Source organism: Melopsittacus undulatus, chromosome 3, assembly GCF_012275295.1.
Source record: "Melopsittacus undulatus isolate bMelUnd1 chromosome 3, bMelUnd1.mat.Z, whole genome shotgun sequence".
Classification (NCBI taxonomy): domain Eukaryota; kingdom Metazoa; phylum Chordata; class Aves; order Psittaciformes; family Psittaculidae; genus Melopsittacus; species Melopsittacus undulatus.
In genome coordinates this window covers 54,603,101-54,675,189 of record NC_047529.1, presented here as the reverse complement: position 1 = coordinate 54,675,189, position 72,089 = coordinate 54,603,101, and positions in this window count along the sequence as shown.

Here is a 72,089-nt window from a genome sequence, read left to right as displayed (position 1 = left end):
CTATGAAGTTCTTCCAGTTTTTATTGATCCCTTTGTAATTTATAGGGTGATGAATATCTGTATTGTATGCAACTAAGCTAAGGAAGTGTTTCTTTTGTGACTTCATCTGTCACTAAAGGGAATGGATTTGGCTATTTCTATGCCTATCCACTTTACCATCAAAAGACTTTACGTTAAAGGAAGCTCCATTATTTTTAATGTCTGTTAGACTGCCACCAAGCTCTAAACTCTTCAGTAGATGCTAGACTGCTGCAAAAATTCTGATCCGTGTATTTCCAAGCCCCCAAAACATTAATCCAACCCTGAATCTCTGGGAAATTATCCCAAGTGCTAGATCCACTTTGAAGCAGTGTAACTATCTATTCCATCATCTCAAGGCAATGAATAGTCATAGAATTACAGAATCATAGAATGGTTTGGGTTAGAAGGGACCTTATTATCATCTAGTTTCAATCACCTGCCATAGGCAGGCACACCTTCAGCATCCCCAGGTCCAGACACATACTGATGATTTTTTTTGTGGAACTCAGGACCCATTACGTACTTTAGAACAAAAGGGAATTAGGCAAGGCAAAATTACTAGTTCACTACCAGAATTACTTATCCAAAGCAAATTTCTAAACACCTTACTCTGCCACTGAATGCTGAAAAACCACAGGCAACCTTTTTGGTCTAATTTCTTTACAGCTGTGATCCTAAGGATGGGCAGGGCCCATAAGGTCAGGCAACTTGGCTCTGTAACATAAGCGTGGGAGACTTTTATATCACAGACAGGTTGTTCCTTAAAGAAGGAATAAAAATATTAATTTGGTTTCACCAGGCTGTCAGAAGGAGCATTTTCAGGTTTCTAGCCACCCATGTGCTATGGGAAGTTCCTGTGCTCTCTGGTTTTGGCAGGTCGTTATATGGATGAGCTACTGAGTTCATTTGCTCTAACGTGCTGTATGGAGAACTCCAGAAAGGAGGGTAATTTCAATACAGATGACCACAGTGTCTCTTCTACCTAGTTGCGTAGTACCCAGTGACTAACAGAAACAAGATCTATTTGTATAGCAAATATATATAAAATATAGCAGTCAGTGAGGGTTGTAATCCAGAGTTAGAAATGTAAAGGTTTATGCAACTGAAATTGAGTTCATAACAAGAGGGATATATTCTTTTTCCTCAGTGTCTCACAGTACATAATTTTCTTGAGTATTTTAAAACTAATATATATTTAAAGAGAATAACTCTATAGAAAATGTTAATATTTGTCCAGAATAATTCCTTTTTATCATGCTTCAAAAAGTAATAAAATTGCAGCCTTGGATCTGTTTTATGTGTTCCTCGGACATGCTTGTAAATAAAATTAAAAAAGGCTAGAAACAAAAATATTAAGAAATCAAGTGGTTCCCACACACCTTCCAAGACAGACCAAATGAATGGACTAAATCTTTTACCCTGTGGCCACCTGGTGCTGTGGTCTACTTAGAAATTAGTAATTCTGCCTCATCTTGCAAGTACGAAAGCTCTCTTTTTTAATTCACAGAGTTTCTTTCCTTATTTTCACAATGCTAGCAGAAGGAGATATCCAGAGCTGTCTTATCACTTCCCATTATCTCAATCCCATTTAAGAGGCAAAAGATTGCTCCCTACTCTTAGCAAGATTTTTGTATCCAGTATATTTGTCTTCCTTGCCTCCTTCCCCTCACCAGCAGAAAACTTTTTATGCAAACTTTGCACCAACAGGTTATGAGCACGGTGACCACTGAACCTAGTGTCCTGCCCTTCCTCAGTCCCCTACCAACACATCAAAGACACAAATGCTTAGTTTTTCTATCCTTGATGCCACCCAGCACTCATTCAGACTGAATGCTACAGTATTTGATTTCATCCATCATGCCTCCTCTCCTCTCCTCTCCTCTCCTCTCCTCTCCTCTCCTCTCCTCTCCCTCTCCCTCTCCCTCTCCCTCTCCCTCTCCCTCTCCCTCTCCCTCTCCCTCTCCCTCTCCCTCTCCCTCTCCCTCTCCCTCTCCCTCTCCCTCTCCCTCTCCCTCTCCCTCTCCCTCTCCCTCTCCCTCTCCCTCTCTCTCTTTTGGGGCTGAAGTATCATCTACTGTTTTCTACTCTTCCCACAGGATCTTCCTTGAGTGTCCAGTCCATTCTGGCATCTTCCCGGAGCTGGTGGACCCTGCCCTGGTCCCTCCAATGTGGACCAAACCAGCCTCACATTTCAAGGTTCCTTTCTTTGTGTTTTATTTTTTTGCTAGATGCAGTGGCTGCTGCTAACCTAGCTGAGAAGGTAGACTTGTGCTCTCTTTGGCTTTGGTTGGTGTGGCCTAACCCAGACTGCCTTTGTGCCATACCTTCAAGGAGTTTTTCTTATGAACACAGCACGGCGGACTGAACTGGCGTGCCAGGCTGCGTGTTGCTAACAGACCAGCAGCATAACTGGAATCTGCTGGAGGTGCAATTAAGCCTTTCTTCCAGTTTCCTTTCATGTGTGCCAGATTGGCCTAGCCTGCCATTTTATTGAGCCTGACAGCAGCTTTCATCCAAGCGACATTGATGAGAGTGCGTAGTTGCTCACACCATCAGCCTGCCAGCTCCAATGGACAATCTGAATAGCTGTGATCGTACATTAAAATGTCAGCATTAAGGGAGGAGAGTGCACCATTTTGTTGCACAGCTGTAAAACCACTTCAGCAAGGCTTTCAAGCTCATTATTGCACAAGCAAGGGGTTTCAAGCATGAGTGCTTATGCCCTGTTCTCCACAGCCCCCCCTTGTCAGCCTTGCTTCTATAAATATGCCTTTTTATTTATTTATTTATTTATTTATTTATTTATTTATTTATTTTTAATGGTATTCCTTGCCTCATCAAGGAGCAGCTTTCAGGCTATGGCAGCAGCAAGGTTGCAAACTTAGCAACAACATAAACTTTACAACTGTGAGGCAGGACAATCTAAGCAAATGAGGATCTGTCAGAGACAGTTAGAACTCATTTTCAGTAAGTTGCATGCAGGCTGTCTTGACAGTATAGAAACAACACGTTACCAAAAAGAGTTTTTGGTAGGTGGCTAAGGGTAATTAATTATTAAAACAAATAAACAACACAAAGATGTGTAATGTCTAACTGCAACACTTCCTTTCCCTCTGCTAGGAGGACATACCTGCTCACAGATTCTTCTTTTGGTGAGGGACTCTTCTTTAGGGACTGTAGTGATAGGACAAGGGGTAACAGGTTCAAACTTAAACAGGGGAAGTTTAGATTGGATATAAGGAAGAAATTCTTTACTGTAAGGGTGGTGAGGTACTGGAATGGGTTGCCCAGGGAGGTTGTGAATGCTCCATCCCTGGCAGTGTTCAAGACCAGGTTGGACGAAGCTTTGCATGGCATGCTTTAGTGTGAGGTGTCCCTGCCCATGGCAGGGAGATTGGAACTAGAAGATCTTAAGGTCCTTTCCAACCCTAACTATTCTATGATTCTATGATAAGGTCCCTTAATTCTTTCTTGATTGTGCTTTGCACTTTGCAGTGTCTTTATGCAGAAAGGTACTCAGGAAGGCAAAGAGAAACCAAGAAATGTACAAGAATGTGATGATGAAATGAAAAATATATATTTTATAGAAAATAAATATCTGTGTGGAAATCTACATCTACTGAGCCACAGCTTTCCTTCAAAACATCTCCAGCTTTCCAAATATACTTGAAATTCCCATCAGGTGCTAAGAACTGGGTCTTCTCACATACCCTGCTGGCCCCCTCCATTTCCTTTTCCCTCTCTTCTCCTCTCCTCAACTTTTCTCTCACAATAAAGAGCACTGCTGTAGCTGCATTTTGACACAAGTAGACGCTTTCCTGCGTATAAATAAATTCACCTGCACACACAGTGTATCTTTATTCTTCTTGATGGGAAAAAGAAGTTTTTATTATTCTGGCAGTGCAGAGACCTTTTACCTGGACAGACATTTCATCTCAAAACTGCAGCATCCTATAATGAAAGAGCTTCATGCCAATTTGCTGGCTTTGCTAGAAGCACATTGGGTGTTTTATGCTATTTCTAGCTTTGATGAAAGCCCTTTGGCTTCATATCAATGTCTGGGAGACAGCAAGATCACTTGCTGATGGCTCATCATAGAAGTGATCTGTGTACATGCTGACCAGACCTGAAAATTCTGCTAATGGTACATTAAAAGGGGGCATGGGCATGGTTAGGGATGCAATAGAGCTAGCTGCCTCTTAAGCAGGGACTCTATTGAATCTTAGTTCTGGTGTTCAAGTGTTATTGATACAGATTTTACAACAAAATTAGTCCATTAAAGTCTTTTTCTATGTGACCGATGATCTTTGCCAGTTCTTTGGAGCCATGTCTCGAGGCTTTTCTAGATGAGTCAACACGTGATAGTGTTTTTCCTTAATTTATTAAACTTTGTGTGTTTACTTTCTTAATCTGATTGTTTTGTGGTTTTTTTTCTTAATTAGATCTTGAATCTGTGATATATATACTATTAAATTTGTTAAAATTGTTAAAAAGGAAGTCTGTTTAAGAAGGGGAGACAAGAATAATAAAATTCTCACAGATTTTACATAAAGTAGTAGCTGGATGAGAGACCCATATCTGACATTTTCTGAAGGAAAAGCAGTCTTTGTTAGTACAATGGTGTGGTTGGCTAGTTAGATTTTCAGCTAGGTCCAAGCTTGTCCCAGTGTAGGCTTGCCCATTCCCTATGGTATTGTCAGAATGGATGTGTACAGAAACAGGACTCTGCAGGGAAAGATTTTAGAGGGATGGTGACATAGAGAAAGGCTCTATTGGAAACCAGGCTGCTTTAGACTGCACAGAACAACTTTTTTGTAAATACATTGATAAAACTTTCTATCATTCAGATCCGTTTATATCACTTACAATGAATTATTACTTGATTTACTGCACTTTAGGAGAGCAGCCTCCACTCCAGTAGTAGTGTGCACCTTCTCTGACTGATTTTCCATTTTATTAGCATGCTTAAGTTGTCATCTGAATCAAACACTTAGCTTTCCTGTGCTCTGACTCTTTCCAGAAGATCAGTCATTTATACACATTAGCACTTGAGATGTGGATAGAACTTAAAAATTCTGTTTATGCAAAAATTAATCGTTGAAGAGCATCAGATATAATATTAGGATTATGTGGGCAACTTTAAGAAGGGGTGGCAAGCAGCCACATCTGCTGTTTCCTGATGTATAAATTCAGAAGTTTGCTAGCCCATCAGGTTGTTTATTTAAGACAAGCATTCTTCTGGGCAGCTGACAAGGAAAAGGCTGTACCAGGTCAGTGCTTCTCTTCTTGTGTGCATGCCTGTTCTTTTATGCTTTCCCATATTTACTGTTCAGACCAGCCATGACCTGTAGGCACAAAATTCTGCAGTATTTAGAGGACTTGTTTATTCGTTTTTAAGAAAATGCTTTCTTCCTATGCCGTGGGAAGGCAGTAAAGAAAAAAAAAACAACAAACAACACAAAAGCCCAACAAAATAAAGCACACAGCCACCCTCAAATAATGCTTTTCTTTCCTCTGGGTTCAATTTTCCTGATAACTTAAATGTCTCTTATACTTGTGGAGATTTGTTTTACTGTTTGATATGTCCCACCTGCAATGCATCACTGAGCATGAGATACCCACAAGGGAGCAAGCTAAAATGTATTTACCTGCTTGGAATTTTCCCTTTTCTACAGTGGCTGTGGAGAGACCCCACCCAGAACACTGTCTCATTTGCATCATTTCTCTAATCGTCCTTTTGTCCCTCAGAAAGCACTCCTGCTGAGCGCTCAGGGGAGAAATCCTGCGATTCCTTCATTTTGGTATCTTTCTTTACCATCTTCATTTCCATTTTTTGTTTGATAAATTAAATAGATAAAAGGGAACATCTACTGCTCAGAGATGGCTAATCTTGCAGAATGTTTATTCATCAGGATTTGTAGTTTGTCTTCCCATTTTGGGCAGTTAGCGCTAGTTTGAGAAGCTAGCAAAAAAAGAAAGAAAAATCAGATAGCTTCTTTGTTTAGAGTAGAGGAATAATCCAGCTCTAATGGGTCACAGAGGACACAGTATCCACTCCAGAGAAAGAGAATTATGAGTAAGTGAGTACATTTTGCATCTCTCTCTAGTTTGTGGGAAGTGCTCTGTCAATGACCTTTATTTCCCACCTGGGCTCACCAGAGCTAAGGCCAAAGGTAAGGCTGCATCATGAACTATGTTTAATAGCTTTCCCTGCACTCCTGATTCTCTTTGTGAGATTGGCAAGAAAGTGCAAAGTGGCAACATGCTCCTTTCACAGAGTGGAGCCAGGTGCCCTGGAAACCCTGACTAGTCTTTGATGCTAAGACTGTAAAATGGGTGTCTTTACCAAGCACAGCCTGCTTTCCAAACACCACCACTTTTCCCCAGTATGAGTTCCCTGCTCTGTAAGTTATTTTGCCACCTCAAAGGGGACACCTGTAGTCCAGGATGGTCCTTCAGAAGTTGCCACATGCTGGAGAAGACATTTCCAGAATCATTAGCTTTGCACTAACACTGGTTACTTGAAGTCTTCAAGTTCATTGTCTCCTTTGTTTTGAGAAACATGCTGTGTTTAAAGTCTATGGCCCTGAAGAGAATTATCTCATAAACTCAAGACCTTTGTAGCACATAATTAACATTAAATGGTTTTAAAAGTGTATGATGCACTATATCTCAAGCATAAGTCTCCCCATGTAAGAAATTAAAATCTATTTAAAAAGCAAATATCTACAATGCACAGTTCTAGGTTCACTTAAAGTGGCACCTGTTTTTTCTAAAAACATGGTATTTTGAAAAAAAAACCCAAACAAGAACCAATCAAAAAAGTGCTGGACTTCCCTAGCATCAAAAGAATAGTCATATCAAGAATTTAGTTTGGGCAAGCCACTGCTTTATTAGTTAACACATCTGGGAACTATCTTTCAAGAACTCATGCAGGACTGGCCTTCTTTTGTGTAAAATCTGTTCTACTTGAGAGAAAGGCAGACTTTAGCTTCCTTTCTCTCTCTCTGACACATTAGGCAGAGGTTTGCCGTCAGCAGTCATCCTGTCATGCTGACCTCTGCTTCTGGGTCTGATACCCTTCCCTCAAAGGGACACATAAAGGGAAAAGAGTGGTGGTTTCTTTCTCAGCAGCATCGAGAAAAACAGCACAGAACACAAGTTCTTTAGGAGATACCTTTCTTCTAATCTTATTTTAATCCCAGGTCACTTCTCACAAAGCACCATATGGCCTTTCATTATCCAGTACAAACTTAACAAGGATTCAGTCTCCATTCTGAACAATTACTTCATAACTGAAGAACTGAACACATCACAAGTTATGGAAACAGTATCTTTACTACCAAAACTATTAACACCCTCCCCCCCTGCCCCCCAAACTTTTCTAAGAAAAATTAAGATGGAGAACCCATCAAAGTCTTATTACTCAGATGGCCAATTTCTGGAAATTCCTGTTGACTAGTCGTTGGCAGCAACACCCACCTGATCTGACCCTACTGACTCCTGAGAGAGATTTTGTACACAATGTTGAAAGAACATTCTCCATTGGTAGAATAAAATAGCAGATTTTATTAAAATTAACCAGTCTTCCATTTTCAATGACAATGCTGCAATGCAATGCTGTGATTCAACAAGAACACTAGGAGTTGTCATTTTGCTGTAATAAATTTTAACTGAGAGGGTATCAGAAACATACACCCTGAGTTTTTTATCAGGTTTATACTAGGCTTTTTCCAATTAAGTCTGCGGAAGGGTTGTATAATGTTAAGGCCTACCAGCATTTGCAAGTTGAGCTTCATCTTTTGCCTGACCAAAACATGTGGGATAAAGGCATGCCTAAATTTTAGGTAGGAAGTCCTAAGACGACTTCTGGAGATACCTATACACATAAAGGATGAGGAGGGACAGGCATTTCTGAAGATCCTGAGAAATCAGTCTTGGCAATTCCACTGAATGTGGAAGAATCCAACATGGTGCCTCTCTCAGTTTGAGATGTAAGCTGTCCAGCCTCTAATGCAGGTAGGATCTCATGGAGCAAGGTGCTCTTATGAGAAATGGAGGCACTGGCAACAATACACAGATGTGACTCACTCAGGAGGTAATGAGGGCAGAATGCCCATTTGCCATGTGTGGGGGTTTCCAGCAGGAGGCATGCAAAATACCAGCAGTTGAGCTTCAGTTTTAGCACTGAAGACTTGAATAGTGCTGGGGTATAGGCAGTCCAGCTACTTGTGATTTAAGTGGAACTTTGGTTCTTGAATCACAGTTTAGATTAGGTACAGAGGGACAATACCAGGCCTTTCCTTTTGAGCAAAGAAGTAGTAATCTCATAAAATCACCAGTCTTAAGGAATGGATTTTAAAAGTAAAACAGTAAGTCTTTCAGAAATCATGATAAGCATTGCAGTATAATTTGATAGATCTTCTATATCAGAGAAATACAAGTTTTTCCATTCCACGTCCTGAAAATGCTAATATACTTTTTATCTGCTAAAGATCAGGTAAAAATTCAGTTTACAGAAAGCCTGAAATACAATTTAATCTCAGTGACACCATTAGCAAACGTGCAATTTCAACTACTAGCACAGCTAAAGCAAACCGGAATCCTTCATTAGAGGATGAACAGTAGTTTCTGTTCTCTTTCCTAGTAGTACTTCATTAGTGTTCATGGGAAAGTAATTAATATTCTCTGAAATAAAATGATAAAATGTTAGTAATTGACAGATAATACATTTCAGCTCAGAAAAAAAAAACAACCAAAAAATGCAACATAGATTTGAATGAAAGCTTCTAAATAATATGGAAATCCAATTCAAAGGATCTTGGGACCCTAGCATTCTCCCTTAATAACTTGTTGCATCTCTTTCCATACAGTATCTAATGAATCTGTATGACTTCTTGAGAAAGTGTGGTAACAGGTCACTGGTGAGTATGTAAGTGACATGGTGCAGATTTTTGAGCTGCTCAGTTCAGCAGTGTGTCACTTAGGGGGACTAAAACTTTCCCTTTTGCTATCTGAAGCTCAAATTGTATGAACTGGTGGCATTCGTTATACTATGACTAAACTTATATTATATATGACCGTTATATTATGACTAAGTGATGGAATTATCTGTCTACCAGAAAGAATTCAATAGTGGATGCTAAATGCTTTTTTAATTTGTAGCTCTCAGTACTTTTGTAAACAGCTGTTAAAAGTGGCCTGTGCTATGGGCTGGAGAAGACTGTTTCCAAGCTGTATAACAAGTTCCTGAGAATATGGTGGCTATGCTGCAGGTACCATGTCTTATTAGAGCTAAATTATAGAACAAGGATCATTACGGGATTTGGAACATATCACCTGAATTAACCCAATAAGAACCTGCTATTGCCAGGATGGTTTGGTTTGTAGGAATATGAAGATATATTCAGTTACTGAAAGCCTAGTAAAGTTTTTTATTGAACAGAATTATGTATGGTGCAAGGTAAAAGCAAATTTAATCAGCTTTCTTTATTTGCATATTCATTCAACCAAAATCAAGAGGTTTCTATCTAGGCATGCTAAGCTTCCTGATGCCACTGAGTTAATAATTTATCATTATTTATTACCAGACATTCTGAAATATTGTGTCTTGGCATCCTCTACATAACTTGAATTAAGAGTAGTCCAGCTTTTCACAAACAGGAAGGAAATGTGTGGCAACTGAGAGAAGATTAAACAGAGGAAAATAACTCTGCAGTGTTAGCTTCGGAGATGTGGTTTATATTATTTTCTAGAGGAGTCAAAGGTAGACTATGATTTCTTCTGAAATCAGGAAGTTGGAACATGCATGCCCAAGTGAAATTCGATCCATAGGATTAAGTCTGTCGTCGCAAAAAAATCGGTGCTATCATATACAACCATGTGTACATGTATGTTTAAGGGTGATTATACAGATATGGAAAATAATGCCTACTTTATTGACCTTCTAAACGCCCTCCCAGGAGCTTTTCTCTACACTGTCAAACATTAAAGACTTTTGTTTGAAAGTGTGGAATTTGCTTTGTATTTCCTTGGAAAGGAATACATCTTTCACTACCACAACCTTCTGTAACCCTCCTGCCCTCCTCACTCCCACACCCCCGCACAAAGACACTCCTTAATTGTATTACTGTTAGGCTGACCTCCAACCCCTACTAAAATGAGGACAAGGCTAGTTTTGTGTTTCATGGGATAACAATTTATGAGCAATTAAAAATGAAGAGACACAAAGCATTCATCACAGTCTCAGCTAGACAGGCAGCTGAGGTCAAAGGTTCTAGCAATGAAGTGTGCACAATATATTTTTATTTCTGTTTTCACTAAGAAGGAAACGGGTTAGCTAAAAATTATGGCATGCAGCCTCCAGTTCAAAATAGGTGCACTTAATCTTTCAAGACAGTCAATGCTTGGGCAGATAGGTTATGACAGCAAGCATACATACACACACACACGCTCCCAGTATCTGTAGAAGAATTCAGAGCATATTATTGGCAAACTCAAACACACAGTTGCTTAAAATGAGATGCACTGAGTGCCCTTGAATGCTTATGCAGCCAACAACTTTGCAGTTCTAGCTGCCATATGAAACATACCTTTTCCTCTGATCCCTAAAGATGAAGTACAGTAGAATTTTATCCCCTTTGTCCGTATTTCAGACTGCATGTGGGAATCCATGAAAACATGTGTTTACATTCCTGAAGCCACTGTATATAATTTACATAAATATGGAAACAGTTTCCATGTTAGTGTCAGTATCATGGTACTTTTGTGCCTTTGACAACTTCAAAAACATGTTCTGTAGAGATTTTTTTTTAGTTTGTTATTTTTTTAAAATAGACCATACAGTTCCAAAGTTGACACTGACTGCTGATTTAAGGTCTGTTGTCTCAGTCTGGCACAAGCAAAAGTATTGGTGAATCATCTATTGCATTATGCCATAAATCTGGCTCAGTGTGATTTTGCAATGTGTCATATTTCCAACCTGGATCCAAACTAAAAGCTGAGAGTGAACAGTTTTGAATTGTCATTCTAAAAGGACTCGACCTGCTTATTTTATCAAAGCACCTGAATGGCAGTGCCAGAAAGAACAAAGCGAAGCATCACCTAATGGGTTCAATTTTGCTAGAACTGTGAATGAACACGGGCCTATGTATACATACAGGCACAGTACTTGTGGGATTACAGTAATTGAAAGTCCACTTACATAAATAGGGACATTTCTAGCCTTCTGTAGTAATTTTCTATTAGAAGAGAAAATATAAGTTAAAAATGTATTTCATTTACATCAGAATCACATCACTTTGCAGGTAAATAAATAGTGTAGACTACCCAGGGGTGCCTATTTTTGTTAACTGATCTTTGTGCTCTATTTTTGTTGACTGAAATGACACTACAGTTTATTCAATAAGGGCTTCTTTTGAGTAAAAAAAAAGTGATTTATGTGAAGCATGACATCTTTTCTTCTGAATTAAGCCAAATGATCAGTAAAGAGGGTTGGTATTGATTGGACTATAGAATATGGTGCATTTGTTAAATGGGAGTTTCTTTTCATTGAGGCTGAAAGCCAGTAAATAGTTCTCAAAGAAAGCAGGGGAAAGGTAAAAACTCAATGAGACTTGTAGTCATTGTTGGTGACTATAAGAAAAAGGTCTTAACAAGAAAGCAAGGTGAGAAATGCAGTGGATTGTGCCAGAAGGATTAATTTTATTTCTGCAATTCTGAAAGCATTCTTCAGCAGAAGAGATGATTCTTTCAAAAGATTAGTCACATCATAGACATAACAATGGAAAGATGCTTTAAATATCATATACATCTATCATACAAACATAGTCTAATAAAGTGCTATCCTACATGCTAGGCCTAAACTGCCCAGGCAGATAGACACTAAAAACTGATGGGAGCTGCTCATGTGTTTCTCATGACCAAATCAGTTAACAATCAGCTATGTCTGGGACTCATACTGCAACAGAACAGTGTCTCCCCTTAAATGTCTCAGAGTCACCCACACTGAGTGGGGAAAATCTCTAGGAGGCTCTGGGAAATAGTTATTTTTTTTATCTCCTATGTTAAAGGACAATAGTGCATGGACTTGATTCCTTCTGGCTGAGTAGGAGCAGTGTATGGGGAGAAAGCAGTCTCTCAGGACTCATAAAAAGCTGTGTCATGCAGGGGCATTATGTGAGCTAAAATACAGAAATTATCATAAGAATGCTGATTTATTGTATAACTATATACAATGTATATACAAGGGTATATATAGTGTTCTATCTGTCATTGCTGTTAGAATATGCAGTGGAACATGAAATTTTTAATTTCATCTTAACTGGAGCGAGCCTTCAACAACACAAGCAAAGTCTTTCCATGAGAAATTGCAAACCTGGTATCAATGATAACCTCAAATTTTAAGTAAAAGAATATTTTTTGGGGGGTGGCAAATTCCATAAGAATTTAAGAATGAAATTATGACAATTTTAATTCAATATTTTGGCTCCAATAGTTGCTAATAGCAGATTTCTGTGGAATAACCGAATGGAGAAAGAAATGAGAACACGACCATTCCTCCATGAGTCATTAAAATTATGTAAAGAAACTTTCCTACAGCATGTCTCTATTTGGGCTGAGGAGTTTGTTGTACTTGAGAATTACACGTACTTGACAGCTGTTACCTGTCCAGCCATCAAGGAACCAACATGATGCCTGAATAGCTCAGGAGGCTGAGACACAATCTGTCTTACTTGTTGTACCTCTTTTCACAGAGGATCTTTCAGCTCCTGGCTGGAGGAATTTGTTGGATTTATCATGCAAAATGGGAATTAGGATGTGTAATTGGGGTTAGATTATGCTGGGTACTTGTGGAGCTCTGTTACGGATGTGTTCCATTCTCTGTAGCCTTTATAACTGCCTTCTTTAGCTCAGTTAAGGTTATATTCAGGTTAAAGTCAAGGTGAGTCTGCATGTTTCATCTTCTTTCCTAGGTACAGAGGAAAGATCCCTCACATTCTCTGCTCTTCTAGTTTTAGCAGAATCCATGAACATTTTCAGACATTATTCAAAGACTGACTGTGGGGGAACAGTTTGTTATAGCGGCATGGTGTCCAGACCTTTAGTACTGCCCAATGTGAGTGTTCTAGTCAGGGAGTAGGTTAATGATTTCTTTCTTTTTGCACAGCAAAAAATTGTCTCTGGTGTCTCTGCAAATTGCAGTGGCTATGAAAAAATCTGTTGCATGCATTTCCTTTATTGAGTTTGTTTCCCATTCTTTGGAACACGAACAGCCTACCTACAAGGAAAGCTTGGGTTGTGAGACAACTTGATCAGCCTGGAACAAAGGTCCCATTCCTAATTACTTCCAGTTGCTAGGTGAAGGGCAGGGCACACCGTATGGTGGTGACACATCAGTGATGGGTTGTACTGCTTGACTGGATTCTGTGATAGTCATTCCTGTTTCCAGGTACTTTTTATGGCCATATACCAACTCGCCCAGTCTTCCTGTGTCCACATACTGCTTCCGTCTGGGATAAAAGAGTATTTTTCTGAAGGTCATCACAGCTAGATTTGGTGCCTTGTTCTGCTAAGGAATGACTATGAGGGGTGGAAGGAAAAGGGAGTGAGGAAGGGTAGGAGGAGAGGAAGAATGGAGGTCTGGGAGAAGGCAGGGAGTGCATTCTGCAGTTCCTCTATCTAAGAAAGGGATGAATGCATCCCCTCTGAGCAGATATCTGATATCCCCTACAGAGAGCTCCCTGAGAAACCCCTGATCTGATTATTTATACTGAGCTCACAGGGACAGTGTCGGAGGGTATCAAGAGGTCACAGGATATTAGTTAAAGCATCACTACATTTTTGGGGGATTAATTCCGACATTATGCTTTCTAATGTGGAACACTTCTCATTTAATTGAGTTAATAAATTCAATCAAATGTTAACATTTGGTCTGCAAAATAAGGAATCAAGTCTCAAAAGCATCTTGATAAATGACAAGAATCTTAAATAGGTGGCTTCATAAATTATAGATGCATGTATTTACAAACACTTCTGCATACACAGTGGTATGAACGTGCCCTTTAGTAAAGGAAACACAGCACACCTGAATTATGTCTTTGGTGGATGCTTTTGTATGATGCTGACTGACCACTAAGTGGGCAGCTGATGTACTTTTCATATACCTGCTCTAAGTCTGTTTCACCTTGGTCTTAGCTCAGACCGCTTCACACTTCTACAAAGGCTGGACAGAACCGCCCTGACCCATTTTTCCCTTACTCAGATGATTTTGGTGTAACCTAAGGCTAAATATTTTGTTGGTAGTGTTAGAGTTTACACTGTGAAGAACTGTGAAGTCAGGAATATTAAAATGTTTAGAATTGACAAGCACAGAGAGCTGGGTGTAAAGCAGAAAGCACAGTCCAGACCCTTCAAAACAGCACACTCTTCTACTAAGTCTCCTTCTATACGGTAAGGAGTTTTGCTCTGTACCTCCTCCTTTTAGACTGCTGTCTGCTGGCCTGATGTTGCACTGGCACTATCCCTGTGGTTCAGATCTGAAACAGGACACAAATGATCCTTGAAGGCAACGGGATCTTCGGCAGGAGCTTCTGGGAAGCTGAGGATGTTTGGAAATCAGACGGCTAATTTTAAGAATCCTGCCCTAAATATTTACAAGAACTATGTAACATTTCACGCCTCTCCGCTGTCCCTCTTTGTGGCCTTGATGAAAAACATCACAAGAAGAAGTGCCCTGGTCCTGACTGGTTTCCAAGTTTCATTAAATACAATGGGTTTGCAAGCGCTTCTGTACATACCGGCTGCACTACATCATCCCTTGAATTCCCGGGGCTGAAAGCTGCACAAGACAGCCAATGGGGAGGGGATAAAGAACACACTTTTTGAGTCTCTCTTTTCCCAGCTTCTATTCTTTGCTCCAACCAAAGGAATGAAATCGCAAAGCCATTACCTCATTTCTGAATAGTTTGGAAGGTGGCTTGCTTTGCTGTTTCGAACTCAGGGGATATTTTTCATTTGCATGGAAAAGTGGAAATCTTGTAACTGGTTTTTTTTTGTTTGTTTGTTTGTTTGCTTGTTTGCTTTATAAAACTCACACTTCATCACAAAATGAACATGAAATGGTAGTGAGTTGGAAGTTGAAATGCAAGGGTTTGCAGGGGCTTGTTTCCCAGAATTTGATTACAGGCATATGTTTCCCCTGCGGCTTTTAAGATTTTAGTAAGTAATTTTTTTTTTTCCTAGAATTTTGATGCTGCTCTCTCATTTTTGCTTCCCCCACCTCTTTTTTTTTCTGAATGCCACCTCAGTTTTGTAAGGAAAAAAATCATCTTTGGGATTTTGTGAGGCTTTCTCATAAATCCTCTGCTTTAATTTGTTTTCTTCAAGTTGCTCAGTACAAAATATACTAAAAATTTCAATGCTAAAAGAAGGGTCATATGAAGAAGCTTCAATTGTTCAAGTGAAATATCAAAGACTCACCTAGACAATCATGAATGGAACAGTTTGTTTGCACATGCTATCTAATTAATTTTGTCTTTCTAAGAATTTTTTTTTTTCTTGAATGGAGAACTTCAAAATATCAGAAAAACCTCAGTGCATGCTGTTAAATCATAATTAAATCATCAGATATTCTCATCTCAGAGCTCTTGCTTGGAGATTGTCTAGGCTTTGTATCCATATTATACAACATACTCCTTTCGTGGAGATTGAAGCTGAGCAATTGGGTGCCTTCTGCCTGCTCATGCTGTAACAAAGAAGTCGTTTTGCAATGCAAGACAAAATGAAGGACTTCTTCATCTTTTATATAGCTTTTCTTTTGGCTGAGTGTTTATGCCAGGCCTGACCCGAGTTCCACAGTGTGCTGTATATGCAGAAGTTCCTGTGCCTTTATAAATGTGTAGTGCTGGTCCATGTGTAGACCTGATCCTGTATACAGACCTTCATCCTTACTTTTGATGCTTTGCAAGTGTTGTGGCTGAACTTACCCATCTTTCCAGTCTCTTGTCCAAGAAATACGTGGCTTCTGTAGGTTAATGCCTGTGGTTTTATTTGGAGCATAGCTCCCTTTTCCAGGTCATCCTTTTCTCCCATGTACTGCAAGATGTAATAAGCTGATCCTTGTCCCTCAGCAGACTACTATCTCTTTATGATTAGATATTACAAAAAAAAATATTAACAGAGCATTTTTTTTCTTTTTTTTATTCATCGTATATTTTTAAGCTCACATATATGATAGATGTAACAAGCAGTTACTACTGGTTAGTAACTAAGGTATACTACTAGTATTTTTTTGCAACACGTGAATATTATTTTATGAAACAAGTAACTGTCAGAAAATTATTATTTCATGGAATGTGTTTATTTTCCAGTTTTGCCAGTGTTTGTCTACTCACCAGGTTCGGAGTGATTGTTCAATTTAAAACACAAACCCTCAAGAACACAATAAGCTTACCAATTTTAAACAGAAATCCACAGAATTTGAAACACAAACTCTCAAGAACACAATAAACTTACCAACTTGAAACAGAAATACGCAAAGTCACAGTAAATTTAATTTGTCTGGTTTGGATTTGAATCAGAAAACCATATCCAGAAAGCAATTAGCCATTAAAATTAATCTCACTTAAAAGCCTATGGTTATGTATGTTACCCTGTAGATCCTAGAAATGCATGTAGCAGGAGTGCCTCTGCTTTTCTAAATTTTAGACAGCCAATTTTCTGCAGAAAAAAAAGAGCGAGGCAGAATATCTTTGTTTCAGTAAATGCCAAAATATTTTGCAGAATTATAACGGTTAAAATTTAAAAAAGCCACTCTCCCATATCCAAACTGCTGTTGAAAAGGTCAACTTCAACACAATTCTCATCATATGAAAATTTTAGAAAGATTTTGCTTTCACTCTGACACAGAATAAAAACAAGTCTTAACACTTCATGAGTTGTCATTAAAAGGAAATGTTCCTTTAGCTCTGGTGGCAAATCCAGGACTTTGTTTCCTTCAATGAGTGTCATTAACCACACCTAAAAAGTGAATCCAAAGAGAGTGAAATTGTCACTGTCTGCAATAAAGGCAGCATCATCTCCTTGTGAGTTATTGATGTCAAACCTTGGTATAACTTTCTTTTCACAGAGGCCTTGATCTATCAAGGCATTTCAGAATGTGTTGAATTCAAGTGCAGAAAGTAATCTAATATTAATGAGATTACTGCCATATTTTTTTTTAAGTTCAGACATGTGCTTAAGTTGCAGTGGAACAGAAAAAACCAACCCAACATTCAGGGAGCTATGGCACAAAGTATAAGAACAAACTAAAACTGATTGTAAAAATTGTGTGCCTTTACTCTAAAACTAGTAAAATGACCTCTTAGTAGATGCATTTGAGCTGAGTTTGTGTATAGCATGCACTGTTGACTCTTTGAAGGTGATGTAATAGCAGCTAGATGGATTGCTTCCTGTACCATGGTTTTGAACTGTCCTCTGTTTATGCTTACAGTAAAAGTATCTTATACAAGGGGGTGATAGAATATATGAATGGCAGCATTATATAAATGTTACACCCAGGCCATTAATAACATACAAACCCTGCAATATTTTCTCTTAGCTGTTTTTTTAAGAGGACCTTTGCTCTAACCCTTATAAATATTGCAGCAAAGACACATATTCTTTTTTCAATACACTTCTTATAATTTCTCCCATCTGGTGCTAAATTCTTGCTACTCCAGCTAGAAAAGCATAGGAGCAAGCTGTATATGAAGGGAGACATGTTAACAGTATAAAACTTAAACCAGTGCAGATTAGTGTACTTCTAATAGATAAAAGTAGTGTGCTGTTTTTCACTTAACAGTGAGAAAGGTGTGTCAGGATACTGCAGTGCTGGAACATAAGTGGAAGCCTTTTAGTTGTAACCAAATGTATCATTTTAGCTGTCATTACTGAATATATCTCTTCCCACAGCATATTTTCCTTTGAATCTCACCTGACCTTCAAGACTGTCGCTGCACCCTTTCTGCCACAAAAGCCCTTTTGTCTCCATGTGTTTGTGTGTGTGTCCGTTCTGCCAATTTCCTCCTCACAGTGAAGAGCAACTGCTCAAGCTTTTCTTGGTTTTGTTTGATAGTCACAATTTGATCGAAAGAGATTAAATAAATCAGCAAGTGATAATACAAAGCCATTAATACAACTTTTCTGCCCAAGTGTTTTGGCAGCCTTTATCTGCTGGCTTAAATTTAAACAATTACAGGCTTCCAAACTAATTACAGCACAGAACATTATAGGATTTATGAAATTTGTCAGCTATCACTTAAAAAAGGGGGAAGGAAAGGAAGGAGGAAAAGTTCATAGCTATCTATTATTAAAATGTCCTGAAAGTTCCTCAGAACAGAAATAATGTGCTATTGGTAAAGCAGCTCTGAGCATCTTAACTTCTAATTTGTACTTTGTTCATTTTTCATGCTTCATAAGCAAGTGTATGGAAAATGCTGTGCAGATCTTATGCCAGCAAAATGTCTTCTATACTATTTAATTTACAGCATCAATGCTTTAATTATATTAATTAATACAGAGCCTGTAAATAAGTTGACAGTTGTCTAGTGAAAACCCTGCTGTGGTTTTCCATCCTTTGCCAGACAGAGCTCTAGACCTTGTTGCTTGAGATAGATCACAACAGGGGAAACCATGGGGGTGACTAATGGGTGGCAGAGCGTTTACTGGCTGGGAGAAGCAAAGGTGGTACCAGCACATCTCAGTGCTTCTGCAGAGAGGAGTGCAGCTGGGGATGTGATGACTGTGGCCCCACAGGAGTGCTGTGGGGGTATATTCCCTCCTTCCATCTGGGAATATAGCTCATAGCTTCTCAGCTGAACAGTCAAAAGGCCAAACACCACAAATACAAGGAGACTCTGGTCTCTTTTGGATTAGGGCAGTGGCACCTCAGAATCATTTTGCCAGTTATGTTGATTAAAGTCCAAGACAGTAGTGTCATTAAAGGCAAAATTATTTCTTTTTAGCATACCAATGATCACTGCACATTTCAGACATCACGAGAAAGACCTCCCCAGAACCAAGAGATTTCTTGCAGAATATGATTTAATATAATTATTATACTGATTTCTGATCTTGTTGGGCTGCAATACTTAGGGGGCTGGGAAGGTTTTCTAACTGAAAGTGAAGATCCAGTTGTAAAACATGACTACAGGAGCAAAGGTTTAAGAAAAAAGTGGGCAATGCATCTTGGGGGAACATATGCTACCAAACTGAGGAGACACATGAGACCTATGGAGCTTCTGTTCCCAGGGAGCATATTATTAGTGGTTGGCATTGTCCCCATACCTTCTGCCAGAAAGATCTCCAGTCTTAAGAAGGTGCTTATGAATTTTTCTGTCCTTTTCTCCTCTGTCAATGAAAAATCCCTAGAAAACATGCAAAAAAAGCAGTTTTATCTATAGTACCAACAACATAATTCCTTCTCTGCATTGTTTTCTTTCCTAGTAAAGCAAAAGGATCACATATAGGAAAGGGAGAGCAGATTCATCTTTTGAAATAAGATCAGACTTCTGCTGGGGGAGGTGACAATTACCACCATCTGCAACAGTGAGATTTTTTTGGTGATTTACCTAACTGTATGCCTTAAGAACCTACCTGAAAAGCAATTTGTTTCAGTGTGTGTCATTAAATTATACTGCACTAGACTTGTAGGAATGCAAACTTGGTTGGGTCAATCGTGAAACAACAGCTAGGATGGAGGAGGCCACATTTGTGACAATCATTTCTACGCATCAAAATGACTAGGGGCCCAGCTACTCCCTGTAAAAGGTAAACCAGCTTCAAGGCTCAGCTTTGAGCTGCTTTTATTATTCCACTTTGGTCTGTGTGCTGTTTAGGTACTAGGTAATGCTGAGTAGTTTTGCCACACTGTCTTTTATCACTGGTTTTGTGAGAAGTGATAGGTGGGAGTCAACAGGATGACAGCTAAAATACATGGACTAGCTTGAGTCAGGTTCTGCCCCACAGACTCTACATCACTATCAGTCTGTACTGAGGCAAAAATTGCCCAGCACTGTTTGAAATTATCCAGTCCTCTATTCTGTTCTCTCTTACTCACCAAACAACCAGGCATTAGTCTCACTTTTTTTCCCGTGATTAATTAAGCGATCATCCTCTTTACAAATTCATTTCATTTTCTTTAAAAAAAAAGATGACATTTTTTTTAATGGAACCTTAAGATTTGATCAATGTCCACAAATGCTGTAAGAATACTGTAGGCAAAGCGACTATTTTTAAATCAATCTTTTTTTCTTTTTTTTCTATATCTCATTCCGTCTCATTCTTCTATGGAGGAAGTCCACAGATAAAAGCTAAAACCCAGGCTGAGGTGAATATAAAAACAAACCTGTACTCTGATGATCAGCACAGTAACTGGTTCAACACAGACACTCCAGTACTTTTCACTGGGGCAAAGTGCCTTGAATGCTTGCAGTGGTGTATGCACGTGCACACAGACACACACATGTATACAGACACACACACGTATATGTGTAAATATACACATGCCTATAGGCACATAAATGTTTATTTTGCTAAGTATTGCTAAAGAACCACTAAAGTTATGTGATTCATGTTTGAATAGCATAAATTTAATCTGGCAAGGTTAATCCAGCTAACTAGGATTAATTCAGGTGGAGGTAGGTTTGCCTATGTTTCAGCATGGGACATACTCCAGCTTGTGATATAGGAAACCACAGACATTCAGCGTGATCTTACATTGCTAGTTTGTAATGAAGTGTGCTTCACCATGTCTTGAATACTACTACAACATGTGCAAACTAAATTGAAAGTAATGTGAATGAAAATATTCATGTTGCTTTGTATCTGGAGTGCTGTTCTGTGCATGCTGGTATGATCCATAAGGGTATTAAGAGGCTGAATTGATCAAGATAATTATATTTATTATATTTGTGATGTATTTAAAAAAAGATACTTTGCCAGATATTTGTTGAAAGAACATTAATGCGTTCTTTTAGTGCTGAGGTTTACATTAACTAATGCTAAATCCCACCAAAATCATAAAGATACATTATATAGTCCATGTTCAATGAACACTACTCATGAATCTCCTACTCTGCTTAGTCAACAGTTCTGCTTCTGATCTGCCTTACACTTTACATTTCATACCCACAGCAGAGTGCTGATGACATAGATAGATTTGCCAGATCAGTCTAGACTCAAATCTTTTCCCAGTGTGTCCAAGCCAGAATTGGCTGAAACATCAAATATGAGCATGATGCTGGTGGATCTCCTTTCCTTACCACCCCAGCACATGTCTTTCTATTTGCCTAGCTGTGGTGAAGATTGAAATTGATCAGGCAGGAGATGTGCCAGCTAGCTTTTCTTCTGAGAAAACAGTATCCTGTCCTCCCTCATGAGTGCTGGATCTAAATTCTTCAGTTCTAGATGGTCCAAGTTATAATCTTCACTTGACACATGACAAATGCTCTGAAACACAGATTGCTGGAGCCAAATATAGACATCTGGGAATCTGAAAAAAAAGGATAGAGAAGTAGACATGTGCTAGTGCCTTTAAAACAAATGCTAATAAAGGAAACAGAAACGTGATGATTGCCTCTCCTGGAGAATTGCAGGAATCAAGCCCAAGCCTCAAAAAAGGTGCAAAAGTTTGGGAAAGAGGGTGAAATAGATGATATGTGACATGACAGAATTTTTAGCAAATGTAAAACTTGAAAGAGCTCAAACCCCCACAAGGCGGTATTTAGCTTTCTCTCAGTTTACACTGTAGATTATATCATTTCTTCTTTTGTGTTACAGAAATTGGGTCCTTTCATGTGGTTTACCTCAAAGTCAGGGAGGCCAACGGTAAGACATTTTATAGCATGGAGTCCTGTCATGCAAACCAAAGTGGGTGATGGCCAAATATGTGATGGCTGGAGAAAGCCACTATGACTGGGAATTAAGGGTTTGCTTACAACCTACTGCCAGGGTTGCTTTTTTGATCTAGCTAGAATAAGACTGAGAGATGTGTGTGCTTGAAAATGAAGCATGTGCAGTGTAGACATTCCTTCTGTCCTTTCATGAAGCTCGGGGTGGACTGCTGCATAGTTAGTTCTGTTTCTCAGTTGTGTTTTGATGTATCCTTGTATGATGTAAATTAACATTGGTTAGACAGCATAAGGATTTGACATGAAGGAAAAAAAAGGACACATACACTTCCTATCTATAATATCTTCTCTCAGGAGAGACAATGACCAAAATTTTAAAGCCAAATGAATAATGTTAAGCTCCTGAAAACTTACCCAGGCCCATAAATAGGGATTGGAGGTGAATACACCAAGTTTCTGTTACCTTCACAGAAAGTAAAGCTGAAGATTGACTTTTTTTAAAAAAATATACCAGCTAACATTTCAGGTTGCCTAATCAGGCAGAGCTTGTGCCTGCAGGCTTCACAGCTATTAATAATCTGCTGCAAGAAGAAGGGCAGAAGAACGGGGAGCAAACAAAGGTGCCAAAGAAAAGGGAGAGAGAGGTGAAGGGGCTGGGCAAGAGCAAAAAGAACGTGCAGAAGGGGAAATTGCATGTTGGAGACTGTGAACTGGGAAGAGAAAGGAGAAAAAGAAGAGTGCAAGCACAGATGATGAAAGAAAAAGCTGGAAGAAAATTGATGGGCTGCCGTGAAGGCAGAGAAAGAAATGACTAAAGAAAACCCACCCAGGGACTCTTGCCAGTCATGGACAACACAAAGCACTGACCCAAGGGGAAATGATTCTGAATCTGACTGGAAGACAGTCAAAGCTGTGGGCCTCTGCATAGGATTTGAGGAAGGGACCTTGCTGATTTTCCTCAAAGGTGGGTCGCCATGGGTTTTAAATGTGGAAGAACATATATGAAAAGGCATTTTTGATCCCTGTCAGAAGACAAAAATTGGAAGAAGACTTGAAATGTACTATTCTGTATAAGGTGTCAGATAGCAGACAGACAGAGAACAATTAAGACTGCACAAGGCTCTCCATCAGCAGCATACAATGGGAACAGGATTTTCTTTTTCCCCGGATGTCAGCCCAGCCACTCAGGCGAGACGAAGAGAATTTCTTCCACTTAAGAAACCCTTTGTTCAGGAAAGAGCTGTTCAGGCCTCTGTTCTCTCCCCAGCCAAATAGTATGTAGTTTTCACGGAGAAGACTTCACTTTCTGAGGGGCATTGGTAACCAAACAGCTTCTGGACAAAATGCAAAGTGCGGTGAGTCCAGAGTATCGCTGGAGTCTGACAGGAAGGCTAAAGAATGAATGGAATCATTTTCAAATGTGAAAGGTTGATATTCTTGCAAAATCCGCCATAGTGATTTTTGTTCTGTGAACCTAGCAAGAGCAGAATTCATGCTTGTTTTCTACAGGATGGATGCTTGGTCCTGTCCGTGCTTCTGTTGAATCATGTTGACTGTATTCTCAATACAAGAAAACTGCCTGTAAATCTGTATAAAACTTGCCTAGGTCCTTGTGGAACTATAGATCATTCCCATGAAAACTATTTAGATTATGAATAACCAGAATCTGTGGTAGTTTAGTTAAATCTTTTCTTTTCTACTGGTGTGCAGTACCGAATATTTAACAACAACAAAACGTAGTGGAGATGTTCAACAAAGAAGAGAATGAGATATCTGCACTACCAGAGTTTATTTAGCCTTTGCTCATGGAGATTAAAAACTCTGGATTCAGCAGAAACTTCTTGTCTGATTTTTAGTCTTGTGCCATTAATACACACGTGCACATACATGCAAAAATGCTGGAATGTACATGCACAGATGTGCCCATCTGTGCATGTACCCACACACACAGAGGAACTCGGAAGTTTTATCATTCAATTACTTGTACCAATTTAGTGAACTTTGTGGATTTTATGATCTTGCTGATACTAAAACAAAGATACCATGTTATCATTTTACACATTTATGTGTAAAACACTGAAAAACTCATAAAATTATCAAGAGGAATGTATGATTTCCCAGAATGTATACTTTACTTAAAATTTCTTCTTCATAAAGGCAAAATAAATCCTGGTTCTGGTTTGAACTACAGAGGTACTGCAATCAGCTATCTTTCTTTACTTTTATCTGACTGCGGCTATGTCTAGCGTCAGTATTTACATGTAGTGCCCTCTTTGCTCTTAGATCAGACTAGAATTTTCACAACTGGGTTTGACACTAGATCCTACACGGTGTAAACCTGTCTGTCCCACAGTTTCAAGAAGCCATGAAACTAAAATGCTCATTGAGTTCTTTACGTCCTAGTCTAAATGCAGAAATGCTTATGCGTCCATTCTGTTCGCAGTATCTCCCTTATTGGGTTACTGATGACTGGCAACACACCTCACACAAATCTGCATCTTAAGATCACTTGGAAATTTCACCTGTTGCAAACAGTGGCTATTCTCTTGTTAATGGGTGTTTCTCACCAGGATCTTGTTACATCTGTGCCCCATTGTCCGCCCTCACTTCAGTTCATTTTCAAGTGTAGTGTTATACACTGGTTCAAATTTATGTGCTTTTAAATGGCTTGGTTCGTTTATACCCAAAGAGAACACCTCTCCTTTCACTTATGACCAGGAGGCTGAGATCAGCAGAAGGGGATGAAAGCTTCCCAAGCTGTCAGAGCAGAATGTGGGCTGTTTGGTTGATAGGTCACATAGCAAAGCTTTGCTTTTCTTTGAGGGGAAAAGAAGGAATGGGCTGTACTCACTGATAAGGGGGCTATGAATGACTTGTGGGTGGAAGTGGAAGTAATTTTAGTTTTTTGGGTAGTATCTCTAATTTAGAACTTTGATTTTGAGTGTGTATTCAAGCATCACATGGGTTTATTCACAAATAGATCAAGTGGGTTCCAGAAAAAGTAAGCAATTTTGCAATTAGCTACGCAACTTGTATCCTCAAATGCTTTTTGCTGCACATATTTGATGTTCTTTTGCTGGTACCCTGTGCTTTGTAGTCTGGATGTCTTTACACATCACGAAACTGTCTCTTTGTAATCCTTCCTTATTTTCATCAATTTGATACAAGTCGTATGTTACAACAGGGAAAGCCCCTCTAGTTCTGCATTAGCTTATTTTTTTCAAACTCAGAAATGCCTCTTACTGCAATAACTATGAAGCACACATAGGACAGGACCAAAAGTGCAGGTTTAAGCAGAATTCATGTCATCATCATTGTTCTTGAACGATTCAGAATAAATGCTGAATTAAAAAAAAAAAAGATAATCTGAAAAAGGAGAATAAAAGCCATAAAAGAATATCAAGTGTTTTGTATTCTCTACTACATTATCTGCTACTACATTTGTACTGCATATTTACTAAAGTCAGAGCTGCAGTACTCAGTGCTTCCCATTTTAAAACAATCATTTATGGGTGTTAAAGTATGCCTGCAAAAGCAGAAGTGTACTATGTCAATCAAAGCTAATCACTGGTACAGGCAAAGTGCTTTTGCTGGCCTCCATGCTCTAAGCTGCGCTTCCACATCTGTGTTTGAAGAGATTAGAGAGGTGCTTCATACAAGAACTGTATTAGTTAAAGCTGATCGACAGTATTTGGAATAAATCATGAAAAAGTTGAGTGCCAGAAGGAAAGGCATGGCAAGAGAGTTTAAAATGGACTAGGGCTAAATCTGGCTCCTTCCCATCCTTCCCACCCTTCCCCAGATGCACACACATAAACATCTACATGCTTGCTCTTCTGAGAGAAATACTGGTTATCTGCCTTCAGCCACTTTGCAGCTAACATGCAGCTGCACAGCCAAACATACATGAGCTTGTTTTTGCTAAGATGCATACTGTTTATTGGCTGAATCATCGATGTTGTACTTGATGTGTTTATATCAGTCAGGCCTGGCAAGGGATGGGGAAATGGGTGTTAAAGGAGAAGGGCTCTAGCAAACTGCTGTGGTTGGGAGTTCTGCAGCTCCCCCACCTCCATTTCCAGCAGCAGTCTTGCCTCATGAATGCCATACACTTTCAAATAAATTATGAGTGACAAGTATTTGAACCAATAAAGAGGGCACCATATTTTATATGCAGTAAATTTAATTCCAGATTGTGTTTCACCTCAGCAGTGTGACATGTTTATTGCCGCTGAAAGATGAAAGCACCAGGAGTTAGAGACAAGCGTCAGCAGTTCTAGTGGGCACCAGCAAAATGAAGATTTGACAGACTGGTGGCTGAGCCCGTGAAATGAAATGCCAGATCAAATTTTACCCAAAAGGGGTCAGATGTACTGTCATGCCCCCAGACTCTCAATACCAACTGAATAAATGACTCTGGTTCAACAAGCTGCTGAGGAAGGTGGTGTGCAATCCATAATTCACTGCTAGAGGGCTATGATGCCTTTCAAAATGCACCGATGATTGGTAGTGCCAGAGGTGGCTTTGAGGATGCAATGCGATGAAGTAACTCTATTGGTGCTGAGAGCTTTTGAAAAGTATTATAACCAGCTCTCAAAATTTGTTACCTGTTCTGCCTTTGTCACCTTTGTCCCACAACTGGCCCTGCAACTGTGTGTACTAACAGTGAAAATCAAGCAGTAGGCCATAAACTTGCTCAACAATATATGCATGCATTTGAGAGATTTCTTTCTGTTGTCGTTGCCCAAATCTGAGAAAAAATCTTTTGGCAATCAGCTAAGAAATGATATTTGAGTAACATTACTTTGAAGGCTGAAAATAATAAAAAGAAGCATTGTGATTATTCGTTCCAGCTTTGCCACCTTTCACAGTGTGTAGCAGCACTTACTCATGTGAGTTGTCCCACTGGGAATTCTTAGAAACTATTTGTTTGAGGGTTACTTAACATAAGTAAGTCTGGTAGAATTGGATCTGGTATTTGCATATAACAAATTATATTTAGGGCAACTTGTGTGCAGATGTAATAGCACAGTGCAGAAAAGACTTTGAGGTAATCTTTTGGTTTTAGTGAGGCATGCTCACTATAGATTTTCTGGCCAGCAAAACAACTTCTACTGACTTTTAAAAGTTTCAAATACCATTCCTTGCCAACAGCCGCAAACACTAACATATTCTATTGGTGCTAGTATCAGCAACAGCACCTCCAAGATTCAGGTAACAGCAGAGTGTCAACTCTGCAGGTCAGCAAACTCTCTGCTTCTTAAATCCATCCTGTATCTGCTGGGAAGACAAGACATATTTCAAGCTGCTGCTGCTAAAAGGTGGTTATAGTGTTTTGTCTTCATGTAACAATGGATGGCCATTCCAGATATTTACCTCATTCTGGGTTATAAATTCCCTAGTTTCCAGGCTGAAGCTAGTCATGGGCAGTTCATACCTATTTGTTCTTGTGTCTGTCTTTTCAAAATAGCTTTAAACCTGTGTAAATAACTTTTCACTCTCCCAGGTATTTTCCAGCCTGATGTGTATATAACCAGTCACCTATGATTTGTTTTGCTAAACTTACTGAGATCTTAGGTTTTCTTCTAATATGACAGACCCCAGGGACCCTTGCCGTCACAGTATTTTCCTGACACTACTCCAAATATACCAGCAGTTGTATATATCCTGAAATTTGAGTCAGAGCATGGGGCAGTAGAGCTCTAAGAGCTCTAAACAACATTCCAGGCAAGGAATATATTGTATAATGGGGTCAATAGGTTTGAACCTCTGTCAGAAAAACATTGCTTAGTCATTCTAATTTTGCCTTTGCCCTTTTCATGACAATCCCATGGAGTACCTTGTACACAGAGTACAGGTACCACCAGCACTTGGGCAGGGCAACATCTCTGACATCTGGAACATCTTCCTACTTTCAGACTGTCTGAACTAGATGTTATCTGATATTTGTGACATTTAAATAAAGTGACTGGCTGCCTTCTCCATGGATTTTCCAGTGTCACCCAGGTGCTCATTCTAGGTATTCTCCACTTCCATCTCCCATTGCTCCTGTGCACCCATATGTAAGACTCTGGAGAACATATTGATAGGATTTTAGTTGGCCCGGGCAGTTACATGAGGGGTCCAGGGGGCTCAAGGCTACTCATACATGGCTGAGCCTCAGCAGAAGGCTGCAGACCTAAGGAGGCAAGCACCAAGTGAGGAACTTGCCACTAATGCTGCTAAGCCTGATCACCCTCCAAGTCCATTCTTTAAACCTACAAAAGCAAAGGGTTTAAATGATACATCTGAAAAGAAAGAATCAGGTGTGCTTCCCTGTCCCTTGCTTTATATTCTGCACTTAGGTCTGACTGTCTGCAATTCACTTGGTGGTTACTCAAGGCTGCCTTCACCATCAGGTTACCTTGGTTCCTTGTCCTGTTTGCCACTTTCTAACTAGTATGAATGTGCAAATGCAGAACAAGGTACAGAGGTATGTCACATCATCACCAAAAGATGCTAGAGTCCTTGAGCTGATGGCATATTGCTGAATACAGGATTAAGGCAGGAACATAATGCTTGTATAAACAAAGTAGCATACTACAACCAACATCAGGCAACGCAGCCTCCATTTGAGGAGGGCATTTTCTTGCTCTTCTTACAGATCAGTTTAACCTCAACTTCCTTTCAGCTTGTCAGTCCTTTTAAATGATCCCAGTGGCTGACTCTTAGAGAGTTTTAAATAAACAGTACAGGTTTTATTAGTTTAGAGTTTGTTAATCCATGTTTTATTTTAATCCAGTTGTAATGAAGTTAATGGACTACAATAATTGCTACAATAAAATCCCATACAGTGCATTGCAGAGACAGTACAAACACCACCAGCCCTGGGGCAGTGCTAACAATCTGCAAAGATTCCCTGAAACAGTTCAGCATCTTTCCTCAATAAAATTAAATAACAAAAGTTGAATTTAGTCAGAAATTTAACAGGTGACATTGTGTCAGGCTTCCCTGTTACTCAAGCTACAAACTTTGTCACCACAAGTCAGTAATTCCTGAGCTGGATAAGTGCCAGGCCTAGATTTACACAATTACATCGAGCAGTGTTTTATTGCATGCTTCATATATACATATATATGTGTATTTAGCAGCACCAACTAGTGCAGGTATTATATATTTTTTTAATTAGCTCCTTTAGCTTTGTCTTAAATTTAAATGACATTTTTCATGCTGTGTTCTATAGGAACTGTCACACAGGGAGCAAGAAAGTATTTACACTGAGCTAGCATCTACTCATCTCCAGCTGTTACAGTTTGATTGTTTTCAATATATAGGTATTGCAGAAGCAACACTTCATTGAATGTCACCTGAAATCTCCTAAATTAAAAGCCTGAGAAAAAAAGGCAAATATTTATCCAGTTCCTTACTGTATTAGAATGGGGTTTTTTTTTGTTTGTTTGGGTTTTTTTTTTTCCGTTTGTAAAGTTAGGGCATCACTGAAGCTTTCCTACAGAAAATCTGAAGGTTTTACTCTAAGGACTTTCTGCAGCAGAATTCCCAATGAGAACAGCAAGAATAGGCATTAAAAAAATATTGATACAGACAAGCCCTGTGTTTTGCTTTGGCATCGACAGCAGGATCTTTTTTTTTCCTGTAGAACCAGAACAAGTATTATTACTAGTAATAGAAGCAAAAAATTATTTTTTTTAATAAAAAGAGCAAAGGACAATTCCAGGGTTTTTAAATTATTTTTACTTATTTATTTATTTAATTTTTAGTTTTATTTATAAGTAGTTCTCTAATTATGCTTCTACATCATCAGATCCTTCATGTCTTCCTATAGCTTGTATATATTTTGGTTTTTAAAAATGTAAATCATTACCAGATTTGATCCTGAGATATACTCACAAAACAGAAATACTTTTATCTGAACAGAGCAAGTTGGAACCTTTTTACATTTTTTATTACAATAACTTTCCAACTTACTTTTATTTGTTCTGTATGAAAATCTACTGAAAACAAATGAATTCTGTCATTCTAATGCTTTTTGACCATTCCTTAACCTCACTAAGGCTAACTCCTGAAGACCTGCAGATAACCTGATCTTATTCCCTTATGCAAATAAAGCTTTTATTTGAACTCTTTTTGAGCTTTTTGTAATTAACAAACCTATGAAATTTAGATTTTACTCATTCTGTATTTCAAGCCCCTCTAAAAGGTAGATTTTTTATAGATATAAGTATTTCTACATATATATAAATATATATTTTTATATATAATTTCTAAACAGCTACTTGCTAATCAATGCAACACATGTAAGCATTTAATTGTAAGCCTGTTCATAGATCCAGTAATGGCGATAAGGCTATCTATATGTTTTACATTGCATTATCAATTGCAGAATTGGACTCTAATGCTTGTTATAGTCTAGATCGGTTCACTTTAGGGATTAATAGGGTATCTTACCCTGCCAGACCCTCAGCTAAGACTAAGCTGAAATAAGTTCGGCCCCACATGATCTTGCTGAATACCTCAGACTGTATGAAGTTTATCTTACTTCAGTATGCATCAACCTTTCGTGAGGGAAAAGTATTGAAGTAGAGCATGAAAAAAATGTATTCAATGTCTAGCTCAGGCAGAGTTTCTTTGTCAATTTGGGTAAATCCCTTGATTTTTCAGTGCCTCAGTTCTCCATCCATAAACCGAGGAATTAATATTAGCTCCTTTATCTGCCTTGTCTATTCATACAGAAGACCCCTTGCAGCAAGGATTGTCTCTTGCTGTATGTATTGCATTATTGAAGTGACACTGCATCCCTTCCCTTCATTTCTCTTTATGTTCATCTGAGTTAGCCTTTAAGGTTCTATAAGTATGAGATACTTTATTAATTTTTGTGAAGTGGTTCATACTATAAAATGAGGAATGATAAAAATAAAAGCAAGTAATAAATCATATTTAACAATGAAAATACTTTAGACTGCAATTGATGGCAATTTCAGCATTTTCCCAGTCCCCCTCTGTAAAATTATCTCAGATTAAACTCTTCTGACAAACATTCTTTCTTCATTTTAAACTGTATTTCAGATATTTTTTCTTCAAAAATCTTAGTTAATAAAAGTACTTTGATCAGAACACTGTTTTTAAAACTTTTAAATTGTACTCACCCTTTTTTGCAGGTCATATCCTCAGCTGGAGTAAATCAAAATAGTTGTGAAGTTGTTCTGTCAAAGTGTAAAGCTCTGAAGAGTAATATTGACCTGCAGGTAATGATTTATGATGACTCAGATCTCCTGCCTTTCCTTACTCCATGTAAAGATCTTGGCCCTGTCCCTCTCAGTGAAGATCACAGAAATCTGCTAACATCAGGAAGCACCGTTGTCTTTCCTCCAATCTCATAAGTGTTTATCCTCTAAAAAAAAACCTTTCAGCTGTTTTTTTAATATTATTTATTTAATTTTTTAAACGTTATTAGAAGTTTCAGGTTAATTCAAATATTTCCTTTGTTACCTGAGCAATCAGCATTTTGAGGGAAGGAATTGTCTCATTAAAAAGTTAAGTTTGCCTAGAATCTGGTTCCAATCTAAATTCCAGTTTTTGCCTGAATCTAGCACAATTCACCAACCTTTGTGTGTGTTGACCTAGATGTTAAAGAACATGCAGGTGTCGTATCGTGATAGAGAACATAGTTATTTTAAAATATTTCTCCTAAAATAACACACAACCGAAATCTTACCTGTTTGCATCACTTCTGTGTGTCTTTACAAGACGAGAATATATCTGGGTGCATTTTCTCTGCGTTAAGAGCACAGTCACACCCTTTGAGCTGTAAAAGAGGCATGAAGAAGAGCTCTGATCTGGTGCACTGTGATTTGGCTTGTTTATGAGACCTTCTGCACAGGAAGACCCATCGACCCTTCCAAGATGCCTCCATGATCAGGGTTTTGGGCACTGAGACAAAACATTTATGTTACAGTGTTAAAATTTTTGATTACTGAATCTCATGAGAAATTAAGGAAGAATACTAGTTGAAGAGAAAGGTGAGTGGCAATACAGTGAACAACTGGGAAGAGTATTCCTGCGGTGTTTCACAAAGGAACTTTAAAAGCAGAAGAATCATTATTCCTAACCCATCTTTGAATTTAAATTGCACACTTAAGCAAACTTTGAACTGTACCACACAATAAGCATAACAAGTAAACCTATGCTTTTAATAGTTAATCATTTGATGCATGACAAGTATCATTCTGAATTCTGTGTGAAGTGATTCACAAAAATCATTCAGTAAATTAATGTAGTTTTGCAATATTATCAGTAAAATAGGCAAGCAGCCAAATGTCTAATGACAAATTGAAGGGCTTTGAGATGTGTCTGTCTCTATGCAATATCGAAATTGTTTTCAAAACAGAAGCACCCTGGAAAAAATTGAGCAATACCACGTGAACCATAGCACTATTATGAAAATTCAATAAATAAATAATGTGACTTATATGCAAATAAATTTATCTATCCTTCAACTTTGCCATCAAAATTTTTTTAGTGCCCACTCTGACTCCTAGTGAAATAAATGGCAACATTTCCTTTGGCTTTCAGAGAAATGGCTTTCAGACAAATGGATTTCATCCTATATCCAGCACTTATTCAGATTTGGTGTACTTTTTAGGTAATATAAATACCACATTTGTAAAGCCTAAAGAAGAGCCTCTCTGAAGAGAGGGTAGCAATCTGTCAAAGCAGTGGTTATTGTCTGGAGCATTACCTGTCTTGCAGGTGCTATTCTCCTTCATTTATCTTCCAGCCTCGATCTGATGGATTGAGGATTATTGCTCTTTTGGCAATCAGATCCTGGACATGTCTCCTATTTAACTCTGGGCTGTAAAAAAGGGAAAATTAAAAACCATTATGAGACCTCCATATAATTAATCTTCAGATGGCTTAAGCATGTAATGTCCTCAGTATACTGTCTACTATAACAAGTAACAGGAGGGAAACAGAGGTGACATATCAGTACACTTTATCCAAGGGAAAAAATGCCAGTTGTAGCATTAAATATAAATACAATAGTGTGTTGGCATAACGTAGTAAGGTTCCTGTACTATTAAAGGCTTTGTTCTAAAGCGTATCTGTGTACACAATAAGATGATGAACACAGTGCATCACATAGCTAAATTTAATATATGCAGGGGTATGATGTTTGCAATGCATGCATTTCAGCAGGTCCCATTAGTGCGCCTTTCCCCTCCAGTGAAAACAGAATGAACCACAGCCCCTTCTGGTTTGCATAAAGCAAACAAAATTAGATTTGCTTTGCTGAATTGAAACCCGCTTGGGATTGTGAGCCTCTCTCGGGGACAAATTACTTCAAACAATCCCTTTGTACCATAACAAAATCAAAAAATTCAGGCCAATCAACATGGCTCAAAACCCTCAACACAAGAATTAATAATACAACCTAGTCTATTTTTATTGCTTCTGAGCTACAGATCCTTGTTTTAATATAATTACACTTATTTGTGGTCCACATGTTAAATAAGCTTGCATATGTTAACTAATGTGACATAAAACAACTTTTATAATTTCACTATTGCAACCAGTTTTGTTGCCCCTAGAGTAACATCCCTAACATAGGACAAACTAAACTTTAATTGCATTAAATTAAATCTATATTATGATTTTTTTTGGCCTATATAGATAGAGCAGTAGACATTTCTGAAGCTAAACATGTCAAAAATATTTTATTTAAATTCCACTGTAAGTCATATTTCCTGATGGGTTTCCAAATCTAGCTAGCTCTTCCTTCAAAGAAATAACTTATTGTCTCTTGCAGAGGAAGCTCATTTAAGGTGACACAGTGTTTCCACTGCTTATTAGCAAAATACCTTTACTGTCAATGCTGTAATCCAGCTCATGAGCACAATGTACTTGTATGACATACTTCACTCCAAAATGTTTTTTATGATATTTCCAGTTTTATTTGAGAGTACAATATTTTCAGCATTGCGACTGCTTAAACTGAAAACACGCTGTAAATGAAGGCAGAGAGTTTATTTGCTTTCTTCATCAGACACACCCAAAATGAACCACATGGAAGTATGTTTGTCTTTTCTGTTTTCATCAATATTTTATATATTGCTCCAGACAGTATTATTTCTTAGCATTTTTCAAACTTCAACCTTGGTGTTGCACAATATTATTTTAAATACAACAAAATAATGGCAAACATAACCAGCTCTGATTTTCCATCTTAACGTAATACAAGATTATGGACAAAAAAGCAGGAGGTCACTTTTATTACTTTCTAATAAGACTTTACCTTATATGAGGCTATAAGCAATATATCAAGATGTCACTTTGTGCCTCTTAATATGACATTGTGGTGATGGAAGGAACCAAGGAGTTAGCACAATTTTCTGAAGTATTGTCCCCAGAAGCATGTTTCTGCAATGCACAGTCTCGAGCACTTGGAAAGGAAAATGCTGACATAGGGCAGAATTATACCCTGACTCATAGTCCATGTAACCCAACTGATGGATGCATAACGTATCAATCAAGACAGTTCTGCTCCTGGAATATATATTTTCTTCACAGAAAACAAAACAACCATTGGCCAATTTAACCTGGAAAATTAAGTCTGGAGATACACAGAAGAAATAGAAGGTTGAGAAGTGTAAGCAATTCATTTTTGTTATAGCCACAAGAGTGCTGGAATCAACATTTGCATTTAAAAATGGTGCCAAGAAATTAAGATACAGAAAAACATACAGAGCACCTCATGGTGTCATTGTGCATACGTCTGTCTATGTCACGTGCGTACATGACAATCAGATAATAATACTTCTAAACTCAGTAAATCTGACAATGATTTCTAAAGATGACTTTGCATTTTCAATTTTTCTTCTTTCATGTTACTGGAAAGTGGACTTAGCTGGACTGCATCCCTTAATTAAGTTTTTACTATAACTCCAGATTCTTTAGGACTGTAATCAGCACATTGATACCTATTTTCCTCAGGCTTTTAATAGTTATTTTATTTGTAAAAGATAATAGCTCATGTCCTCCCTCATTTTGCTCCAGGTAGATAAATGAAGTTTTACAATATTATTTAGATATCATTTTTTGTTGAAAAGAACATGGTCTCCAGAGGAAAGTCAAGTGATCTTATGTCAGATATTAGAGAAGTTAATGAGATACCATAACTAGAGAGAAATTATACCCACCAGGACAGAATAAGGAATAATAAAATTCATTGAGATCCATGTTTTAGACAGATTTTGGTACGTAAAATAGACAAAGAAAATAGGCTTGCATTATGCATTTCTTGTTTTAAAGAGGTTAGTCCCAGCACAATCAATTTCATTTTCAGATACTGGGAGGCTTGTTGGGCTAAATCACCAACCCACAGTAGATAGAGAAACTGCTGTAAAATGAAATCCCACACAATTTTCCAAGATGAGTGGTTCAAAAGCAGGGCAATGAAAGGGCAGTTCCAGTTACAGCAGTAGGCATGACTGGCCCAAGTGTGAAACAAATGGCTGATGCTCAGAGAACTTTTAACACAAGGGAGAAATGGGCTAACTTCACCATCTGCGCAACTGTAAAGTGGTCAACTGATCTAAAGGCTAATACTCAAAATACAAAACTATTCTGTGTTTTCTGGAACATTTCTTACCTGCTGTTTTGTATCTGATGCTGTTTTATGACAGGCTAGATTCTACAGTACAGGCAACTCTATGCTGTAGCCAATAAAAGACTCAGAGTTATGATATGTTTTTTTGCTAAAATCCCCTCTGGGTGCAACTGCACAGATGCATGAATGAACAGTAACTTTACAATGTGTTTAAATACCAGTAAAAGCAATGTCTATGGAAACTTGCTGTGTGGCATAACAAGTTCTGATATGTTGTCGTGTTAAATGCTGTTCTTCCTTGTGCAATACTGTTCTCTTAAACCTCTGTTGCACCACACAGCCACTGCATGTCACTATTAAGACAGAGCAGTAGAGAAAGATTTCAGAAAGATTTATAAACTTCTAGTGGAGATGGATGCCAACATCAGTCAGATAAAAGCTGCCCCCATATGTATATATTCATTTATTGTTTAAGCCCCGAACTGTTATAGTGCTCAGAAGAGTTCACAGTCCACTCTGTGCTACACAATTTAGACTCTGTAGGGTTTTCCATGCATTTGTTATGTATTTAAGTGTGTGTTAAACCATTAGGTACCAAGAAAATCATAGTCATTCATGATTCATTGAGTCATTCATATCTGAAAGTTGTGCCCTAGCGCCTGTGTATTCTCTTGGCTTGAGATATGTTCCTCCTACGAAATATATAAAGTATTATCCATGGGCAATTACCTGCTTCTACCAATATTTCAGAGGAAGCACTTTTAGCAATATAAATTATTCATATTATATAAAGCAGCACACAAGCGGTGTACTCTGTCAGAAACTCAGGCTTTTTTTTGTGTTTTTTTTTGCCCTTTTTCATTTAATCTGAGGGCAAAATTCTCTTAAAATCCATGAGAGACATTTGCTTCAGTATTCTGGACTCCTGAGGTGTGCAGATTTTCAACTGGTATAAAAGAAAATACATATGTCAGTACAGTAGATCAATGTAATTAAGAGCTAGAGAGCAGATCTGAGAGGAAGTTTTGGCCTTGTAGGAATATATTATGCTTTCAAAGGTAAGTGACATTAATTAAATTTCTATAGTTAAATCAATTATTCATACTATTTTTCAAATGGTAGGACCTGGAGAGGCTTTTTGTCTCTGTTTTTGGTGCATCCCATGCTGCTCTAGTCTGGCTACATGACTCTAAGGCTCGGGTCTGCACAGTCTCTACTTGCTTCTTTGCCCATTGCCCTGGATAGAAAAGCAGGGCTTGAACTGCAGAAGAGGCTGGTTGCTGACATAGAGAGTTGGGGAATCGGGACCCTGCCTCCATTAGTTCACACCTGCTGCACAAACACAATGACAAAATCAATGCAAGTTGTGGCTCCTCTGTGCTGTGTTGGACAAATACAGATTAAAAACATCTCCACTGTGAAGTGCTTACACTCACACCCAAGACAGCACACAATATGATGATATTTGATTGCACTCAGAAGCTGGATTATATTTTCCCACCTTAGACCCTAATTTACCTTTTCACAAGCATTTTGTCAGGAATTATTTTAACAAGTGTTCACTGAGCAGTGAGGGCAATCCTTAACTAGTTTTGTTAAGGAAGTTAGGCATCGCCACTGCAAAGACTGTTCTAACAATTATATTAATTTACTGGCTTTATACGAAAACCTTGATACTGATCTTATAAATAGTTCCTGCTAATGCATTTTGGGTGAAATGCTGCCAGGTTTTAGTGATGCAAATTAAGATGACTGTAAAATTGTTACTTAGCGATTTTGTTAAATGTAAATTTGCAGTGTTGGATAGTGTCATTCTGTTTCTTGCCGTATGTTCAAGCTAACAGGCAGAACCACACTCATTTGTATAATGTTAATATCTTCTTGCTTAACTTTTATAACATTCTGCACAAATTAATGTAAGATCCTAATAATCAGGCCAGCTATTAAAGAATTCCGTGATGTGTTCCAAAATGAAGTGTGTAACGCCTATTGGGTTCACACAATAATTACAGCCTGACTGCCGTCTGCTCTTCTCATCACAGTGACACCTGCTAACAAATATGTTGCTAACTGTGTTTGCAGCATTACAAATAGGTAGGCTCTTATTGGCTGCTACAGGGCGAGGGTACTTGGCCTGTGTGCTTACCAGTGGAAGGTGATTTAGCGAGTCTGCTTTGATGATCTGCTTTTCACAGTGTGAGACTGTATTTTGCACCCTAGAGTTCCCAGGTATGGTGTCACAGTGCAGATACTTCTCTTTTCACCTCTCCCTTTTCCTCCTACAGCCTCCTTTTGTGGTTGCAGGGTTTTTCAGTTTACTGGTATTTTTGCTGAAAAACATTTGAACAATTTGGGAAGCTCGGGGCCAGAAACTTCCTTTTGTATATGTCTGTGTGCAAGAGAGTGTGCGTGTCTGTGATGCAGAGAGAGAAAGAGCGAGCAAGAAAGAGATTCCTTCTTTAACATTGCAGCTTTATATATATAGTGTTTAACTACATGAGGACTGAGACGCAATAACCATATTAGACATATAGTTTCAGAAATAATTGCACACCCTTTCTGAGACACTCTAATGACCTAAAATGTGTTTCTGCAAATATTCTTAGATAATGAAAAAGGTAATTGTAAATAAATTAATGACCTAAAATATAAAAACTGTAATGCCTAGTTTCATACAGTAGACAGAGGCATCCCTAACCCTCACCTTCATTTAAACAAAGTCTAAGACCTGGATTAATGTTTGAATATTAAATTGGAGAAGGCAACTAGTCTGATATATCTTTTTATTCTCTTGTAGTTATTTGTTTATGAGTGTTTGGTTTAAATTCCAAATACAAACCCATAATCCAAAAGGTAATAGCATCTTCATTAAGCAGCAGTTTTATGTTTGCTACACTTCAAATGGTCAGTGATTGAATACCCCCGATGAGCATACTCAGTGAATAGGTCTTATACAACCATAGGCCTGGTAAATTCCTTACTGCTTTTGTTGAATTACTAGAAATAACAACTTCATCAAAATCAGGATTTTTAGGTCTTTCAAAATATATGAAATACGAGAATTAAATTTGCAGAATGGAAATTAAATGCACATTTGTAGATGGGATAGGTATGTGGTGTTTTAAAAGGAGGGCTATCTGATATCAGGATGCAGACAGATCCTTGAAAGTGATGAAAAGTTCCAATTTTCTTAACAGCTCTTCTGAAAATGGGAAAGCTCAAATGACTACAAAAGCTTAGACAAACTGAATATTCAGTAAGCTGCCAAGGTGTCCAAAAGTGGAAGCTATGAAACCATAGTAAGTGCTTTTTCCATGAAACTACATTGTTCTTATAATGTAAGACTGGTGATTAGGGCACAGGCTGGTCTCAGGAAACAGACGAGATTTAACTACAGATAAAACCCTGGTCACAAAATTTGCAACATACTGATGTAGATGGTTGTTTTCCAAGCCATAATGGATTGGAAAAAGAGCTGAGAAAAAGCTCTTTTCTGTTGATTTATGAACAGCTTAAACTCAAAAATAACTTTCAGTTTAGCTAGTCAAGACCTTAAAAGTTTGTTTTGCCAATAAGTAGAAGCTTGAACTTTTGTAGTGTGAGCACTTTAAAGTGTAGTTCAAGTTATTTTGATGTAAGATGTAAAAGTTGCCCTCCTTCTGACTCTACTGTCACTGAATCTTACATTTCAGCTGAATTCTGAAAGTTAGAAAAAAAAGAAAAATTGAAAAAAAAAAGGGGCTCTACTTTTGCTTTGGCATAGTATGGTCAGTCTGTTTCCTACCAGTTTGTGTTATTGTCTGAAACAATGATTCTGAATGATAAATTAAGTCTACTGTTACACTCCTGCAGTCCACTGTTTCCAGATGATGCTGTCCTGGCAAAGGAGACTGAGAAGCCAGGTGTCTCTGAACACTTTGAGGTTGATAAAGAGGGTTGAACAGAATTGTGGTCATCATTTGACCTAAGGATTCTCTATCAATTTGCATTATTTGAACTCCTTCTGTGGTTTCCAAGCATAAAATTTTCTCTTTTTATATTTTACAAAAAGTTTCAAGCCACTGTCATTGTGAAAAACAAATGAGCTGCCAAAGAGCACCAAAGAACACCAAACACTACAGAAGTAATTTGCTTCTTTCTTGCCTTCCAAATAAGGGTCACGTAAAAAGGCCAGAGGTGTGAGCAAGGTCCTCTGCGTACCTGGGTCTTGTGAAAGGCCTTTCACGTGGAAGATGTAAGCAAGTCGCAGAGGCTCAGCTTTCTTATTAAAGAGATGTAATGGGTGTTCTGACCCTCTGAGCTTTCCACCAACTTCTCCCATCCCACTTTTACTAAAGAAAGCATTTGTTTCTGCCATTTCCTGACATTTTCTTAAATTATTTTATACTCTGTCCTACATCTAGTCATGCAAAATTGAAGCCTGAAAAGAATAGCACAGAAAAAAAAAAGAAGGTAAAAATATCTAAAACATCCCCAAGTCTAGTCTTACTCAGGACCATTTCTTACTTCCTTAGAGTCAACCATGCTAACATCCATAAGGTAAGGTGGGAATGACAGATGGTGGCATGCCTCACTTTAGTTTTATGCTTGCAGATAGATTGTCTGCTTGGCTTCTCTTCTGGCTCAGACTGGACCAGGAGCAACCATTCCCTCAGTCATTGTATCCCGAAGTTTAGGATACTTCTAAGGAATCTGATATTAGTAGAGGCTTATTCTCAATACCCAGAGATGTGTAAAATATTGTGGTTGTAGAAAAGGGCTGGTGTTGATCCTGATACATATGCTATACTTTCTTGAGGAGTATGTTTCATCAATTTGAACTGTATAAGTGAACTTTCTAAGCTACTAAATGACTTTCTTATGGCACCTCACTTTATGAATATTCTAATTTAACCAGGCTGATTTGTAATTTTTCCATTTTATTATTGAACTATTTAAGATCAAGCACATCAAATATGAAAATTAAAACCTAACTAAATAGTTTGAGATTTAGGAAATTCATGATGGACTTTTAAATCCAAGTGAGCAATTGGTTTCTTAATCTTATAATTTGTTTTTGATGAATATTTTTTTCCAAAGGAATTCTTAAAGGATTTAAATTTTATAATATTCAAAAGACAGAAATATTCAGGATTTGAGTAATTTAAATTCACACTCAACAGGAGACTGAATGACACAGGGATTGTTATTGGAGTGTGCAGTCTATCACCTCCATGACACTGGGCCTATCCATCTTTCTAGGTGCTTATGTATGTCCATAATAGTAGAATCTGTTAGTTTGAATCAAATGCAGAACAGATTGTATTATGTAATGGCTAATCGGAGGTGTATGGCAGTCAGAATTAAGAAAAAAATACATCAACACTTGCCAACAGTTTTCACGCGCTAGAATGTGAGACATCTCAGCTATTTTGTATAGTAAGCATAGGTAAAGAGACAAAACTGATATCAGAAATAATGGTGGGAAACTGTTAGTAAGTGTTGGCTTGTCAATGGAAACAACTCTGAGACATGACTTTATCGTCCAAAACTTTGTGTCCGTATTAAACAGTTCCCCTTCCCTCTTATTCCTTTGGGGAAGCTCAGCATTTCTATGCTTGCAGCCCAGAAAGCCAATGGTAGCCTGTGCTTTATCAAAAGAAGTGTGAACAGCAGGTCAAAGGAGGTGATTCTTCCCCTCTGCTCCACTTCTGTGAGACCCCACCTGCAGTACTGTGTTCAGCTCTGGGGCCCTGAGTATAAGGACATGAAGATATTGAACTGAGTCCAGAGGAGGGCCATGAAGATGATCAGAGGGCTGGAGCACCTCTCCTAAGAAGACAGGATGAGAGAGCTGGGCTTGTTCAGCCTGGAGAAGAGAAGGATTAAGGAAGACCTTAGGGCAATCTTCCACTACCTAGTGGGGGCCTACAAGAAAGCTGGAGATGGACTTCTTATAAGGGCATGTAGGGATAGGATAAGAGGGAACGGCTTTAAACAGAAAAAGGGTAGATTTAGATTAGACATTAGGAAGACATTCTTCACTATGAGAGTGTTGAGGCACTGGGACAGGTTGCCCAGAGGAGCTGTGGCTGCTCCATTTCAGGCAGTGTTCAAGGCCAGGTTGGATGGTGCTTTGAACAACCTGGTCTAGTGGAAGTTGTCCCTGCCCATGGCAGGAGGGCTGGAACTAGATGATATTTGAGATCTGTTCCAACCCAAATCACTCCATGATTCTATGATTCTTTAGGACAAATTGGCAAGCTCAGCAAACAATCCAAGGGCTGAATGAACACAGAGAACTGAAAAATGTATCCATTTTTGGAGGCGCCATAAGTAGGTCAGGGTTAAGACACGTTGACATGATAGCTTATGGGAAATTGCACTGCCTGCAACATATCTGTAATTTGGATAAATTGAATTCAGTCCCATATGATGCCAATCCAGCTTCTTTCACAAGGTTGAAATCAATTTTAGAAGACAAAAATGAATTCCTATAATTTTGTACTATGTGAAACATTTAAATTTCTAAGCTACTTAAACACATAGAGTGCCTTGAGTATTTTATCTTCATTTTGTCATATTGTAAATATTACATTTTTCAGAAGATAATATTCTTTCATAGTTATGGGTACAGCATTGTCTTTTTGAATAATAGCATGTTTGTCAAGAATGACTGTCTACATGTTATTTCACCTTAGATACTGTTGCTAAAATTACTTGGATTTCACTGGTCACTATAAAATTGATTCTGATAAAATCAAGAGATGTATTTCAGGAACAGATTTTGAAGGCTTGATATTGTAAGAGTTGTTTAACTAAAAGGAATTTTTTTTCTGAAGGGTCATAAAGGAGTAATTTATCACTTCTAAAACCATCAGATTTACTCAGGTAAATCAAGTTTGGGCTAGCTTTTTTTGTTTGTTTGTTTGTTTTTCTTGCATCAAGAGTTTTGAAATTATATTTTATCAAGAAAATCAAAAGAATGTTCTCTCTCCTATGGAGCTATATAACTGAATGCGTCTCTTGAACTTGTTACCCTAGCACTTAGCATCCTGATTTCAGTATCTTGCAATTAAATTATGACTTTTCCCACACGACACTGTTGTTGTCTTTAAGAAATTTTTTTAAGATGCATGACTCAGATGTCATCTCAGGTATTATTTCCTATTCCTTGTCTGTAATTTGGCAAATAAGAATAGAACCCAGAAAAGATTATGCTTTATCAGTTACATCCTTTAGCTCAGAAGCATCTTGCCTTGGCAAGAAGCTGACAATTCACCAGAACTTTTCCACTCTCAACTTTCAAACTATATTAATGTTTAGATCCTGTAAATCAACTAAAATAGAGTCTGTCTGTAATTAATAGCCTAGATGTATGTCAGATAAATAGCACAGAAAAAAGTGCTCCATCCCATCATATTCTTCCTGAATGTGATTTTGCATGCTAAACAGTTTAGGAACACAAATATCTGACTCATCTTTTTTTCCCTAGCCATGCGTGAAGACCAAAGCACAGCTGTGTCAGAGGGATCTCCCAGTAATCAGAGACAAACAGTCACAGCGATCTTTCTCCTTCCTTAGTCCTCTGGGGAAATTACACTGTTGTTTTGAGGAGCTTATTTCTTCTCTGATACTGAATCTGCTATATTGATTGGGACTTGGTAGGATGTGGGGGAGAGAGGGGGCTTTCAGAGAACCATGGGTCCCCTCCAGCTGTACCTTGCTGAGCAAAATGTAATCAGAGTAAATAGCAGCACTAGATACCTGATCTTATTAAAAAATATTTCCCTGATGAAAAGAATACTCAAACCCCTGTGTAAGGAAAGTCATCCTCTTTCGTCCTTTTCATGATCATTTAAGTCTCATATTCGTATTCAAATCATCTGCTGTACAGACTCACAAACTGACCTTAAGGTGTTAAGATAAATATATATATACTTATGTGTATATATATAAAATATATATAATTCATATGACTCTTCAGATCATGCATTCCTCTGATGAAAAGGAAATTCCTTGAAATTAGAATCTCCCCAAAAGCTCTAGAAGTGTGACATAGAATTTTTAGTAAAGACACTGCCATTACAGTTAATCCTGTTGCACTTTTGACTTAGAACACAGAACGTGGATGCATGCAAAAAAACAGGTAAAGGTTAAAATTGTATGTATTCACTCTTAAAATATGCACAGATTTTGGGAGACCTTAGATCTAGCTTTTTTTTTGTAAGTCAGGCTCAAGGAGTCGGCCCATGTGGACCCATGTGGCTCAATAAGGCCAAGTGCAATGTCCTGCACATGGATCAGGGCAACAGCCAGTATCAATACAGACTGGGGATGAAAGGATGGAGAGCAGTTCAAAGGAGAAGGAAGATAGGGACAAACGTTTTAGCAGGGCCAGTTGTGATAGGACAGAGGGTAATAGCTTTAAGTTAAAAAAAAAAAGGGTAGATTTAGGCTAGGTATTAGGAAGAAATTTTTCACGATGAGGGTTGTGAGACACTGGCACAGGTTGCCCAGAGAGGTAATAGATGTGCCATCCCTGAAGATATTCAAAGCCAGGCTGTGTGTGGTTCTGGGCAACCTGATCTGGTTGAATATATCCCTGCTCATTGTAGAGAGGTTGGACTAGATCACCTTTAAAGGTCCCTTCCAACCCAATCTATTCTATGATTCTCTACTGAATACAGTAGAATTGGTCAAATGTAGTAATTTCTTGCAAAAAGCAAAGTCTTAATATTGTCCCTGACATCCTCTGGAAGGACCCACCTGTTTTGGCTATCTTGATGTACCTATTCTAAATCTCACACATTAAATACATGGTATTGAGTACTAAGCTGGTCAATACTAAATAAATCAAACTTAAGAGAACACTAAGGGGGAAAAAGCAAGCAGTTAAATGGACAAATCAACACACAATACCTTGAGCAGCTCACACAACTGAAATTAAATGCAGACTTGATTTTTGTGTACACATTTAAATGCAGTCTTTGCATATTTTGATTCTTCCCATAAATCCATTTTTGTAGAAAAATAAGCAGAACCAACAAGATCAGTAAAACAGAACATAGGAGCCATATTACTGAAGGTCACCAAGAACTGATGCACTAGTAGTATAACTTTATGGCATGAATATTGAGAATCATCTTCAGAATGCTTTTGGCCATGTGATCTCACTGCATATTTTGTGTATACCTCACAAATACATACTCCTATCTTTTAAGCCAGATGTACCTTCTAGGGCTTAAATGCTTATGTGTCATAATACAAGGCATAAAAGGCAAAATAGTTTCATCTTCTGAGTGGTGTACCTATGCAAGCATTGGTTAAAAGGCTCAACATATCTACCCAAAGCATCCCAGAGAACTTTAATTATCATAAGACAATCTGTCTTCCTCCAGGAATGGTCCACCTGGATCCTTCTGTAGACAACTACCAACTACCTCACAAGAAGACAGGCAAGAAAATATTTGTCTAATTAACAGCTCCAAGGGACCTCATCTAGAAGTTATTATCCTGAAGCAATATCTGATGATCACATGAACTGAACTTCAACTACCTGCCCAGCACAGCGCAGAGGTAGGGATTCCCTTAAAACAAGCTACAGATGTTGCCTGAGTCTCAGTAAAGTGAGCCATAATTGAGAGGGGAGGGACAGTTTGTTCAATGTGTGTGAGACCCTCATACAATTTGAAACCCCTCTGAGAGCCTATGGGAAGAAAAAAAAATCCCCCTGGATTTATTACCAAAAGCTACAAAAAGCCTGAGAGATTTTCAAAATGTCTTTGTTCTAGAAAGATGAAAGGACATAGCTCTAAGAACATCAAGTGTATGAAGTTTAGTCTCTGTGGGAGAGTCATGAAGCTTGGGAAAAATACTGGTAAACGCATAAATTTATTTGAATAAAAACCTGAAACATTTTATAAAAAAATAAAATAAAGCAAAATAAAATAAAACATATAAAATAATCTGGAAAACCACAGGGAATAAGCTGATGAGGGACCTGCCAGTCTACATTTTGCACATTCTTCGAGATGAAGTGATAACCACGGCAAGTGCAGCTTTTTTGAGAGGTGATGAAATGATAAGTTCAGAAAGAGGAAAAACACCACAGTATTAAATTATACATAGAACAGACAAAAAAATATGTGATTTTTAAAAAAGAAATCTGAATATGGTGAAGTGTGAAAGATCTTAAGAAGCAGAAGTTTGTGTGGACAGTAGAGAAAATAGAGTCTTGTAGAGCCGACATGGATACTAGAATTTACTAAAGAGCATTTCTCAATTCTTTCATCTTGTTTCCTGACTTCTATATTTGAATATGTATGTGTGCTTTAACACATAACTTGTTGATATGTTTATGGAATTAAGATGATACATGGAACTAGGACAAAAGAAAGTTTGGTTCCATACTTAGCTCTGCAGAGTAGCTTTGGAAAAGTTACTTTAGTGTTTTACGCTTTGGTCTTCAAATGTATAAAAAGAAGCTAATAATAAGCATCTTTTTGCATGAAATATTTCAAAATCTCCAAGTAAAAGGGACAATATAAAAGCCTGAAGAATGACATTATTATTATCATCATCATCATTATTATTAACATCATTATAATCATTATCATAATTATTATTTTTATTATCATCATCATCATTGGAACTTATTGAGATATTTCACAGATAATACATAGTTATTTGACAGGAAAAAATAAAAATGGAGAACAAAATATCAGAAGATTGAATGTACCTCTGAATAGACAGGAAGATGCACTTCCTTTGTATGCAAATCTTGCAGACATCTTTTTGTCCTGGATCAAAGTCTCTTGAACTCCTCAAGAATAGTAGGCCCTAAGTCGACCTGATTCTATGTTATCAGCTTTTGAGATGGGGTCTGGGAATAAGGCCAAGTTTGTCTGTAGGGTAATGATTTCTTTGCTAGAAATCACTCAGGACCTTGTGAAGAGAATCACTTCTAGGAAGAAATCTCAAAGCATAAGCTCTCCTAAGTGTAAATCATGCTTTATATTTCTAAACCCTTATATTTTGGCCATGATGAAAGGATAGTAACACGGGTAGCTTCAGGACACTAGTTCTGCCCCAGACTCAAAGGTCAGTTTTGGTTACGTAGCTAGCATATGCAGTTCATTTAAAAGGATCTAGTTTAGTTCTGTCTGAGCAGAGATGCAAGGTAGTACCACAGCAGCTTTCATGGTAGATGCAGAGAAGAAAGTGGTTATGAACCAGCAGCAAGCCATTGCTGAGAAGCGACTTCAGCATTAGAGACACCTCCTTTGATATTTCCATCAGAAATCAACTTTAGATATCATGCTTTCTGACATCTGCTTAGTCAATGACTCATGAACTGAACTGCTCTCTGGTACATGTGATTCCTGTTGGCAAGAAAGCCTTTTAGCCTAGCGGTATACACAGCCACAGCTGACACATACGCAAAGCAGATTTTAAAGTCTGGAGCTCAAGTGTCAGCCCTAAGACCTGAGTCTCGGCACTCATTTGAGACTCAAGAGCTGATTTGTTTATTCCCTTGAAGGGTTATTGCATGTTTTCTCTCCTTTTGTCAGTAGGCTCCAGGATGACTTGTAACAGCAACAAAACCTGTGTGGAACAGCAGTTCCTGGGTGGGTAAGGCTGATCAAAATTTCTGAGCTCCTGTGTCTAAAGCCTATATACCTACAGAGGAATCCTGTCAGAAATATGCTTAAAGTCTTTTTAACTTGTCTTTCTACAGAAACAAGTCTTCTGTGTTTGTGTCTGCCAGTCTATGTACATGTATCTATCTGACCAGACAAGTTTTAAGGAAGATTTTCAGCTGGCTGGCAGCTTTAACACTCATAAGATTCTTAAAAAGTTCATGAAAATAGACTGCTGGGAGAGGGGAGCCCTTCTTGTGTCAACCTGAGGGGAAAATTTCAGAGGCGGTGAAATCCTTGTCAAACCGCAGAACCTGCCAGGAGGAGAAGTGCTGTGATGTCCCAGCGGCAGAAAGAGTGTCAGTCACAGCTCCTCCATGGAGAGGCTCTGGGAGATCTGATCGTAGCACGCAAATCCTTGAGAAGCCAATCTGCACTGATGCCACTTTTCCTGGAACTACTAATGCACAGTGAGACAGCAGTAGGGCACTAAGCTCCACAATTTCTTGTCTCTTCATGGAAGCAGGGAGGACTATGTCTTGAAGGGTGATATGGCAGCTGCAAAACAGGAAGAGAAAGGCCCAGGAGCGAATCTGACATAGCTACCTTGATCACTGTTTTCTTACAAACAAAGATTTATATTCCTTGTTTATATCAAGAAGCTGAAGTGAAATACTGGCCACTTAGAAAATGGTGACAGATCTCCCATAAACAGGATTTCATCCTGTTTTTTTCTGTGAACTCACCTGTGATTTGTGTTACGTTAATCGCAAGGGGATGTTAAAATATTTGACAGAGCTAGGTAATTTGAGAAACATCTTTGTTAAGATTTGAGCTTCTCCCAGTAATAACAAGAACTTGATCAAGCATGAACATTCCCTAGCTATCTATAGATTTGTACTACACAACCTTAGAAATGACATTGGCACACTTCGCAGTGTAATCAATACAATTCTTTTTAACCTTTGTGCAAGAAAGTTGGGAAACAGACTAAGACTGATAAAAAGACTACTGCAGTGTAAAGGGTGCAAAATTAGACAAAAAGTACAACTGTAAGATTTCTTTAGTGTAACACAAACTGAAATGTGCTGTGTTCATTCCCAGGGGCTGTAGGTTTGAGCGTGAGCTTGAAAACTAAACTTTGAGAGCAAATAATCCAGATGCTTTCTCTCCTCTGGTCCTGAATTCCTTCCCTTTCTTGGAGGCATAAGTATCTTGTCATGCTCCCCTACTTCATCTTGCTTTTTGTGCTCTCAGTCAGCATTCTGAAGATCTGAAGAGCTTCCTTTATTGTTTTTAGTAGTTTTAATGTCTGGGGTAGGGTTAGGCTTGTCCCGTCCTGCCCTGCCCTCCAGCACAACAGGAAACATTGCCTATGATGGCAAATCTGACACTAGAAGTTCTTCCACAGCTACTCAGCTGAGGTGAGAGCAAGAAGTACCTCCAATTTTCTGGAGCTTTTACCCAGCAAATTCCCAAAGGTTTTATAGCAGCTGACCAACAGGGAAAAGAAACATCACAATCTCCACAACATGGTGTTTTTATGAATCTGAGAACAGCTGAAATGCTTAGCAAGTATTTTTCTTCTCCTGCTGTCTTATTAGAGGGCAGGGATTTCTTGACTGTTGACCCTGTACCCCATCAAAAAAAAAAATCTGCTGTGCCAAAGGAAATGTGCAAGTGACTGTGATGGGACCTTGTAATGACATTACAGGATTGTGTCTTGAATATTGGCATTGAACTTACAGCACATACTGAGTGAGACCAGTAAAAGAGCCTGATCCTGTCCAGCTATAAAGACAGAGCCTCATCCCTATTAATGGTTTTAAGTACTTCTCAGCTTATTTCTTATGTCACCAGAAACAGATTTTACCACATCTTCGTCATCTTATTCTGCAGTTTCACTCTAATTGTTCACTTCTATACAATCTTTTTCTTTTTATAGTTGTTTTGTCATCTCAGGTTCCCATGTCACGTGTCCCAGGGTGAAATGTAAAGATTTTAAAATAGAAACTAACAAGATACAGACTGGACATTTTTTTTAATTTATTTTTTTAACAAGGATCAGAACATATGTATATATTGTAGCATAGCTCCAAAATAACTCCTTTTCACAAGCAAAACAGCTTTGGCTCAGTCAGTATTTTATTATCATAAGCTGTTTGATTAATAGCAATTAATAGTAGCTCACCATGATTTGTAGATATAGATGAATTGCAGTGATGTAATGACTATTTTGGTCATTTGTGTACAAGTTAATTTCCACAATACAGTTGATATTTGTTTCCAAGGAAACTTCTTGTAAAGCTAAGTGTCATTTGGAGAATCAAGGGTAGCACTGAAGTGAATGAACTGAGACCCTTGAAATCTTGCCTTTTGCCAGCTGAAATGTGTCTGGTAGAAATAAGAGGCAACAAAAACTGAATCAAAGCTCATTCTTTTTTTTTTTCTCTGTTGTTTGCTATTGTACTCACTGTTTTTATTTTTTTTTTGTTAAAAATGAGATTGTAAACTGTTTCTTGCCATGTTGAAAGGAAATTGTATGGTTTGTTCCCTGTGCCTTTTACATAAGCTAGTTTTTTAGGTGGTCTATAGTAAAATGAAATGAGTTTTTTATTGCTGATTATTTGCTCTTTGCAAGTCCCATTAGGTTACAGTTTGTAAATGAAGGAAGGACAAAAGGCAAGTGGAGCTGTCTGCAAATCAGAACCTCAGGAGAAAATATATTAAATTATGAATGACTCAATAGCAACTCTATTCCTTACTTGTGCCACCAAGTACTAGAGAAATATTTGGCAACCATGAAGGAAACAACAGAAGATAGACAATAACTTTTGTTTCAGACACTGTTCACAAGAACAAAAAATTAACTCATCGAGATTTCAAATTATACTTGAAGAGACAAAAAAATTGAGTGCTCTATATAACTGTTGGTCAGTGCCTACAGAAATAGATAAGTAACTGGACTTGTACTAATATATACATGCAATTTTCCTTTTTTAAAGTATTTAGAAGAGATCTGCATGTTTCTACAATGAATTGTGCATGTTTCTATATTGCATTGTTATTTACATGTCGATTTACAGATGATACTGATTGTGTATATTGTGACAGATAAGCATTTTCTTACAACTACATCTAGTGTTATTACATTACTAGGAAACCAGACTTCATAATGGAGTATGTGTGTGTGTGTGCTTGCATATATGAACACAAATATTCATATATGTATATATATACATGTATACAATTCATGTGGACAATTCATCTGCATGTAATTTTATTTAAAAAAAACCCAAACAGAACAAAACAAACCACAAAGCAATTTTTCATCTGTCAACTACAATACAAAAACCAAAATCAGGAATATCTTCCAGTCCTTCTGAAAACAAGTATTTGAAAGTCTCCATGTAAGTTTTAGGTAGTCCCAGTGCTCTGAGACACAAATATGTTAATGAAATTTGCTGTCACAGTAAAACATTATAATTAGTCATGAGAAAGAATGAAAGTAAAGAACAAAAGTAAAGAAGTAAAAGAGAACAGTGAAGGTAAAAAAAGTGTTAGGAAATGTATTGTTAGTCCAGGAAAGAAATATATTCAGCTACAAATCCTGCATTTGAATGAGATAATGATATAAGGAGCACATTTTCATTTACTCTTTCATTTTAATATATATAGGTGTATATATATACATATATATATAAACACACCTTGTATAAATGCATTATATATATGCTTATACTTATGAATACATATGTACATGTGTACATAATCTAGTTTGTAATGTAAGACCCTTGAATACAAGAAAGATACAGAGTCATTTATGTTTTCATCCTAGCATCTTATAAAACTCGATGCTTCTCTTTCCATTGCACAGTGTTTTGCACATCAGTTAAAATTTCAGAAGAAATTAATGGAATAGCTTCTAGTGACTAAAATCGAATCAGTATTTCACCTCTGCATGACATTGTTTGCTTCCTTCCAGCTAGCATTAAATAGTAAGCAACAAATAAAGACACATTGCAGTGGAACTAACCACAATTGTTTCTTCAGTCTATGCACTTGACAAATACCCTAAAAGAAGATGTATAAGGATTCTGTTATACTAAATTTAGTATAGGAAATCTTTAATAACTAGAACTGACTATAATATCCTCCTTTAGACTATTCTGTTTTGATGTTTCATAAATCCTTGTATTGATTAGCTTTACATGGAACATTGTACAGCCCTAAACACAAGAAATTAAGCTGAGTGACAGGTGAATTTTAGCACAGTCCTTCCAGCCAACACAGCAAAGCAACAAAGCAAAAAATGAAACACACAAAGAATAAATCCAAGTATAAAATACATACTAAGGAATATTAATGCCAGTAAATTAGTCAACTGTTAAAATTCTGAATTCTTTCTTGCTGAGTTTTCCCAATAGAAGAAAAAAAAGCACTTTATATGTACTTGTGGCACATATTAACTCGTGACTATACGAATGTAATGCATATCATAAGATGCACAAATAAAATTCAACAGTAAAAATGAAAGAATGAAAAGTAAGCTAGGGAAGCTACTTAACTGACATCTGAGATAGGTAATTTCTGTGTGAGTCTTCTACACATTTTCTCTACAGACTTTTCCAGTTAAAAAGATGGAATGGAATAGAATAGAATGGAATGGACAGGACTTGACTAGACTAGCCTAGAACAGAATAAACATTTCAGGTGAAAGGTAGCTACAATGATCATATAGTCCCACTGCAAGATTATGTTTATTTCCCATGACTTCCTCCAGTTCAGGCCTTGAACTTGATTAATTGTGCTGAGCACACTGAGTCTTTAAATTGCACAGTCAGAACCCCATTTCCCCCATTTTTGGCCAGGGAGTTTCATGAAGTCTAAATTTTATATACTTTAAAAACATTTTGATTTTAATTGTATATCTAGTGTCAAATTGATGAATTACTCCACTGGGACCCTTTTTTAGCTGAAAATGTATGAAAATATTTTTCAAGAAACCAAATTATTTAAGAGAACAGTTTTCTGCATCCTGAAAAGGACTGATGCTAACATATTGTGGGAGGATCCTGAACAGTGCCATCGTCAAGTGCTTTTAACTGCTTTTCAGCTAAATACAGATTTAAACTGAAGTCATCAGCACAAAGAAAGCAAACTGTTACACAGATCACTGTATTTACCAAGACTGTTTTCAGAGGTAAATCTGGTTTGATGCTTTTTGGCTCAACATGCCCAGAAGAAAAGAGGAAGGAAAGGGTTGCAGGAACACGGGTGAGCATGGAATCGCTCTTCATAGAGCAGCTTGCTTACACTTTTCCTTCACACTGAGTACTGCTGCTCTTCTCCTGCCCTGCACCTTACTCTCCTAGAGTCACGGGCAGTCTTTTGGACTCAGGAAGGCCAATAAAGGCATTACCAATTTATGGTTTTGAAATTTACTGGGGAAAAACACTCTGGGCCTGGCTTTCCTTGCTATGAAAGCTTCTGTTTTCTAGCTGGCAGTGAAAATGGCTATAGAGTAGGTATAGATTAAAGTCGCGTATATTTAAAGAACACTATGGTGTTACAAGCAGATCACTTGCTAGCTGGGAAAAGGACAAAGTTAAGACAATTATATCTAGTTTTCTACCAGTTCACAGGTAGAATGGAGTCAAGCAGCAAAAGAAGTTAGAGAAGCCTCAATCCCTCTTGCATTGTCATATTTATGTAGCCAAGGAAGGAGCTGAACAGATTTTGCCTCAGTTTGATATTATATTATATTTTTTCAACAAACTATAGTGTGCCACAGCGTCCTGATGGTAACTGCCTACTGAAATGCTGTTCCGTTTCTGTCTTTGCTGTTTCAGGGCTTGAATGTGCAATGTGGTTAAAAACTAACTCAAGGTTTTGGCTTTAGGGAGATTAAATTAGTTTTTGGCACAGAGCAGTTTATACAGAATGAGGAAAGAAAGAAAGAAAGGACAAGAAAGTATTCCAAGCTTTAAAATGAATTTTTCTTGTTGAAAATTTTAAACTTGGCAAGAAGAGAAAACTCTGAAGATTTTGATAAAGAAAAACAATGAATGTTGTTTACAGATTTTCACCACTCTAAGTCTGGCTATATGCAAAAGTGTAAATTAAATAAAAAAAAAAAGTTAATATTTCTGGAAAAAATCACATTCAAGTTGTTCCTGATCAGACAGGGTATTCAGAATAATGAATGTTATCAGCAGGTAAAAAAAGAGATCCATATCTCCAAAGAGCCATCAGCAGAGAAAAATAAAACTGTGTCTTGAAAGATTTTCAGAATTTCATATACTGGGAAAAATAATTATTCAACTACAGCTGTAGCACAATAAAGTTATTTTGGAATTTTGCAGTCTATTTTACAGTATACAAATGTCTTTAAAGCTAGGGTAAAAATGAATTTGGTTTATATAAGGCAATTTTTCCTCATGGACTTAGTTTAGACACCAGTCAAAATCTAAATAGTAACACAACTGAATGAAGCTGTCTGCTGATTACATCTGTGCATATGTATAGATTTTGTTTCTTGTGCGCTGGGGACCCTTGCCAGCAGCTCAGCACAACCTCCATATAACAGAAAAAAGAGTGGAAGAAAGGTCTGAAAACTTTGTTAAGTTTACAAGGTCAAGTATTCAAAGGCATTTAGGATCTGTGCTGTGTTTCCCCCCAGAGGAATCAACATTGCACACCTAGCCGTCCAAACTGGATCTGAATAAAGCAACATTAATGTTAAACTAGGCAGAGCACCCAGTGCCAAGCTTGTGTCAGCCCTGTGTTTCCAGGTTGCCTTCAGGAAAAGAATATTTGGGCAGGCCTAGAGCCTATGTGTGTATGAACTGAAAATTTGTGACTATTTCTTTCTCCAAAATTTGTTAAAATTTTGGTTTGGCAGAAAGCATTCAAGCTGAATCAACATTTTCATCATGGTGCTGTTTGTTTCACAGTTCTAGGAAAACTTAAACTGCATTTACTGTGTTATCAGACACTGCCCATCACCTCTCTATCCATGTCTTCTGAATACAATCTTCACTTAGATAAAAAGATACTATTACTTTTCCCTGGAATCCCTTCCTACTTGAGGGCACAGCATGCTGTGTAATGAGCACCTCGCTATTTAGCTAACTGGTATCCCCTCATTGTTTTTCTTGGCTTTATGTCTTACTTACCACTTTCTTGAAATCCCCTGCTCTGAAGACAAAACTATTAATTTCCCTGCGGCTTTTTATTTTACAGTCTGAATGCATCTCAGATATACCTTAAATTTGTTTTCTTTATATCCTTGGCATATGAAGGGTATGATTATTATTCACATTGTCTAGGTGGAGAACCAGGGTACAGGGTAACAAAGGTCTAGTTTTTCCATTAACTCTGTTCCCAGCTTACAGTGGTTAGGATCTATGTTTGGTTCCCACCCCACTAAAATATTAGCATTGCACTGTACAATTCTTTATGCAGTCAAAATACATCTCCTGTTATTGATTTGGTTGCAGGTGTGACTGCTGAAACCTCTGTAAATCAAAATCCAAAGTCTAAACTGAGGTACCCAGAAAGCATAAAATCAAGGTAGTATTCCCCAGCTTCACAAATCTCCTTCACTTCCCTCTGAGACATTGCTTGTCAGAGCAGTTCAGGTCTTCCCTGAAGGATCACTTGTCCAAAGTTTAGCTTAAGTGACTTGACCATCACCTTGGAGAAATCCTGTTGCAGAGGCTTGGATAAATTAGGCTTCCTGGTCAGTATGTTTTGCCATAATCTGTGCCTTACCCTTTTCCTGCTGTCTATACTTCAACCTACGCATCTTTGCACCAACCAAAACAGGATGTCTAAGGAGAGCAACCACCTTCATTACTTTACTCTGATTCATCCCTGATGCAGGTGCATCCCATGCCTCCAACGATACAGGGGAAAAAATAACAAGCAATCAGATAATTAAAGACTGTATCATAATGCGTGTACAAGGGGGTGTGCATGTGAGCATCAAGGTTACCCAGGCAGCATGAATTCTGGCATTTGTTACCTTTTGAGTGATTCAGTCTGTAACCTTGATAATTAGAGCTGATCAGCACATTTTTGGAAAATGCTGTTCTGCTGAAAGTGAAACAGTCTGCATGGACGTGAGGATTTTAACCAACACACTGTTTCTAAACAGACTGCCTGGGCCCTGCTAATTCACTCACCTCATTACAAGGTGGACTTGGGATTCTTCCACAGGTCTCAAAGGTCCTGTCTCCAGGATTGACTCCTCAGGCATGTAACAGCATCCCCAAAGTTACAAGATATAACTAGGAAAGGGGGAGAAAGTGCAGTTTTACCCAGTTCCGGAAAGCTTGTTATGTACTTGCTCAATTTCCCAAGCTATCCTACTGCTTTTTCTGTTTTGTTGCTTAGGTGTAAACTGAGTCCTGCTCCCCTTTCAGAATACAGAAAATGGTCCCATTGTTTGGTATTGCATTGATGTTAAAGAGAGATGGAAAGTGACTCAGCCTTTTGCTTCCTGAGTTGAAGTACTGCCACTGCCCACGACCTGGGACACTAGTGTGCTGATCCTAGAAGGGGACAAGTCACAATGACAGCAAATTCCACAATAGAAATTTAGCAAGAGTAGAGGAGAAAAACCATTTGCATTTCAATGTTAGAAGACTTTAAGTTCTTGTGGGCTCAGCCTCTCCTCAGCCTCAAGGGTCTTTCCTGTTCCCCATGTTTTGCTCTTTATTTCTTTTCCCACCCCCATAATCTCAGTTTAACTAATCCTAGTTGCTGCTCTCAAAGTGTTTCATTCCCCCTGACCTTCCACCCTCACAAATCTTCGTGTTATCTCTCCTGCTTTTCTTGACCTTCTCTTTCTTTCTTCCAGCACCTCGGTAGAGTAGGATGGCACCTTTCCCTTGTCTGACTGCGATTCCAGCATTAGTTTCTCTCTTTGCTGCTACCATCAACAAAATGTTGTGGAATCCTCTGTGTGGTCTGTACTCTAGACAAAGACGAAGCTTGGGAGAAAGCTCCCAGCCTGGCCTCTGGTCCCTCTGCAGAAATCCATGCAAGTCAATAAAGAGAGAGCAATCTGCAGCTCAGATGAAATACTTCAATGTACAAAAAAATAATCAGGTGTGTGAGAAAACCCTGTGCTGACTACAGGTAGCAAGCAGAGCAAGCTATTATCTCTGGCAGTCAGTTACTCCAAACAAAAACTGAGGAAACTTACCCTTGGTGAAAGCAAACGTTCCCAACACCACCACACACAAATGACATCCTCTCTTTTTCAGGAGCTTTTTAAAAAAGCATTTTCCACCAAAATTCCCATAGTAGTGGAGCTATTACCAATTCCAGGCTACTTATAGCTGTAAAGGATTCATAAGGGATTTTTTTGTGGCAGGCCTTCTGACTCTGAAAAATCCACCCAACTGCTCTGTACTTCATTATTGAGGGATATGCATTCACTTCACACCAGCCTAAGCACTAATCATAAATAAAGTGCAACAAGCACTGTGAGGGAATACACAAAGTTACATTTCAAAATGCTATGCATAATAATATCAAAGATGCAATAAAATGAGACAATAAGTGTGCACTTCTTTAATAACCTTAAAGCACAATTAAAGTATAATCACTGACTTACATTCAGAGGTTTTCTGATATTGCATATTATTTTTACTCAGTTTTCACAGCTATCCCACTTTTTCACATCTGATGTAAGGTTCATCTCTACTGCTAATAAAACAACTAACTTTTTTTTATTGTTTTAAATAGTTTCAAGTCATGGATGTCTTCTTGAAATGCTTTTAGAATGTCTTTTCTACCTTTGTTCTTCCACTGTAATTAGAAGCTATATGGTTTCTTCACCTCTCCCCCAATGCTTTGAAATAACTGGGTTTAATGTAAAGCTTTTCCTTCTGGATCTGGGTGTTTTCTCCATCTCACACTTTGCTTTCCCATCTTCCTAGCTGCCAGTATTTCTAAGCTTTTATATACGTGATAGTTTTGTACAACTAAGCTAAGCAGCATCGGTGGCCTTCTACCTTCTTATGTTCATCCCTGTCATCGTGTACACCATTCACAGCTTCAAAGGTTTCCCCAGGGGTCCTAGCACAGTAGAAAATCCTGATTATAAGTGACATTTGAGTGGATTTTTAGAATTAGTGTATTAACAATTATACCCAACCTTAGGCTCTTTATTAACAGTATCAAGACTGAATTCTAGTGCAGAATTCAATGCAGATGTGTCATCTTTTCATGAAAGCAATTTCCAGTGTATGCATTGATCTTAACAGTGATCTAAGGATGGCCAAAGAGGATGGACAATCCTTTCTATTTGGCTAAATAGAGTGGGGACCTTTGTTTTTTTCTGAAGAGTGAAACATGGTTGTAGTCAGTGAGGCTTGCTTCATTTGAAGTAAACACCTTATTTGCCTTACAGGTTTTCATTTGCAATATTGAGGGCAGCCTGGGAAACATTATGCAGGTTTTATCTGTAAGGGGTCCTCTGTAATAAATCTTTAAAAATCACCTAGAAATCACATTGCAGTCTTAAAGTAACTTGTGTATATGCACAGATGATATGAAACAATAGAATATAATAGTTATAGGGCAGGCAGTAGTTGTAGATACTCATCGCTTCGTCAATACAGATGTAACTCCATAGAAAATATCATGACCAGGTGTTTAGCAGTACACTAAGACACTTTCATCTGCTGTGATGTTTCAGCAGTTTTCCTTACTGTTCCAGCTGAGATTAAGACTGAAGTCTAGCAGCCCAAGTGAGTATCTATGAATGTCAATACTTTGGTGTCAGAATATTCTTGTTTTCTTGTTTGCATGCCTGTATGACAATGACTTAGTTACAATGAAGTGAGTCTTTCCTGAGCTTGGATTAGAAGCTCTAATTGAGTTCTAAACACAAGATGGACTCTGCTGCCTGGCTCTATCAGTGTTTCATTACTACTCCTGCTGTTGTATATAACAGAGATCAAATTTAAGAGTAATGTGCCTATTGAAAACACCTATGATTACAGATGACAACTGCAGTGACTTCAGATATTGATGAACCTGTAAAAAATAATAACTAGTTGAACATTTTCTTTCTACCTAAGAAATACATTTGTTATTAAGGACCTGCAGAAGAAAAAATTAGGTAAGTCAAGTATCAGGACAAGGTGATTACTTAACATCTGTGACCAAGGAAAAGGCTCAAGGAGAAAAATCATCCAACATCTGCACTGTCGGTAAAATACTTGTAAAAAACACAAGTGAAGTGTGATTAATCACCATGGATGTATGATTGAGTCAATTGACTGTTACTTTTTCATGATGATTAATCAGCTACAAAAATTATAATTGTCCCACTTGTAGTGGCTGCATGCTGTGCCTGATGACATCATTTGGGCTACAGATACTCAATGAGTGGTTTTCAAAAGAATATGCAGATGAACCAGGAAGGGTGGGTGAGGTTAAAACTACATTTTGAAGATCATCTCTGCCTTTAGTAACTCAGACTTGAGATGGTTTTATCATCTCACTGAGTGGACAAATGCTCTGTATCTGATGAATATCATCATCAGATTAAGATAAATCAGACGCATGAATTTTGTCATTTAGCTTTATTAAATAATATTTACATTATGGAAACATTTGGAGACAGCGAACAGAGAAAAAACTGTTTTCATGGCATTAGATAATGAATGGTGCACCCTCAGCTTACTGTGTGAAGTACGTCTCAGAAAATATAATGTTTCCAAAATGTCAATGAAAGGCTTAGTAGAATTAATGTAGGTTAAGAAAAAAAAAAAAAAAAAGGACTGAAATTGCTTGCTTTAGGTTGGGGGTGAATAGCAGAAAATTGTGAGAGCACAGAAGAAAAAAATTAATAATGGGAAAAAGGGTATAAATGTACTCTTTCTAAGAATGAAAATTGTGGGGTCAATGAAAAAGAAAGAAAATTCAAAAGCATCAAAAGAACTATTCCCAAACCTACCCAGCTGAATTAATTAATTGCAGTTTGGGTTTTGTGACTATGTTTAAACTGTGTGATATGAGAGCCCATGTCAGGTTGGGAACAAGACATTCTCCATCTCTCCCCATCTGTAGCCAGGACTTGGATCCCAGGAGAAAGAAAATTGGCCACATTGCCTAAAAGCAAACTGCAACATTTTTGGGGCAGCCCTCAACCTGGGCAATGATCAGAGAAGTGGGACTCTGCTTTGGAATCTAGACATAACCTTGAGATCAGGAATATAATACAAATATTATGAGGACAGTGACAGCTCTTGTAATAATAACAACCCCCCCCCCTGTACTTTTAAAGCATGCAGTCATGCTTTAGGGCATAAAGCAGACATTTACTAAGGGTTTAAGAAGCAACTCCCTGTACAGGCAGGTGTTTTTACAGTTTTTTCTGACAAGGTTTATCGCACCTTCCTCTAAAGCAGCCGGGATTCGGCATCTGTCAGAGACAGGGGACCATGCTAGATGGATCGCTGATCTAATCCAGTGTGGCAGCTCCTATGTTCCTACGAAGAGTGTGCAAGCTTCATAGCAGATATTGGGTTTTGCATGTAAGCCTGAAAATGTCATCAGACTGTTGAGTGGGTAAAGTGCAGCATTTTATAAACATATAACCCTCAAGGCTCCTAGGGAAAGATTGTTGCTTTGGGATCTTGGATAATCCGAAAGAGATGATGTACTAAGATGTGACACAATAACCCAAATGATGAATTATTCCAGGCAATTTTGCCCCATCAAGCTAACTTCATATATACTAATGGACTGTGCAAAGGACTGTGCACTGCAAAAACCTCAATCCCTATTCACTGACTGCTATTTCAAATGTCTTTATGACTACAAAGAAAAAGTTACTCACAGAGTACAAGATCCTGCTTTAAACCTAAAGTTCAAAGTTCTATTTAGGAAGGGATATTTTTTAATGGAAAAATTCTTTAAAATCATCAGAGATAACATCCTTGGAAGAATAACATCTTTTACACTCATTTAAAATAGATTTCAGACTTCTTTCCAGTCTGTTCTGAGTAGGCAATACCTTTCTGAGCTGTACATAAAACCTCACTAATGATCTGTAATGAAGTGCTTCTTTTTGCACATCCAGCATTTTTGCTCTAAAGTTCAAGAAAATAGAACCATTTTGCCAGCATTATTCCCCTTTTAGCACACTGGCTTTGCTTTTGAACTATAGCACTAAGTGTAAAACTACAAAGAATAATCCTGTATCTCCTCCTTAGGTTGTCACTATGTCTTACAACCACGGATCCTAAAGTTCGGTTTTATTCCTTGACTGTTAATCTTTATTAAAACACATTTTTTAATAACCACAGAAGAAGATTTTATTTACCTGGTTGTATTTACAGGAGATAGTGGTTATATTTACAGGATATAGTCTCAGTAACTTCTTGTATTTAGGTAAGAAAGGGAAACATGGGAGCTCTAGTCTCTTGAGTTTTCCTAGGTACCTACTAATTGTTAATTATTAGAGACTAACTAAGTCACTGAAGTGAGTCATTTGGCTGGTGTCTCAAATGCTGTCATTTACTACTACACAAATCAGCCTGGTGATAGAGTGTCTTTAAATTAGGTTACAACCATGCAGTTATTGGACAGGGAGTAATTGATAAAACCATTAGTAACACTTGTAGAGATAACAGCTAGCAAAATCATGCAACCATAATTATTCCTAATGGATACATGCTATAAATTGTGGCAAGGAAAAAAATCTTGCATTATCTTTCAATCAAATTTGACAGTCCTGGTAGATTACTGTAGACTAAATGCTCATGTATGGAAAAAAAAATGACCTATCAGTATATCTTTGCTTTTCTCCCCCCTTTCTCGTTTCCCATCAAATTATGTGATTGGTTTTTCTGTTTTTTTGGGGGGCTTTTTTTTGTTTTTTTTTTTTTTTTTTTTTTTTGTAATTTCTTTCTGCAGCGGCTTTCAGGGTAAAGAAAATGTAGTCCTTCTCATTAGTTGCCTTCACCACAGTGTTTCATATTTTCAGTCAGACACAAGACACGTCAAGACTTTTTGTAATGTGACAACATGAAAAGTATTACCAGTTTGAATAAATGATTCCAGGTTACATTACATTTTTCCAACAGCAAAATGTATTCTTTAATAATACATAAAGTTTTATCCGTATTCTGGTGTTAACATTTGTTTCACTGAACAAAGGCTTCTGTTCTCAGGGTTCTTCCTCACCCCATTCCAACTTTTCTCCCATAAAAAAAAAAATCGCTGGCTATTTCAGTGGATTTTTCCCCCTTCCTCTGTGAGGGACAAAAGAGCAGAAACTGCTTCTATTGACTAAAAGATCAGACTTATAAATCAGATGTATAGCTTGATTATATCTTCTCCCCTTCTCCCATGTGTAAATTGACATTTCTCAATCACACACATGAAGGGTTTAAGAGGAAATGGGTGAATTAGCAAAAAAAGGAAAAAGTTAGTTACATATGGAAAATGATCACAAACTTATAACAACTTGTCAGAAGAGAGGTGCATAAATTACCAGAGTTCTTCAGTACTTTTAAAAATACGTGCTTGTGGCCATTATTGTGAATTTCAAAAGTCACAGATAATTTGTACAATAATTCTTTTGTCCCAGGGTACCCCACATGCTTTAATTTGCACATCTGTATATGTATTATCACTCTCTTAAGAGGGAAAGTAGCTCCAGAGCACAGCTTAGTTTGAGAGACTCAGCTTCCAGGTCCCTGGTTCAGCATCACCCATCTGATGCTGTATCATATCATAGAATAATAGAATGGTTTGCGTTGGAAGGGACCTTAAAGATCATTCAGTTCCAACCCCTCTGTCCTTGGCAGGGGCACCTTTCACTAGACCAGATTGCTCCAAACCCCAATCGACCTGTCCTTAAACACTGCCAGAGATGGGGCAGCCACAGCTTCTCTGAGCAACCTGTGTCAGTGCTTCACCACCCTCACAGTAAAGAATTTCTTCCTAATATCTGATCTGAACCTACCCTGTTTCATTTTAAAGCTATTCCCCCTTATTCTGTCACTACATGTCCTTGTAAGAAGTCCCCCTCCAGCTTTCTTATAGGCCCTTTTATGTACTAGAAGGCTGCTATCTTTGAGACTGATGGAAAAAAGTACATGTAATAAAAATACTACTGCAATTAGCAAGCACTGATGCTCTTTGTCATCCGAGGAAGAGGGGTTGCCAGTGCTGAACTCCCTTCATGCAAAGGAGAGCAAATAATTTGAGAAGAAAGTTTGAATTACTGATACTGGTCACACTGTTGTTTCTCTGCAAGTTAGCAGAGGTTTCCATATTTCTTGGTGTGTTATTCAGCACTGTGTTGTAAATGGCACTCCAAAAAATATATTTTCTACCTTGCAGTATGCCTAAGGTCCAAAAAGTTGAAAATGCACTGAAAAAATGCTGTTAAACAATGTTTTTTCCAGGCTAGACATACTGTGTGACTTTATCCAATTTGTAAACCATGTGCCGTTCCACCCAGCACTGAATCCATCTACTTCCACCTCATTCCACTTTCTCAGTCCTCATGGGCACCTTCTCTCTTCCATCATGTTCTTACATTCCAGCTCACAAAAGCGCAGCACTGGCAGAGCATCACACATCACAAATGGTACATTTGATATCTGCTACTTTGTAGAAATGAAGGAATTTCTGGGGGTAATTTCCACATTTCTTAATGTAGAAAAACTACCCTGGCCCATTTTTTCCCACGGAAAAGCACAGATGTGAAATTCAGTTAAGCATAAACCCCACGGAATTGTGGGCACTGGGGGATTTTTATTTTCCTTCTTTTTTACTCTGACACACAGGTCACAGTGCAGCTATCATTTCTATGTTAGTGAGACTTAGATTAGCTTAGCAGTATTTCTTGGCAGCTCCTGAAGTCACACTAAAATGAGTCATCAACATCTTAACAGCATGCCAAAATGATTCCGTTACTTCTACAAACAAGCACCCCAACTTCTTATTGATTTGCTGTATGCAGATTTAATGAAGATAAATCTGCATTTAGTCAGCAATGATAGCAGGCAGGAGCAAAACATTTGGCCATTTTAGAAGGCTCAGGTGTTGCTTCTGTGTGGGAGCTGGGCAAATTCATTTTCCCAATCCTGAGAAAAGAACTAGTAATTGCCTCACTCTGCTGCAGGCAGGGCAGAAGCAAACGTTCCTTCTTTGCTTTCCAGTGTGGGTGCTGCTCTGCTGGTTGTGCGGCAACATGCTGTAGTCTTACAAAAACCTATTGTGTCCAACTCCCTGACTTGACAATCTAAATGGATTAGTTTTATGACTGAAGCAAGGACATCCCCTTATGTATTATATGCATCAAATTTCAAGCAGGTAAATGCTATCCTCATCTTCAATAACCACATCCACTTGATTTTTCTTTCTGAATGATTTGTTGAATGTGCATACAGACCCATACATAAAATACTGCTCATTACAATACAAAATTGGAATCCAGCCTAGACTTATGTGCATTTTTATGATACCACCCCAAAACATAAAAATTCCATTCAGAAATCAGGTTAAACATACAAAAATATTTCATTAAATGTCAAAACTGAGCTTTTTAAACTGCTTTTTATGGATTGTTAAATGCTTATAAACCAGTTTTGAGTATAAAAAATAACTTAGTGAAAACTAGTTCAGGTGAAACCCTTTGATTTTCTCGTTGTCCTCTAAATTAAAAATTAACCACTCTGGCACATGCACTGTACCAAAGCTGTATGAGCTTTTAATACATCCAGACTCGTACAAACCTCATACTTCCCTCAAGTAAGTTGAGTTTCTAAAGATTTAATTCAAGTTCCAAGGTCAAACTGAATAGATCTGAATTTCTTCTTAAAATGGGAGTTTCATTCCAATGAGGCCTCGACTTCAATTTACTGCTTCTTCCTAAGTTGTGACAATATGGCACATAACATCACATGAAGATAGCAAATCAAATGCACTGACAGCACAATGCCAAAAAGGGTGCCCAAGAGCAGACTGTGAAGGCTACTTGTAAGATGGGATTCCTTTTTTTAGAACCCAGTTTAAAAAGACTTTTCCAAATCATAGGGTTCCAAATTTTAAACAAATCCAATACATTTCATGTGTCTCTCAGCGTGCCACAAGGGAAATGTGAAGCAAAATCTCTCAACCATTTTGCAGGCAACAGAACTATATGACAACGATATTTTCCCTTTTGTACACTTTAACACTTTTTAAAACTCACTTTCATGGAAATCTGTCTATCTCCATATTAGTTTAAATGATGAAGAAAATAACCACATATTTTAGGGGACAGATTCTGGCCTCCATTCAGTCTGCTTTACTGAGAAACTCCACATTGAGAAACGGAATTTTTTCTTTTATGAAGAGCTGTGTGGCTGGGTCTGTGCTGTGCCTTCCTCAGCTTATGGAGGGAGCAGGATTCTGTGAATGGAAGGGTACTGGACTTGGTCACCAACTGACTCAAGGTAGCCAGGAACAAGGTACTGATATTCAGTATACCTCTAAATTGGGATGTGGGTTGGAGTTTCACCATGGGTGAGTGAAAATCCATGAGCCTTTCTGCCCCATATCACACCCTGTTCCACCCATGCTATGACTGCATCTGGGGATTCAGTATATGTGCCTACATTGTGGAAGGCAGTGCTCTGCAATGTGTCTTATGTGAGGTCTCAGCAAGCTGGTATGAAACAAAGCCCTGCAAAGAAACCAGGAAATAAAGTCATTAGTGAGGCATTCCATCTGTGCTAATGATCTGTGTGTCTCAGCTGGTGAGGCTGCTGTGCTGCCAGGTCAGGAGCTGTGCACTTAGGGCCATAGTTTAATAGTGGATGTAGCAGTGCTAGGTTAATGGTTGGAGTCAATGGCCTTAAAGGTCTTTTCCAACCTAAATGATTCTATGATTCTGGGATTTGGAGCCAGTTTAGGTATCTTTCCAAGGTGCTGTGTTTCATAACGATTGCTATTGGAGAAATTCGTTATGCTTTTAATAGATCACCAAAGAATTAAGTAAGGATAATTATCCTGTTTGACAGATGAGAAAATGAGGAGTCAGCTGTAACTAAATCAGATCCTTCTTTCACTGAAGCCAGGGGCAAAGCTCCCATGATTTGCTGTACTTCACGTCATGATACTTGCCAAGGTCACACAGAAGGTCTGGGGCCAACTGGATGCAAAATTCCCATCTCCCAGCTCTCCAGATGTTCCTTCTTAATCCTTCTGTCCTGCAAATTCCTTTCCATTAACTATTCCTTAGGTACAAGACCCTCCCAGAGACTACTTCCCTGAGAGCTGTAGGACACCAACACCCTGGATATTTGCTTTATCAGCATAGTAGAAAGCCATAAGCAGGCACTGCAGGAGTTCCAGAGAATAGATATTTCGTATTCTAGTTCTTAGAGAGTCTCCAAGGACAGGTACACACTTCAGGTAAGATTCATCTTTTTTTCATAGGAAAAAAAAGATTCAAACATCTGAGGCACATGTTCACAATTACAACACACCAAAAAAAAAGATGACTTCACTTGAATTACCTTCTGTCTGATATTTTCTTCATAGCCAAGTTGCTGTCCTTGGATAATTTCCATGCTCTTTCTGAATCTTTCCTACACTATGGAAATTAAGCAGTCCTCTACTTGTTGGATACTGAAATAGAAATAGCATTCACTAATAAGCCCCCTAATACAGCTTTTTTACAAATTATGTTCTGCATAAACTACTTGCTATAAAATCTGAAATTGTGCCTGTAGCAGTACACTACTGGGGAACTTGTACCTGAATTGGAAATGGCATGGGAAAAATGTGAAAGTGCGTAGCTGCACGTCTAAGAACCGCAAACTAAGACTTGGTAGGTTTCTATAAAAATAGAGCACATTAAGAAAGGCAATTCCAAACACAGAAGATAAATAATAATGAATGACATTAAAGTTAAACTTAAAAAATTTTGCTCCATCCACTAAATGGACATTCACATGATTTTAAGAACTTATGCTATTAAAAAAAATTGTACTGGTCTAGAAGTATAAAGCACATTTAAAGTCAAATAAAACATAATTAGTGCAGTGGACTGACCAGAACCTTTAAAAAGTGATTCCAAAGACATGCCATCTAGGACAGTTAGCCAGAACAGCAGAATATATATGTTTAAGAAAGCTAGAGACAACATTCAAACTGCACAATGTTACCTTTGATATATATTACAGGTGTGATATTGCTGTTCTTGAAAAGGTGGCAAGGTTGAAGGCATAAGTTCTCAGGACAAGCTGAACATCTAAATCTATGAAGTCTAGAAAGAAAAATTGCTTAAGAGGTGATTTAATTGAAGTATTTGAAATTTTAAATGGAACAGATAATGTCAACATGAGCTGCTATTTTCAGGCCAGTGCAAGAAGACAGGACAAGAGGATCATAAATGGAAATTAAAGGGGAACAAATTCAGAACAGACAAAAGTACTCAACCGTGGTAAGAATAATAAACATGCAAAAAATTAGCATGGCTAGTGAGGATTTGAGACAAAAGGGCTGGTGTCATTCTGATGGGATGCTCAGTGGGTGTTCTACAGGTAAGTCTTAGAGGCATATGCTAGTGAATAAAACCACTATACTTCTATTAACTTTCCATCTTATTAAAATTCAATGCAACATTAAAAGAAAATGCTCCTAAAGTTCAAAAGTCTTTAACTGCTTTTGTTTATGTCAAGGTAATTTTTAGAGGTTGGTCCAGTGAGGTCCCAAGCCCACCTGGAAGACCACAAGCAACCTTCATGTAGAGTGTGGCATGGAAGATCTTTTCATTCAGTTCTTCAAGTTCTATCTTGAATCATGTTACAAAGTCATCTTGTTATAAAGTCCTTCATGAAGGACCAAATCAGATAAAATTATATGTAAAACTATAAAATAAGAAGCATGTGATCCTGTGGGACAGAAATCTCTTTTTCTTGAATGACTGTAAAAATGAATACATAGCCTACACATTTTTTTAAAAGTAGGTATTAGAGGCTTCGCTGATAGATAAGAAAAGTTAAGCATACAAGCGAATTTTGTGTATGTGTATATATATATATATATATCACAGGAAGAAAATATCTAAGAAAAATGTTAATAGTCTTTATCAGAATAAAACATGTCCAATCACATAATACTTGGTAATAAACATCATAATAACCAATGAATGGTTGTTCCTTGGCACACCTATAGTCCTTGCCATGAAATTATATACAAAAATATATATGTGGTGATACACTCTATATATTTACATGTTACAATTTACACCAAAGACTGTCAGCAAATAAGAAAAGTTTAAAAATCCATGCTATTAAAATATTAGCAAGAGTCTGAGATTTCCACTAAGGTGAGCATTGAAACACAGAAGAGAGACAAACTGTATATAAGTTTTAGATCAAAAACCCCAAGCAACTCAGTACCTTTGAGGTCAACTGGAGAAATCAGTTTTTCAGAGTCCAAACACAATAAATAGAAACAGCTGGACAAAGATTAGTGCATAATGATGGAGTGGATTCAAGGCAACATTGCACTAATTTTGAAAATGCATGTCCATAAAAAGAAAAAACCCAAGTCCTACCCACACAACCCTTAAAGAGAAATTATTAGTTGGTAAAATTGGCAGGTGTCCCTGCCCATGGCAGGGGGGTTGGAACTAGATGATCTTGAGGTCCTTTCCATTCCTAACTATTCTATGATTCTATGATTCACCAGCACCACCTCCCCTCCCCCCCCTTTTTTTAGTTTAATAAGCTTGGTTTATTTCTAGTAACACACTGGAATGTGAATAATTAATGACTGGAGTGAACACTGTCTTCTTTCCTGTACACAAATAAGGCAAGCATTTTTTCTGGAACCTGTACATAAAGCTCACTTTGTGGGGGTCTCCAGCAACCTGCTTGGCAAAAGGAATTGCCAAATTGCTGCTATTATAAACATCCATCTGTCAAAATTCCCAAATAAGAATCTCTTGTATAACAATTTTAGAGGTGAGAATCCTGATCCACATTTTGGGACAGATGAATTCATAGAATTCCTGTAAAAGAAGCAATCCCACAGTAACTGAACAGGCATTATAAAGCAAGGGCAGTTATTATTAATTTTAAATTTGTTTAGGTGTGTTAATGTGCATTTAGATTATCAAAACAGCCTTAAGTGCTCCTTTGGTAATGTTACACAATAATCAGGAAGTCAAGCTTAATGGAAGCAATTTCATGCTTGTAGTTTCAGTGTAAAGTGTCTTCTGTAGCCCAAACCTGGCAAGTCTCCTGTGCAATGTCACTGCATAGCAGTGCCAACACTGTTTTATTTGCTTACTTCATGTATGTATCTCAGCAACTGGAGATCAACTGCTTAATCTTTATGTATTTATAATACTTGCACTGAAAATTGGTGTAATGTAAAATGGAATGTCAGCAAACTTGCACACACACATGCACACTCAACTTTATCTTGCTTTTGCAACTGGAGAATGTTGCAGACCCCATTGCCCCAAATCACCAAAGACTTAAGGAAGGAGGTCAGGCATCTACGTTATCTGCAGGCGAAACACTGAGGGTCGAGGCAGTGTCACCAGAACAGGAGGAAGCCTTGCAATCCCTACCGTGATGCATCTGTACTGGTTCAGCTCATTCCCTCCCACCTCAGAAGGGACTACATTATTTATTTATTATCAGCCAGTAGTGGAGCTGTATAAGTGTTACAGCACGGTAATAGTTTAGACAAGACCCATGTTGCTTATAGTAATTAACAGATTTACTTGTAAATTCTCAATAAATTAATTCAGTACTTAGGGAGTGAGTGCTATAATATTAGGAAAGATATGTTTTTCTTTCCTTGTAATTCATAACTAAAAGGTTAAAGTAATAGCTGTAAGGCCTTTTTGTCTTTAGCTAAGTCAGTAATTTCAGTTCAAGTAGGGGGTATTAATTAAAAAGACTGAACTTTGTGTTTGCCCTCCCTCACCAACATTTATATTTTCTTCAAATAGCACAAAGCAACTGGCTGATAAGGGAATGTTTCAGTCATTTTCAATTAGCTGTAAAGTATTTTTTTACAGTAGTCTGGTTTCTGGTTAACTGACCAACAGAACAATGATGGCTATTTTATACTGCAGAGACAGGGCTGACAGGGGGTATAATGAGAGAAACTGTCTCAGATTTTCTTATTAACAAGTGTAGCCAAAGCCCCCGTTGGCCCCGCTAAATGGGTAATAGCATATTACTCTATTGGTGGAGGCCTTTAGGAGATTACAGACAAAGTTGGTTAATTAGTGAGATCTGAAGTGTTACTTCTAATGCTGTCCCAGCTCTGCAGTTTTCCTATGGTTTCTAATTATTTGCCTTTGAATAAGAATACAAGACTAGATTTCCCAACCTGATTATTTCATAAAATCTGAATGGATAATCAAGCACTACTTATTTCAATCAAAATACAGTCAAATTGAACTTAACCACAGATGTATGAATACGGCAGATTTGGTATTGATATTGATTTTCCAGTAAATCATCTTAAGTTCAAATGATCAAAAATCAAGACAGGTCAACATCAAAGAAACAGGAATATTGGCATGAAAGCAAGCTCTCTTGATTGGTACAAATTAAAAGATCATTTATTAGTGATTATGCTGTATAATACTGCCAGTGCCAAATGAATGCAATTAAGATGAAATGGGCCCCTGCAGCTACAGGGGTTAATAAAGACTGAATTCCTAATGATTTTTCCATTAATTATGAAGATGTCCACAAAACAGCTTTAACAAAGCTGTGACCACCTCAGACAAATCTTTGTAATCTGTATAAAATGCCTCCCTTAATTGACATGTTGTTGGGATAATGTAAAGATTTAACAGCTCTGAAATCATTACACGCCAAAGAGGTGTACTTTGAGAAGAATGTGAAACTTGGGGTGTGGAAGATGTGTGATGGCTATAAATGTTTTGAATGGCTTGAAAAAAAATCCATGTTACTTCAAGTCTAAAATGACATACATCTTTATTAGAAATATTGCTGCACTTTTCCTGAAATCATGAAGCCTTTACCTCTCCAGGGTGCTTGTGCTTTTCAGTGGTTAGGAAAGCAAGAAGTATGAAATGGGAGAAAAACAGAAAGACTGGGCGAAGCACTTTCTTCCTAATACTGCCATGGGAGTAGAGAAGTTGCCTCTGTATGCACTTCTGAGTAGAAATTCGTCCCCAAATACTTTGGAGATAAGTAAGGAAAAATGCCTTACCTTGGGAAGTTGATTGCCTGGACATGTCAGTTCCCCAGACTCTCATTCTGGGATTGCCTAACCCTGGTGTGTGGCTGGCTGGATATTGGCTGGGTATTCCCAGACCTAACGGAGAATGTGACCTTTCTGTGGGAAGGGTAAAGCCAGTGGGGTCTTTCTCTTCGTTTTTTACTGCTTATCAATGCAGACCCTTCTCTGATTGCTGCTGAGAGCAGGCTTGTCAGTCTTTTGGCTGTTTCTTGCTTATTTGTGGAATTTCTTCAGATTTTTTAACTGATTCTTTTTCATCAGTATCATTACCTCTCATCTGTCAGTTAACGGGGAAAAAAAACAAAACATATAAAAATTAGGAGATTGCTTGGATGCTCAATTAGGCACCTGTTGCCTCTCAGCATTAAGTTAATTTCCCTGCTAATTACACGTGTTTTTCATACCCTCTGTCTCTCAGTTTTCTGTTTTCAAGTTGACATCAGTTTTTACACAGAACTCAAAGCAGTTGGAACTTCATGAAGGGAACACCGGACTATTTGCAGATGCCTCTATTCTCAGGCAAAAGATGGTTTTCCTTCCAGACCATCTCCAGACATTTCTTTAGACATACAAAGTTTAAGTCACCAGAAACCTGTCTAGTTGTGCAGACATTATCGAAATGAATGCTTAATACCAAATGTGGAGACATGCTTGTATCTGCTCCAAAAAAAAGAAATCATGGAAAGGCCATGTTACGGAAGTAATCACCTAAAATGGGATATTGGGAAGGTACAATCAGCCCAGAGAGAGTAGAAGAAGGAACTTGCTACAAAAAACCCTGGCTGACTCAGTAAAAATAGGGGTAAAATAAAACTTCTTTGTATTGTCGCCTAATTTGGAAGTTAAACCAAATAGTTAATCTGTAGCCACGTAAAAAGAGAGCAGCTAAAGAAGTTACAGCATTGCTAATTAATTAAGATATATCGAGGATTGAAAATATTCCAAGGCCACAAAATAGAATAAAAATTTTGATTTCCAATTAGAGCAACATCAGCTACAGAGGCAAGGAGAAAATGTGAAATGGTTAATAAGAGTAAGGGTACCACATCTGGAAAATAAAATTCAATCTTAATGCATTTTGTGATAAAGATATTAATTCTAAATTTTTAAATAAGCACAAATATAAAATTGTTAGATGACTGCTTTTGAGGTAAGACAACTTCGTTGTTCAAATGTTGCTTAAATTTCCTTGGCGAGAAAGAAGTTACAAACATGAAGAAATTTTTAAAGGTTTCAGGGGACACTGGAGAATACAGACTCTCTGACTTTAAGTCAGTAAATTGGTTCATATCATACCAAAGAGGAGATTTATTCTGGATAAATATGAAGAAGAGTCAATGCTGATTTTGTAGTTGGAAGTCAATGCTACTAAAGTTCTTCAAAGAACAGGCATATGGATTTGTCTGCATTTATCAATATGGTTAACATGGATTTCAGATAGGAGTTGGTAAATCATATTTTAGAATGAATTGGCATCTAGAGGTTCCTTTCTCTCCACTGACCATAGAAGTTACCTAGATACTTGTTTGGGTTTGGACAACTGACTTCTACAATCCAAATCTAAATCTGAAGTATTTCCCAGGCACAAATAATCTGGTGCTGCACTGGAAAATATATAAATACAAACCGTTGAACACCATATGTGGTAGCACGACTTCTTATTTGGCAGGTGGTAAATTT